General features: G+C 41.3%; 2 protein-coding genes and 1 long non-coding RNA gene across 5 annotated transcripts; 2 read left to right on the plus strand and 1 right to left on the minus strand.

Moving 5' to 3' along the window:
• Positions 1 to 18,708: 18,708 nt before the first annotated feature.
• Positions 18,709 to 24,184, plus strand: spry2 (sprouty RTK signaling antagonist 2). Its single transcript, XM_048979579.1, has 2 exons — positions 18,709 to 19,082; positions 20,662 to 24,184. The coding sequence occupies exon 2, from the start codon at positions 20,713 to 20,715 to the stop codon at positions 21,628 to 21,630; it is 918 nt and encodes a 305-aa protein (XP_048835536.1). The 5' UTR covers positions 18,709 to 19,082; positions 20,662 to 20,712; the 3' UTR covers positions 21,631 to 24,184.
• A 15,296-nt stretch (positions 24,185 to 39,480) lies between these two features.
• ndfip2 (Nedd4 family interacting protein 2) lies at positions 39,481 to 44,727 on the minus strand. Of its 3 annotated transcripts, none has more exons than XM_048978183.1 (8): positions 44,495 to 44,727; positions 43,697 to 43,829; positions 43,261 to 43,385; positions 42,309 to 42,396; positions 41,760 to 41,884; positions 41,570 to 41,636; positions 41,001 to 41,106; positions 39,481 to 40,057 (listed from the first exon to the last, which is right to left on the minus strand). In XM_048978183.1, exons 1-7 carry the CDS (start codon positions 44,678 to 44,680, stop codon positions 41,003 to 41,005), a joined length of 828 nt encoding a protein of 275 aa, XP_048834140.1. In that variant the 5' UTR covers positions 44,681 to 44,727; the 3' UTR covers positions 39,481 to 40,057; positions 41,001 to 41,002. The 3 variants fall into 3 exon arrangements, with proteins under 3 accessions (XP_048834140.1, XP_048834137.1, XP_048834138.1); XM_048978180.1 differs by having other exon boundaries at positions 39,481 to 40,062; positions 44,495 to 44,726; XM_048978181.1 differs by lacking the exon at positions 39,481 to 40,057 and having other exon boundaries at positions 40,811 to 41,106.
• LOC125709587 (uncharacterized) lies at positions 43,825 to 46,812 on the plus strand. The gene is made up of 3 exons (XR_007382755.1): positions 43,825 to 44,256; positions 45,491 to 45,594; positions 45,914 to 46,812. It is a non-coding gene; the product is annotated as an uncharacterized LOC125709587 (long non-coding RNA).
• The last annotated feature ends 14,136 nt before the right edge of the window (positions 46,813 to 60,948 follow it).

Consider the following 60,948-nt stretch of genomic DNA (forward strand, 5'->3'; position numbering starts at 1 on the left):
ATTAAGTGTGCAACCCAGAATTAATAGTATATTTAATCACATATCTTTACTGACTACAAATGTCTGGCTGAACATGTCTTCTCAACTAGGTCACATTGAGGAAAACTGCTAAATGTCACATGACAAAAATAATAATAATAAATAGCTGCCCATGTGTTAGTTAAGAAGAAGCAGGTGTGTCAGTGTGTAACCGTTTCTGGTGCTGAATGAGTGAATAATGTTATTAAACTGTCATTGATTCCAAGGAAATGACAAGAAATAGTAATTTTTTGTGTTCTGCTGGTTTTCTGCCACAGTTACTAGTATTTCAAATGTTTGTACTGTGTTGAAGCATTTTCTAGAATCCAATTTATCATATGGCAGTTTTCAGGCTGCTGGCTGTAATGGCTTTACGGAGGTTTATTGAGCGTGCACTAGAGTGTTGGTGAACACATTTTTTATTGGATTTTGTGAATAGCAATATCGTTTGCATTGCATTTCTTTTTTATTGTGTAATCCAGTAGGCCCCTGGGACGGATCAATTTCCTTTCACTATAAAACTGTGCATCGTGCAAAAACTAGAAAGACTAAAATAGCAGATATAAAACGGGAATGTGACTGATAAAATAAGAGCTTATTTCTGACAGAGACACTTTCTGGTGATTGTGCTATTTTTAGCAAAAAAATAAATAAATTATATAAATATATATATATATATATATATATATATATATATATATATATAAAAACATGATGTTAAATAGCGGCAGCTATGGCTTTCTCTGAGGAAAGAGGATCTTCAGTATCTCCTGTGGATTCACCTCCCAGGTGTGACCTACCGATCACTGCCGTGCACCTCTCCACTGCAGCTTGAGGGTTAGGCAGAAGAAGGAAGTCCGCTGCACTGCATGGGCGGACACAGCTCGTCACTGGATACACACAGTCACTGGATACACACAGTAAGGCGACGTTGGAGATTTCACTTCAACTTATTTACCGGTGTTTGAATAAACTGAGATCACATTCAAAGTCCATACAGAGACAAAACCGCGATGAAATGCAATCGACAGTCATTGAGGTGCGAGGCCACAGGATTACTGCGCCTCAATGAACACGACATCACGCAAGTCCCGGGTGACTAAATTTAACCAACACCAATACTCAGAGTGTTACAGTCTGAGTCTGTCACAGTGTCTTAGGTTACCTTAAAGAATTTTGCCATATCATTTTACAGCTATACTGTTTAAAGAAAAAAGTGTGTCTTTGTGTGGTCACCTATATAGTGTATAGTAGGGACCAAGTGTCCTGTATTACAGTAAATAGAGTAGAGTAGTGATATGGAAGAGCCTTCAGCATTGGGACTTTCTGTGTTAGGAGGAAGAATCCAGTCTGCGTATGTGACTGAGACCTCTGGAAGGTGAGCAGACGGTACACAGAACATGACACTGCACCTTCGAATGCTCCGCTGCCCTTTCATTTACATTTCGTTTATTTAGCAGATGCTTTTGTTTGCTAAATAGGACTACAAATGAGGAAAGCGTTGGTTCAGACAGCAGGTCAGCCAGAATCCTGCCGGCAGTCAAGGTCGAGGGCCTTGCTCCAGGGCCCAACCATGTTGTGATGTGAATGTAGAGCCTTCTGGACTCAGACGCCTAATGTAGACACCACCCACTGAGACGCAGCATTACAGCATACAGCGTGTACACTCAGGGCCTATCGCTGTTGCTCGCTTTGTCTCCTGTAAGCCTTCGTCAGCAATCCCACCTGTTTACTCAATCTCAATTCTTGCAGCACTTGTCTAGTAAGCAGGCAGCCATGGCTCAGATTGCGTTCCGTTGACGGTTTTTGGCCTTGGATGCCCTCTGCCAGCCGCCGCCGATGGGCAGATATGCAGAATTCGGCCATGTTTAATGGGTCAGACGCTGGAAGGCTGAGGGTGGCAGCATGCCCCCATGAACATCCTCACGTCACCCTCAATCAGTCAGACAGAAGAAGGCTTCCCCTCGGATAACAACCAGTGGCCTTTTGGCCACTTCCGCAACCCTTAAAAAGGCAAAAGATTGCTTTAGTTTTGCTGTGGTGACATTTAAAAAGAAAATGTCTTTAAAAATAAGAGTTTAGATTGATAACAAAACTGTGAATTATAACAATGGACATTTTTACAAGCAAGAATGACAAGATTTGTGATTGATGTGAAGGTTGTAAAAAAGGAAACAAATACATAAAACTGGAATTAACTTCTTAAATTGCACATACTATTCCTTTCATGATCTATGTGGAGGTAGAAACATCTTTATAATGTGTATATATAGCCAATGATGTAGTCAATTACCATGATTTATAATTGTCTGCTTTCCAAAATGAATTGAGAAAAATATCCTTTCTTCTTAACTACCCCCCCAATATAAAGTACTGTATATAAACTCAGTCTCTAGTTTATTAGCTACACATGCTGGCAAACAGCCGGCTTCTTCAGAGGAGCCGGAACTGCGTACATACTGTACAGCACGTAGACAGGGCCAGAATGTTCACTTAGCATCCAAGAAATGCGTAGAAAGCATCCTGCACTTGGTCTATGATCATTTCTCAAAAGCATGTAAGTGTGCTTCAGAGGAAATGAACGTACAAACAAAAAATGAACATATGTAAGACACTCTCCCAGATGTGCAATCTATAAATCGCAAAGAATCGTGAAATTGTGCGTAACTGAATGGTTTTAGAGCTTCACCTTAGAAACACCCCCTAAGTAATATTATTAGCATGTAAATGAGCTTGAAACAGCCCAAATCATCCACTTGTAAATGGTGAGCCGCAAATGGAAGAACGTTAAGGAGCTGAAATCGAGGTCTTGGCGGAGGTGCAAATTCACGCAGGGATGCAGTTTGGGAAGCTTTCCAGTGGTGTTACTGTCCGTAAAATTTGGGCCAACTGACCACAAAGTTCTGATAGTATTATTATTATTATTATTATTATTATTATTATTAAGCAGAATCAGTTAAGCAGCAGCAGAAGACCTGCAGGCACTCTTAGATTTCTGACTATCTGCAGTACCTCAACGCCGCCACAAGGAAAAGTGCGAATGCCAAGCCTGAACCTGACGTGGGTATAAGTATGTTTCCAAGATCGTTTTTATAAATCTGAACTTTGGCGTGGATTTGACCGTACGCACATGATCTAAGGTCAAATCCATGCATAAGAACATTTCATAAATGAGGCCCCCGATGGAAGTGATTGTGAACAGTGTGCTTGTTGGTACAGGACGTGGTGGTTCCAGTATCTAGGATACAGCCACCCACCTGGGATTTCCGAAGAGTACAGTGCTTACAGTTTACAGAGAACAGTGCTACGCGCAAGACGCATCGAGTGCGAAGTCACTACTGTGGCCAAAAACATCTTATTAATGAGAGAGGTCAGAGGAGAACGGCCAGGCTCGTTAAAGCTACCAGGAAGGCCACAAGTGCAAAGATGACAACTCAGTACCACAGTAGCATGTGGAAGTACGTCAGTGAATATAACTCATCGACACTTGGTGCGGTTCTGGGGGGAAAAGTGGGTCCTACACAGTCCCAAGAAGGCAAACCTAAAAATTGGCCATTATAAATCAGGCTGTTTTATGATAAAATGTAGGTTTCACTATTAATTAATGGCCATTTCAGTACTGTCGGGGCGATACCATAGCTCAGGGGGGGCAACATTTCTTCATAGACTGAGGGTTCAGCTCCTGGCCGTGCTCCACCTTTGCGTGTGGGGGCTACATGTTTACCCCCATCTTGCATGAGCTTACACCTACATTTCAAGCATGCAGAATCTAAAATTACAATCTGTGATTGTGTAACCTGAGGTAGACTGCCTTTCTCTTCGGGGTCTTGGAGACCTAGACATTGTACTGGATAAGCAAAGGGGAACATTGTACCTTTGTGTTATACAAACAAATGGCAATTTTTCTGCAATCTACACCTTGTCTGCACTTAGTTTAATACAGTTCCTCTCACTATGCCCTTATTGCACGTCCATTGTTACATTTCTGCTTTCTATTACTGTTCTTGTGAAATCTCCTTCTAAACTCTTCAAAAGGATCAATTCTCTCTGTGGTAAAAGCACCTGGTTCGATGACAATGTACAATGTATTTTGCACAAGAATACATCACTACCTCAAACACACAGGTCAAAATAAGCAGACAGAAATGCTCTATATATGTCAGTTGTATAAAGAGATTAAATTAAATACAAAAACAAACAGATTAATAGATTCTGTTATAAAATATGTTTTATTCTTTCATTACCCATTTTGAAAATTGTGTCCCATCCTCCCCACTGTGTCTGCGTCACACAGGTTCCCCCACACACACACACACACACACACAGCCAGAGGACATGCAGTGTGGCTGCCTGCTATCTCTGAATTACCCATCATGTATGATAGTGAGTGTCAGTTCATGACTGATGATAGGCTGAAGCCCGGCACACAGTCTCCTGTAACCCTGACTGGGATAAGGAGATGGATGGGTGGATGGATGGATGAGTGAATGGGTGGATGGATGGATGAGTGAATGGGTGGATGGATAGCTGGCAAAAGTAATGTCGTTAAAATATCTGAGAGAGGAATGTAATAGAGCCAGTCTAGAGGAAATGTCACACCTGACTGATAGTAACACATAGAAATTTCTATAACTAAAACTGCTGTTTGTCTGGGAGTGAGTGAGTCATGTTCTTTCAGTTACATGCAACTTACATGGTTAACAAATGCAAGCGAATGTACGGTGGAAATGGACATTGTTCAGATGAGCCGCTGCTACTCGTCCAGCAGCAAGGCAAGTCACAGGAAGGGCTTCTCAACTTCTCGAAGGTTCATTCGGAAGGACATTCTGTTTACAGCTCAGCAATAACAGTCAGCTGCACTGTAAGTATTGTGGCACAACAAGAATGAGGAGCATGCAGGTTATGCTTCAGTTGTTTCATTTATTCAGTCATAAAACACATTTTAAACCAGGCGTGATAATAATTATTGCCTACAGCATCTATATGATTGAAAACAATGAATTTGTACTTAATATTCTCTTGCCTTATAGCTTTCCTGCATTAAAGCAATCTCATCTAATTATCAATAAATATGATAAATAAGCACTTGCATCCCAATGTAAACTATTTTGGATAACTCTTGATTACTAGTATACGTCAAAAGTGAATCCTATTTTTGCATATAATTTTTTCCCTACCTTTACTGTGTATGGAAGGTGTTCTGTGACATCCATTCCATCCATCCATCCATCCATCCATCCATCCATCCATCCATCCATCCACCTTCTGTAACCACTTATCCTATTCAGGGGGTTGTCCAAAGCCCATCCTGGAGACTATGGGTACAAAGCAGGGAACAATCCAGGATGGGGCACTAACCAATCACGGTGTGTGCTTACACGTATGGGCAGTTTGGTGACTCCAGTTAACGAGCATGATTTTGGACTGTGGGGAGCACCTGGAGGAAGACGCAGAATGGCAGGGGGAGAACATGCAAATTCCACACACACTGGCCCTCGAGGAGTGAGGCAAATTGTCATATGAATGATCGTTTAAATGATCATTCAAATGACATTCATTTATTGAATTTTGTCACAGTACACACTCCATGTTCTTTCCTTAAATCCATGCATTCCGGTCAGTCATAACATTAAAACCACTGACAGGTTAAGAGAATAACATTGATTACCTCTTTACAATGGGAACCTGTCAAGGGTGCCATTATACAGCAGGCAAGTGAACAGTCAGTTCTTGAAGTTTAAGTGTTTGAAGCAGAAAGAATAAGAAAGAATAAGAAACTGAGTGACTTTGACAAGAGATAAACTGTGATGGATGGATGACTGGGTCAGAGCATTTCCAGGACGGCGGGTCTTTTGGGGTGTTCCTGATATGCAGTGGTCAATACCTACCAAAAGTGATCCAAGGAAGTCCAACTGGTGAACTGGCGACAGGATCATGGGTGCTCAAGACTCATTGATGTTCGTGAGGAGTGGAGGCTAAGCCATCTGCTCTGATCCCAAAGGAGAGCTTCAGAAGCACAAAATTAATGCTGGCTATGATAGGAAGGTGTCAGAACACACAGTGCATCGCAGCTTGCTGAGTATGGTGCTGCGTAGTCATAGTCCGGTCAGATGCCCATGCTGACCCTGGTCCATCACCAAAAGCACCTACAATGGGTACGTGAGCTTCAGATGTGGGCCATGCTACAATGGAAAAAGGTGGCCTGGTCTGATGAGCCACATCTTCTGTTACATAATGTAGACAGCCGGGTGTGTGTGCGTCGTTTCCCTGGGGAAGAGATGGCACCAGGATGCACTATGGGAAGCCAACAGAGGCAGTGTAATGCTCTGGGCGATGTTCTGCTGGGAAACCTTGGGTCCTGGCACTCATGTGAGTGTTACTGTGACACGTACCACCTACCTACACATTGCTGCAGGCCAAGTACACCCCTTGGTGGCAATGGTATTCCCCAATGACAATGCAAAAATTGTTTGAGGAACACAAAAGTTCAAGGATGTTGACTTGGCCTCCAAATTTCCCAGATCTCAATCCAGTCAAACATCTGTGGGATGCGCTGGACAAACAAGTCCGATCCATGGAGACCCCACTTCACAACTTACGGGACTTAAAGGATCTGCTGCTAACATCTTGGTTCCTTCAGTGGTCCTGTGGAGTCCAGGCCTCGATGGGTCACAGCTGTTTTGGTGGCACGAGAGGGATCTACACAATATTACGCAGGTGGTTTTAATAGTACGTCTGCTCAGGTTAAATAGTACATAATTCTTACAAATGACCTCCCTGCAGACCATTTTAATATAAATCAGTGGTCGCAGCCCTAATTCCTGTGAGGCCACAGCTGTGCTCAATAGAGGGTCATGGGGGACTCCTGGAGCATATCCCTGGCAGCACAGGGCACACAGCCGGGAAACACCCTGGCCAGGATGCCAGTGTGGTACAAACCAACTACTAATATGGCAAGCTAAGGCTTTTGGGGTCTTCACCATCAACTGTGGTGAGTAGCTACTGCTGTGGTCATCATCACATTTATCTGCAACAGCCCCTGCTGTTGATTCGTAACATGCAGGACAGCCTTCGTTCACATCTTGCATTGATGTCCTGGCTGTCCATCACTCTATTGGCAGTTCGTAGATTTTCCCTCCTCAGACCTCAGTAGGTTCTCACCACAGCTGATGCTCTGACCCAGTCTCCTGGCCATAATGATTTGGCCCTTGTCAAAGTCACTCAGATCTTTACCGCTGCCCATTTTTTCTGTATACAGCATGTCAACTGCAAGCACTGAATGCCATCTTACCATTGAATACATTCCAGGCCTTGACACACAGCATGTTTACTAGATGGTCAACATTACTCGCTATACGTGTGGGTGCTCGTAATATTTCGGTTCATCGGTGTTTGTGTTTGCGTGTGTGTGTGTATAGATCGGCAGAGCAACTTCTCAGATAATGTGTTGTTTAATATTGTTTAAATAATGTGATTCTTTGAAAGAATGAAAACCTGCAAGACACTGAGAACGCGGGCATTTGGTTTCTTAATCATTACTGCTGTTTTCTGAGAAGCAGTACAATCGGTTGCTTTTGTGCAAAACTGTGATAAATAATGTTACTCTTGTTACCTGAATTTATTGGAAAATACAATTAACTAATGCTTAAATGGTTACTCAAGAAGTTATATTAAAGAAGTGATAAACTTATAAAGAAATAAATAGCAATGACGATTTGTGGAGAAAAACCCAAAATCGTAGGCTGTGGCAACAGCACAAATGTAGAAACTTAGACTCACTGCATGCTAATTTACAGTTAACTGGAGAAAGGGCTTGTTTTGTATCCATATCGATTAAGTATTTTGGTAAATACAGGGCACAGAGGCTGGCTGAATGACGGTATAAATACACGAGCATTCCTGAGCGTCTTGTGGTCTCCTACTATCAACTGGCTCTTCATGCCTCTCCATAGATGCTGGATGTTTGCAGTTGCCTACAGCTGTTGTTTGAGCTTCTGCTAAGCAGCAGATAGGCTGGCAGTGCACTGAGGACACAAGCGCTAGAGCCTGGGAAAGGTCCTAAAAACGTCCAAAGGCAATCAAGCAATTAGCTTCTTATGTCCAAGATTAGCAAGACACTGCCACAAGGAACCCGGCTAAGAAACATTCTTGGCATTTGAGGAAATTGTAAGAAAAAAAACATGTTTTCGGTTTAAAAGAAAGAGTTTAAGTGTTCTTTGTTCGATAAATCAAGCCAAAGTCTAAACATTTAATTCCTTACTAACGGTGACAGTTTTCTGGTAAAGTAATGCATTTCCAGCCCAACCAAAACCCCGAATAACTTCCCCAAATATTGCTAGAACAATGAATCAAGCTCTAATAAGTAACAAACAATTTGAAACAAACAGCCAAGGCTGAATACGGCAACACAAACAAATGTGTGGCGACAGTGAGGGAGCCCAAGGACTGAACAAAAAGCAGGTTCAACCCTAACCTAACCTAACCCTAACCTAACCTAACCCTAACCCCAACCCCAGCTGTGTCATTTTCAACAAACCATTTCATTGACCTGAATGGCCTGGGTCACTGTACCGATTTAGTTAATTTTGTTCAGTGTGTGAGTCATCATTCAGTTACGTTTACATTAATTTAGCAGACAGTTCTGTACAAAGTGGCAAACAAGCTTAGAGAACAGGGTCAGACAGTGTCCCTGGAGCAGCTGGGATTAAGGGCCTTGCTCAAGGGTGATATCCTTAGAGTCCAAACCCGGAGAGCCGCATTCCGATGGGGGGCAGAGAGTCCGAACCCGGAGAGCCGCATTCCGATGGGGGGCAGAGAGTCCGAACCCGGAGAGCCGCATTCCGATGGGGGGCAGAGAGTCCAAACCCGGAGAGCTGCACGCTACCAGTTTACTTCTTTCAATGAGTGATTCATCCATCAGTTCATTCAGTGCTTTTATTGAGTGATTCATAAATCTCTTTGTCTAGATCATGTTTTTCACAAGATATGCTCTCTTTCGCCATCCACTGGTGGATCATTGTAAAGACGTCTGAAAGGATATAATGATTAATGAAATGTGAAATGTACAATACTGTCTTGTGACCTGTATTAATCATAACGTGTTTATAGATAAAGAATACTTTGTTGCTAATTCTTGGAGTTTATAGTGCTGTGAGAACATGCACTATATAACATATACATGAATATATAACATATACATTAATATATCGGATTATCAGTGAACCCGATATATATTCAAATACTAACAAAATCATGATGGCCCCTGACCCATGATAGTAACTTAAGAATTTACACTTCAGCGTTTACAGCACTGCCTTCTGGTGACACAACCACCAAATGAAGAAGTTTGTCAAAGTGTTCCTTCCTCCTTCCAACAGACCCCCAATGCTCATCATCACTCCCCATGCCTGCTGAGCACAGCTTGTGCAGGTTCCAGCCCCCCCTGCTCGGGCATTGAGTGGTTCTTCAGGAAATGTCATCTCTCTGAGAAATGCAAACCCCTCCCATCCCAAATAACCGTTGCCCTTTGGCCCTGGGTGCCATGCTACCAGCTACACTTATGATTATTCTTCTAATGTGGTATTTTTATGGAAAATATGTACCTTGCACAGTCCAGTAACAGTTGACAAATCAGATTTAGATTCAGAAGGTTGTTCTTCCCAGTCACGGCCCTCCATAAATCTCCATTGCTCCGCATGTTAGCATTGAATTTTCCCAGTAGGACCACAAAGAAGGCAGCCTTTATAGCACTTCATACATTTTTCCGTGTCTGAGTATTTATACCACTCTTCAGTGTATACACACACAACAGTGAGTCTCCTCTCTGCAACATAGAAAACTCTTTTGTTCACCAGGAGATACTCAAGCTGCACTTCTTTCAGACTGGGAGCTAGTGAGTATCCCCGCACATGTCTAAGGTCCCGCACCATGGGAACCTCAGGCAGAAGAGACTACTCCCTCGATAAAGAGGCCTTGATACCAGAGCCTACACTCTGCGTGGCCGTACAGCAGACTTTCCCTGCCAGGTACGATGTCCCCAAAAGCTGTATCCTTAGCAAGGATTGATCCAGGATTCTTCCCACTCATACCTGCTGCCCAAATGGCACCGTTCCTCGCAATTCACTGTGGCTATATTGTAGGTATATTGCAATGAGCCCAGCCAGGCCAGCAGACACTTGCTGACAAACAGCCCCTGGTCCGGCTCTGTTCCAGGCCATGGTGTCTTGGGGGTGTTTGGTGGCTTTCATGAGGGTCTTTGTGGATCACCCCCCACAGGCCTGTTGACCAAGGATGTCTTACCAGGAGCTGAAGCCACAGACAGCTAAGCTCTGTGGGTCACTTAAAGCACACAGCCCACCCCTCCCCCCACCCCGTTAAGGCACGTTAAGGTCGCAGTCTCAGGAGAATGTATGCATTATTCAAGGGGCATTTTATATGCTGTGCGAATGCATATGCTTACATGCTCATAGAAAATATATCGGGAGCAATATTTTGAACAAAGCCGATGTTTTTAGTAATTATGGAAGTTCCGGAAAGTAGTTATTTGAATGATCGCTTATTTATGCACTTATGCATTAACTAAAACAAATTGGGGCAAACTGCAGCCAGTAGCATCTTCACTAGTTAAAATGCACTCATGCGGACTGCGAGAGGGCTGACTTAGCAGAGCCTGAAGAGTCACAGCTAACGGGGCATGAATGCGACTGAAATGCGGTATTGCCCAGTGAGGCTTTCCTGCACGGATCATCCTCGCTTTTAATCTTCCTGCTAAGAGCTCAGGATACGCAACGCAAACGGCGTGACCTAGAATGCCAAAGAAAAAGGCCATTTCTATTTATATGGGCTTTGCTGTACGTGTACATCAAATAAGTCCAGTGAGGCCAGTGTGAACTGCAAGGTTGTCCCACATGTGGGGAGAGATGGATGATATTTGTGGTAAATGGGGGAGAACAGGAGGCAAGCAGGCGCAGTGAAATGGGAGGGGGAGCGCCTGTAGACCAAAATGAAGACTGTCACGGACTTCTTTATATTATCCATGCAAAGTTAAACTAATCAGTAATTATGGTTATATCTTTACGTAACTTGCAACTTCCTATAATGTTAACATTAATTCCGATCATTAATTCAGATGCATTTTCATTGCGACAGGTCTTCATGAGTTGGGCTGGCCTTAGAAAGCCCTTGTTGGAGAGTTTGCCTTTGATTGGTGTCTTTGGGGAGCATTTACACACCAGCCAGCTATCTATCCATCGGCATCTGTGGAGCCACCAAAACAGCTCACATGAAAACATCACGACTCGTGAGGATTGATGCAATTCTGGGATCTATGCCTTCCACAAGTACAAACTGTGTGGTTCATTCTCAGGGGGGCAATAGGATTTCAGGGGCGTGTCACCCCGGCCCTCCTATTGAAGCTGCCACTAGGTATGAGATGTACTTTTGAGCCCAAACAGCTATCACAACTGACAGAAAAGCCTGACAGTCTATACATTTGTTTCTAAGAACTTCCTACTGTTGAGCATTCTGCCGGAGGCATTATGAGTGATGAGTGTCACCCATTGTGACCCTGGCCAGTGTTTACAGTCATTGCTCTCTGGTGACAAATTGCTGCACACTTGTTCTATATACCAAGATTACATTTTCACAAAACATCTTTATTTGTGAAAAAAAGAAGAATGTCTCACATTTAGTTAGAAGTTTATGTAATCCATTTATCCACTTTTCACAAAATAGAGTACACGTGCTTAAGCTCCCCCTTAATGTCCAGAAGGTTCCATTATGCTCTCAGAGGGACGGTCTTGCTTATTACTGCGGTATTATCTTCACTGCGGCTTTTCTGAGATGGCTTGAACATAATTAAGGCAGTTAAGTCCTTAAGGGGGTATTATCTTAAAGGCATTGAATAGCAAGGAAATTACATAAAGCCACCAAACGTGCAAGAGGAACAGTAAACATTATATTTAAAAAAAATAAAGAAAACATATTAAGAAAAAGTGCAAGAGGAGATACTGCCTGATCCTGCCTCTGTTATGATGTATCAACTTATCGAAGCTGTTAATTCACTCTCATCGTGTAATGATCGGAATTCAAAATGAAAAATTTGATGAGCATATTTCAATGACTACATTTATAACATTTAGAGCACCAACACCTTTATTTGTTGATATGTACAGTATGAATTCATTTTCTTGGGATAATTACTGAATGTCAAGATGATTTTCTTTTCCCCTCAAGGACCTGCTTGAAGTCGGCATGCAAACAGGAGCCCTAACTTCTTCCCCGAGCTGCGGTTCAGTATACTGATCTCCTCCACTGATTTTGCCATCCTATCCTAGGTGAGAGAGCCTCAGTCACACAATCCATACGTCTTCAAGCCCCGGATGCAGCAGACGGCTGCAGTGAGTCTGAAGCACGGCTTCGCGAGCAGAAGGCCGATACAGGAGAACAGCCTAGACAAGATGCCAGTCAAACACATGGTATCACGTAGAAATTTCAGCCCACAAACTGCATGCTTTTGGACTGTGGGAGGAAACTGATGTAGCCAGAAGCAAACCTTGCATTATACAAGAACATGTGGGATTTCCATGCAGTGTGACCAAATCAGCCTCTGTAATGCCTTACATAGGAATACATACCTAGGTACATACTGTCAGCTACGTATCAGCATGAAGAAATATGTTTGGTGCCCATCTTCCAAAAACCTTTAAAAGATTGTGGTTAAGAGAACTAAAAAGTATTCAGAGCATGAATGTAATGACCATTACAAAGAAGAATGACGACAAACATATGATTCTAAATGAGTATTACAAGCATATTAATTTATTATTCTGTTTTTATTGTTATTATTTTTAAAATGTGTTGATTTTATATTACTTTTATCTTGGAATAACTTTTGAAATTATTCTCTGAATATCTGCATTCTGTGCGGGGCAGAGCAGCGCTGATCAGCTGGAAAGTGAGGAGGTGGGCCGGCAGAGCACAGGGTCGGGGTCACGCCCACACCATATGCCGAGCTCCGGGGGAAAGCAAAGCAATTACTGAACCCCCCCTTTATCCCAATTAAGAAGCAAATTAAGAGCGAAACGGCAACTGCGAGCATGAACTCATACTGGAGATTGTAATGTGTATCACAATTCACCATTAAAGGTTACACCTTGAAAAAGCTCTCAATAGAACAATATTTCAACTGTAACATACAGCTAATACATTACAAATTAGCCACTATTACATACACAAGGCACCTATACTGTAGAAAAAGGTACAATGATCAGCCGTAACATTAAAACCACCTGCCTCATATCGTGTAGATCCCCCTCCTGTCACCAATGCCGCTCAGTCCCATTGAAGCATGGACTCCACAGGACCTGTGAAGGTCTCTTGTGGTATCTGGTGCCAGACATTGGCAGGAAATCCTGTAAAGTCCTGTGAGTTGCGAGGTGGGGTCTCCACGCATCGGACTTCCTTGTCCAACATCTTGAGCTCTTTTTCATGTTCCTCAATCCATTCCTGAACGTTTTTTGCACTGTGGAAGGGCAAATTATCCTACTGAAAGAGGCCACTGCCATTGATAAATACCACTGCCATGAAGGGCTGTACTTGGTCTGCAAACATGTGTAGGTAGGTGGTACGTGTCACAGTAACACCTACAGTATATCATTCCAGGACCCAAGGTTTCCCAGCAGAACATCATTAAATTAAATAATCTGACGTTATTGTAGTTTATGCTATTTTTTTTACCATTTTAGAACGCTATCCATATCATAAATTACCTTTACACAACCAGCCAGTGGCTGGCGTAGCCTAAAATCACATCTAATTCCAGTTACTAACAGATCAGTGTACTTTGATGCCAAGTCAGTTAGACTTTGATGTTAAATGAATCCCCACATACCATGTACAATGATCAACCATAATTAGTCACTGAAACTAAGAAGTCAAATATAAAAATAGTGGAAGCCTTTGATTGTCAAAGAAAGACCTTCAGAAGATTCGTGAAACCACTACATGAAAAATAAATCATCTTCACATTCAACCCAATGCCCAAACCAGAATTTTATCTCTCCGACTATTCAGCTGTGCAGCTTGAGAACCAGGATTCACTGGTAAAGTTCAGAGGTTAGCATCAATTTCAGAAGGAGGGATGAAAGCAGAGTTTTGTTTAATATTTTTTACTTCCTCCCACTTTCTGTCTCAAAACAACGCCCTTGCCAGCTACTTCTCCCAGCATGATGTAAAAAGGGAGGCTGGGACACTGGAATACAGGAGTCACGGTCGTTTAAAAATAGCTGGCTCACATAATGATTGTTATGACAATGACCTCCTATTTAACACCATAGACAGGTTATGTCTCTCGGCTGAAGGTAAATTTAAAATTGTCACAAAACATGTATAAAAACCTGTGTGAAATAGTCTTATCTCCTGTCACTGGTCCTGAAGGACATGACAAGCTTTTTTATTTTTCCTAGCAGCATCCTGTCTATGACGTTCCCTCTCTCTGATGTTCCCTGTCTATGATGTTCTCTGTCTTGGATGTTCCCTGTCTATGATGTTCTCTGTCTTGGATGTTCCCTGTCTATGATGTTCTCTGTCTTGGATGTTCCCTCTCTATGATGTTCCCTGTCTATGATGTTCCCTGTCTGTAATGTTCCCTGTCTGTAATGTTCCCTATGTAAAATGTTCCCTCTCTATGATGTTCCCTCTCTATGATGTTCCCTGTCTATGATGTTCCCTGCCTATGATGCTCCCTGCCTATGATGCTCCCTGTCTAAGATGCTCCCAGTCAATGATGTTCCTCTAAGATGTTCCCTGTCTATGATGATCCCAGTCTTTGATGTTCCCTGTCTAAGATGCTCCCAGTCAATGATGTTCCTCTAAGATGTTCGCTGTCTATGATGATCCCAGTCTTTGATGTTCCCTGTCTGTAATGTTCCCTATGTAAAATGTTCCCTGTCTGTGATGTTCCCTCTCTATGATGATCCCAGTCTTTGATGTTCCCTGTCTGTGATGTTCCCTATGTAAAATGTTCCCTGTCTGTGATGTTCCCTATGTAAAATGTTCCCTCTCTATGATGTTCCCTCTCTATGATGTTCCCTGTCTATGATGTTCCCTGTCTATGATGATCCCAGTCTTTGATGTTCCCTGTCTGTGATGTTCCCTATGTAAAATGTTCCCTCTCTCTGATGTTCCCTCTCTCTGATGTTCCCTCTATATGATGTTCTCTGTCTTGGATGTTCCCTCTCTCTGATGTTCCCTGTCTATGATGTTCCCTCTCTATGATGATCCCAGTCTTTGATGTTCCCTGTCTGTGATGTTCCCTATGTAAAATGTTCCCTGTCTGTGATGTTCCCTATGTAAAATGTTCCCTCTCTATGATGTTCCCTGTCTATGATGATCCCAGTATTTGATGTTCCCTGTCTATGATGTTCCCTCTCTCTGATGTTCCCTGTCTGTGATGTTCCCTCTCTAAAATGATCCCAGTCTTTGATGTTCGCTGTCTGTGATGTTCCCTCTCTAAAATGATCCCAGTCTTTGATGTTCCCTCTCTGTGATGTTCCCTATGTAAAATGTTCCCTGTCAATGATGTTTCCTATGTAAAATGTTCCCTGTCTGTGATGTTCCCTATGCAAAATGTTCCCTGTCTGTGATGTTCCCTATGTAAAATGTTCACTGTCAATGATGTTTCCTGTCTATGACATTCCCTATCTCAGAAGTTCCCCTTTTTTGATGTTCCCAGTCTATGTTGTTCCCTCTCTAGGATGTTCCTTTCTATGAAGTTCCCTGTCTAGAATGTTCCCTGTCTATGATGTCCCCTGTCTGTGATGTTCCCTATGTAAAATGTTCCCTATATAAAATGTTCCCTATATAAAATGTTCCCTATATAAAATGTTCCCTGTCGATAATGTTTCCTGTCTATGACATTCCCTATCTCAGAAGTTCCCCTTTTTTGATGTTCCCAGTCTATGTTGTTCCCTCTCTAGGATGTTCCTTTCTATGAAGTTCCCTGTCTAGAATGTTCCCTGTCTATGATGTCCCCTGTCTGTGATGTTCCCTATGTAAAACGTTCCCTATATAAAATGTTCCCTGTCTATGAAGTTCCCTGTCTAGAATGTTCCCTGTCTATGATGTCCCCTGTCTGTGATGTTCCCTATGTAAAATGTTCCCTGTCTGTGATGTTCCCTATGTAAAATGTTCCCTGTCTGTGATGTTCCCTATGTAAAATGTTCCCTGTCTGTGATGTTCCCTATGTAAAGTGTTCCCTGTCAATGATGTTTCCTGTCTATGACATTCCCTATCTCAGAAGTTCCCCTTTTTTGATGTTCCCAGTCTATGTTGTTCCCTCTCTAGGATGTTCCTTTCTATGAAGTTCCCTGTCTAGAATGTTCCCTGTCTATGATGTCCCCTGTCTGTGATGTTCCCTATGTAAAACGTTCCCTATATAAAATGTTCCCTGTCGATGATGTTTCCTGTCTATGACATTCCCGATCCCAGAAGTTCCCTTTCTCTGTTCCCAGTCTAAGTTGCTTCCTCTTCAGGATGTTCCTTTCTATGATGTTTCCTGTCTAGCCTCTTTCCTGCCTCCTGCCCAGTGTTTCTCTGGATGCGGCTCTAGGCTCACCATAACCCTGCACTGCATATGTAAATGTGAAAGAGGAGAGGATGGACTAATGAGTTTTATGCATAATTTCCAATATATCCAGATTACAGGAAAATGACAAAGTATATGCTCCCTTTGTCTCATTGCATATTGCATAAAACAAAGCAATAACATGCAAATAAAAGGTACTTAAATAACTGAATGCAACATGTATAAAAATAAGACAATAATAACAATACAACGATTTTCTTACATTTAAAATACAGTAACAGGTAATTTAAGTTGGTTGAATCATTGCACATAAAAAATCATGCCTAAGAATCCCCACCAGAGGGCACTAATTCTGTTTTGCTACCAAAATCCATCCATCCATTCAATAATTCATATGACCATTCATCCATCCGTCCACCCACCTTATAGTTACTGCCCAGATCAGGGGCTCGGGAGTGGAGGGGATTAGCTATCAGTGCTCCCTGGATGACTGTTGCAGGGCAAATTCATGCCCGCATGTGATCCGACACTATGACCAAATTAAACTGCAAGCCTTTGAATTACAGGAGGGAACTGAAGAAGCCAGAGGAGAGCTGCTTGACAGAGGGAGAACATGCGGGCTCCACACACAGGAGCCCAGCTGAGCTGATAACCTCTCAAGCACATCCCAGGAGGCAGCTCTGCTCCACAGCCTGCAAAATTGACGTATTTGAACTAAAAGTGAATTGAAAGATCCAACAATTAAAAATCAGCATTATTCATTTTCTTTAATTGCTTCATACTTCAATGACGGGGACGGGGGGGGGGGGGGGGCACTGTGATGCCACGGTCAGCCAGAGTTTGATCCCCCTCGCAGCTCCGTGTGTTGAATTTGCACGTTCCCTCTGGACAATCTGGTTTCCCCTCACAGTCCCAAAACATGCCAAGATGACTTAAGGTACTAATTGTCCATAAGTGTGTATGTGTGCACAGATGGTGAGTGTGAGTGACTGGTGTGTGAGTGACTGGTGTGTGAGTGACTGGTGTGTGAGTGACTGGTGTGTGAGTGTGCCCTGCGATGGGCTGGTGTCTCGTCCTGGGTTATTCCCTGCCTTGTGTCCAGAACAGGCTCGCCCCTAACCCGAAAACGGACAAGCAGAATAGAGAATGAATGAATGGTTAAATGGCAGAATGGTGTAAAAAGCTTTCATATGAACAGAGTGTTAAAGAGAAGCACATGTATCAAGGCCCAAACTGGAAGCTGACCCTTGATCTCTACATAAAGTCCATGTTCTGTGGTTCAGACTTGACTAGTTATCAGCTAAGCATCTCCATGCAACGTTAAACTCTTATCTTTTCCATCCATTAATTGTCACTAGGTTTTACAGCAACCCATAAAATGTCTGAGCATGACAATGTGAGGAAAATGGCTATTGCCTGCTCTCCATGAAGCCTGTGTTGTCAGTAGCATACCTCCTTTCTACTTTCTCATTCACACAAATAGCACGGACTGGGTGTCGCTATGGAAATACCCAGACATCTCCACGCTGACAGCATAACTGCCACGACCAAAACACCCACTCAGGAAGTGACCTTGCTGAGGAGAGGAAGCCTCTAACTGTACCGTTAGCTGAAATACAACGAACACCAGGCAAGCGGGGGACGTCCTCCTCCGGCTGCTTGGTGGGTGACTTTGACGTAAAAATCATAGCTGGTCAAGAACTGGAGATCCAGCATTCAAAAATAACTCTTATTCTTCAATATCAGTCACCAATAACTTCCTTTGATACCAATGAATTATGTGAACAGGAGATTTATAGTAAAAAAAAACTTTCAATTCCACATAAAGGGGGGAAAATGAAAAACATGCATCAAGATGTTAGAGTTATATATAGTTTTTCATAATTATTTTTGCCTGTGCAATGTTACGCGTTTGCCCCAGCAGCCCAGCGCAGACACTTGCACGTAAGAACATGAATGCGAGTCCTGTGGAGCCAACAAGCCAGGACCGGATACGATGCATCCTGTGGGACAAGCAGCCGCAGGACGCCATGCGCCGCGCAGAGCCCCCCCCTCCCTCACCGCCCCACCCCCCCACCCCCCGGAAGGGGCGCCCGAGTGTGAAAACAGCGCAGCATTTCGCACATGTCAGTCGGCGTGTTGCGGGCGGCGTGTGATCGGCCGTCAGCCGCCTTGCGCCGAAATGCCTGCAGCGCCGCTTATTTACCTGGACCGAGCCAGTCGCCGTCATGTTTATTCGGCGTTTCTTTGCCGTGTCTCTCTTCGTCGTGTTCGCCGGAATTAAGGGACACTTTTCTTGATCTAAAAAAACAAACAACGAAGTGCACGTAGAAAATCAAGCCAATCGCTAAGAATGGATCTGAGAGACACGCATACATGGTATTAGATGGTATTAGGCGGAAAGTGTCTCTGCATCGGATTGCGCTGCATCAGAGCCCGAAGGCGGCGGGTGGCGACAGGAGGCGGCGGCACGATCACGGTGAGCATTTATGTCACTAACTGCGCCTCATTGTCTGCAGCGACGCTTCGGAATAAATATCCATTATACTTCATGTACATTAACCCGTATATGCATGCAGTGAGCAGCAATGCGCGCATTAACACTATATAAATGTCTGCAGTCATGTCATGAAGTTAAACGCATTTCTTCAAAGCCGAACCTCCCATTGCCTGTTGCTCATCTGCTTCCCAGCCGTGTAACTCTGCATTAAATCTCCTTTTCTTGATCACTTTCGTTTATTTCTTCATAGTTAATGTTTACGTGCTGCAGTTGGGCACATGGAAGAGAAAGAGCTGGTTAACAGTCATCCATATAATCCAGCGTCGTGGTATTTTATTATTTTGTTAACTTTATATCTGTCAAGTTTTTCTCTACTAGATTCATCATTATTTTCCTAATAATCAGGCTTCGATGGATAAACAGAAAGCAGTCGGATGTACATTGTTAAGACCCGCAGCCCACAGAGCATTTTGTTCTGTCATTTAGGATGTTTTTTTTTTTTTTACACTTCAGTTGTTCTGCATTAATCAGCACAGCCTGTTAACCTTTAATAGGAGCCTGTCACCCCCAGTAAACGGATTTCTGTGAAAAGACCAATAAATAAATAAATAAAAATACAAGCAGAAACTTTTTAACTAGCTTTTAACTTTTTAACTTTAATTTTCTGAAAATAAATCATAATTCGTAAATTTATTGACGATGATTTTGAAGCTTTCTTTTTATGAATAATACCCTTGATGCCATTTTAATTTTTTATTACGCGGCTTAGGTTCTGGTAAGTTGTCGTCTGGCTAAAGTTACGGTTTTATGTTTGGTGCCAGAACAATGTGACCGCCTACGAATGTAACAGCAATTATTTGTCAATTTCGTATTTTTTTTTAACTTTATTGATAGAACATATATTACCCTAAAAGCTCTGGTGAGGGGGCTCTTCTGCCGTGACTGATATATTTTCCCGACAGTACTAATATGGTCGATTTAAATATTTAAAATTTCTTTTTTTGAGAAAAGAGGATAGTTTGCTTTTATTTATTAGAATACATGAGAGTAGACCTTCGCGCCTGCGCAGCAGATTCTGCCGTAGTCCTGTTGTGTAGCGGTGGCTTCTCCGAACCCGAAGTCCTGCCAGCATGTCTTTGGCTCAGTAGCTGCGAGTTTTTCTCTTGCTCCCTGCAGGTCACACGGCGCCCCGCTGCACAGGTAGTTAGTCGAGTGGTGTGTTGAATCTGTTGCTTGAAGCTGGCTGGCCGTTAAGAGGCCTGTGGAAGTCTCAGCAGATACCTGGGAAGGCTACATCTGGAGCCATGGATTGCTGGCAGATGTGTGCAAATATGATAATATGATGCTTCTGGTTAGGTATTTCAGCCATAAGTAATGGTTTGGCCGTAAGAACCCAGAGTGCATATTTTCTGGCCAACCTTTCTGATTGTTATATCACACTATATGCTGAGAATTGACTTTTGCAATGGAAATCATAACCTAGGTATATCAGGCATGTATTTTGTATTTTGAGAATCTTTCTCAGCTAACTTGTTTTTTGTGTGTATGTTTCATTCAGGAGTTCAGATGTGTTCGATGAATGTAAGAGGAAGCCTTCTTCTGAATAGAGATGGAGAGCAGAACTCCAAGTGGCAGCCAGTCCGCTGGCTTGCAGGCTGAGCTCCATAGTGGCAGAGCTTCACAGCCTGTTGAGCTCCATTCCAGGGACGACCTGGGGCTGCGATTTCAGCCACTTTCCCTGAGTCAGATCCAGACTGTCAGAAGTACCAATGAGTACACTGAGGGCCCCATGGTGGCACCCAGGCCTGGGAGCCGACCGGTTACCGAGCAACCAAGTGTGCACAAAGCAGAGCGAGCACAAGGCCTGAATGATGGGGCCCAGGACCGCTGCATCCTGGGTGGGCCGCAACAGGACCCCCAGGATCACTCATCCCCCCCAGCAGCCGCTTTGGCCTGGTCCATGAGCACCATGAGCTCTGGTTCCCGGAACTGTCCGAGGACAAGCACCAGCAGTACGTCGTCGGGCCAGAGACTCTTGGAACCGTGTCTTGCGGAGGAGGGTGTTGAGGCCCCTGAGCGCTTGGAGGCCAAGGCGGAGAAGCTAATGCCCGCTGGGGGTGCCGAGTCGAGCGGGCACAGGTATGTCTGTGAGGACTGTGGGAGGTGCAGGTGTGAGGAGTGTACCAGCCCCCAGACGCTGCCCTCCTGCTGGTTCTGCAGCCACCGCTGCGTCTGCTCTGCGCAGGACGCCGTCGACTACAGCACCTGCCTCTGCTGTGCAAAGTGCCTGTTCTACCACTGCTCCACTGATGACGAGGACGTCTGCGCAGATGAGCCGTGCTCCTGCGGCCAAACCAAGCGCTGTGTGCGCTGGACTGCCTTGGCCGTCCTGTCTCTCCTGCTGCCTTGCATGTGGTGTTACCTTCCGGCGAAGGGCTGCCTTAAGCTATGCCAGAGCTGCTACGACGGCATGAAGAGGCCAGGCTGCAGGTGTAAAGCTTGTCGACCTGTCAAGAAGCCGACATAAGACGAGTATCGTTTCGGTAACAGGGTCTGACCTCGCTGCAGCTCCATTCATGTGCTGCACGCTGGTCTGCGGCGTTCCTTAAGGATGCAACGCAGAACACAGTGTCTTACTTGTTCCCGCGGTTTTAGAAAGGAACAGTTATGAAAACTCTCGGAATGTTATTCTGACAGATTTGATGAAATCTAACTAGTCCCGTCAATCCATGTTTGAATAACTGATGCAAAATGTTTATTAGCCAATGACCATTTTCTTATAAAAGATGTTTTATTTTTGTATGGTTCAACGGGCCGAAATGCACCTTGATTTAACATGCATGTGTAGTTGTGTGGATGTATGTCATGTACATATCGTTTAAATGTGACTCCATGTTTTAGATTTGACTTCTGTTTAAGGTAAATGCATAACCTTTCCAGTCTCCCTTAAAACATACTTTCAAATTGTAAAATGATCTAAAGAATCTATATTTTCCAAAACAAAAAAAAAATTGTTCCTAGTGTAAAAATATATATTTATTTGAATTATATTTTAATAATAAAAATATATATATTTATTTGCGTGGCATCATAAAAATGCCCATTAAAATATACCTTTGTAAAAATGTTACATTCAGTGCTGATCTCTATAAAATAGAAAATACATTAACATTTTGAAATGAAATTCTACATACATGTTGTCCGTGTTTCTGTTCAGTAACTCATGAAAAGATTACTGGGGTCTGTCAGTCAGCTAGATTGCACTTTAAACACTTTTATTTAATAACCGCAATCGAATGAATAACGTTTTAACAACTTCTTAGTTAGCACAGGAAATGGGAGGATGACAGTTTCCAAACTTTTCAGCAAAAGCAATAAACTCACAGGTACAGAAGCAGTATGTGCAGTGAACAAATCCTGCATCCATCCTACATGTGCACTGCATCCCAAATATGTCTGTACATATATACAGAGCTCACAGAAAATCTTTGGAGGCTTGCATAATCCTGTAAAAATGTTGCAAATTTATTGGTCTCATAAAAAAAAGTCCATTGACGAGCAATATTTAACATACCTGCACATATCTTCTACACATATTTGCACATTTCTTCCATGAATTTTATTTTTATAAAATGTCTTTCTTTCTTTCTTGACATTTTTTGACATTCAGTTGTGCAGTGGTCACTTCGCTATTGCAGTTGTAGTCACTGGTTCCCAGAGGGATACTAAACACAAATCTTTGGTGTTTTATCTTATTGCAAAGTTGTTGCTAAGTAAAAAGCCTCTAATGAAATGTGCACACATACGCAGCACTGTGCAGAAGTCTTAGGCAGTCATGCATCTTCCTATTGGTGTAATACTTTGTCATTGTGTCTGTCAAAGTGTGTCAGCTTAACCATTTCAACCCCCCTCCCAAAAGTCACCCCAATACTTGCCACAGCCGTCCAGCATGTTTTTCACTCCACTAGCACACCTTGTATAGCTAATCTATACCTTATTGACATTTTGAACTACATAAATTAGTTAATTGCGCGAGCTTGACATAAAATTGGTGAAATACTGTACAGGGAATGACTGGGGTGGGTCTGAGGAGAGGTTTGGGAGCTGAAGCAGCCCATGAAATACCAGTGCGGGAGAAAAACATTAATGACAATATTTATTGTGTCACTCTTAATATTCATATATTCTTATTTTAAATTATGTTTTTGTACTGGGCATGTATAATTACTACCCAAATAAATGGCTTTAAACATTTCCTTTGACTGCCTATGACTTTAGCACAGTACTGAAGATAGATAGATAGATAGATAGATAGATAGATAGATAGATAGATAGATAGATAGATAGATAGATAGATAGATAGATAGATAATACATTAAAACCCATATGATAACACTGTTTAAGAATTTTCATAAAAAGAAATGGGAGTCAATTCATCAGGCGAATTTGAATTAAGTTGGCATCAAGTCAGTAATGAGACAATACATTTACAGTGTATGAAGTTGCATGTAATATTGATCACAGCATATGGAGACTGTCCCAGAGACAAGAGAAACTCTGCATGGGCTTGAGTTGGTTTTTCCACTGTTTTTATTTATGCATTTTGTTCTGTTTGTTTGTTTGTGTGCGTGTCTGTGTGTGTCTGTCTGTGTGTGTATGTCTGTGTGTGTGTGCGCATGTGTGTGCGCGCATGTGTGTGTCTGCAGGCAGATTTGTGGCAGTACTTCAGAAGTGCATTTTGGCAAAACTTAATACAATAGCTCTGTATAGTAATCGTGGGGGAGCCCGGACTTGGATGAGTGCCATTCTAAGTACGTTAAATTGCTCTAATCTTAATTGTTTCCAAGCATGTATCTGGCAGCTACAAAGAAGAAGCAGAAGGATTTAGCGAGCATTCTCATAGCTAACTTAAAGGCACATCGCGGAGTGCCTCCGCTTTCCAGCAAGTTCCATTACACAACCTGCGTACCAGATGGTTTGTGTACAGACCAAAAGGTCAGCGATCGTGCTACAAGAATCATTCCACAGAGAGCGGTAGTTACTGCCCGGTCTCATTATTAAACTATTTAAAGAAATGTATTGTTTTTTTGGCGACCCGCACTGGCTGTGCATTTATTTGTGGATGGATATGATTACATTAATACATTTTTTAAAAATTATAACACTAAACATCTTGTGTTGTTATTGGCATTGGAAAATTCCCCTAGAATTTTTCATAAAGACGGTAAATTTTACACAAACAGACAAAATCATTGCCGCCATGCCATTGGTCTACATGTGAGTTTCTGGTTTTCTGTCTAATTTTTAAGGGGAACTTGGTAATAAGTGAGCTAATTCTGACGCGTTATTACCGCTAGATGTGATTTGGCTTAAATTATCAGCTAATTAATAAGTTAATCTTGGGAGGGAAAGGGTTAAATATGTACTCTTAAATTGCAGAAGATTGACAGTCTACTCCACATCCAGGCTTTTATTTTTATTTTTTTTCCCACTCCCTATGCTTTTGACTCCTGTAACTGCCTCGGTTATTCCGCTACCTGCCCCTACTTGGTATGTTTTCAGGGGACTTTGAACTTGCATGTGTTTGTTTTTTTTCCATTTCATTTGTGTTCTGATAGGATTGATCTTGCCTTAAAATTCTACAGCAAGCTTAGCATAAATTGGATCAGGGATCGTCAGTCTGATGTTGATGTGGCCCCTAAGGAGTAAGTGATTAGGGGTGAAAAACCAGGCATCAATCCACATGTCATACAAGACCTCTTCTGGTTGAGTGCAAATGGTCAAACAATAGTTCTAATAATATATTATTATTAATGATACTATAATCTCAAAGTACAAAAATTACTTGGAAAAAATATCAGCTACAATAATGACTTATTTTACCGGAATGCATCAGAAAAGTATCTAATACTATAACTATGATTGTCCCTAAGGATACAGACATACTTGCATTTATATGTGTTCTAGGATGTAATATAAATCTTATAAATTAAATAAATACTCCATTTTAAAATTATTATCATTTACATCAATCGCCTAGGACTGTAGTAGGATAGACATAATTTTATTGAATTTAACTTAGTATCAGGTGATTATGTTGCTTCCATTGTTAATAAAATGCAAGTGAACTCTGCTCCATTTGTTGGGATACAGATAAGTCACGTTGCTAGGTGAGTAACAAAAACAATTTAGCAGCATTAAATAAGTGAAGCATTGCAGTTTTGCACCAAAAGATCTTGATGCTGTATTATCAGATTTACAGCATGCAGGTGGATACCCTCTGCGGTTTTCTTTACATACTTAAAGTTGACCAACAAAATCAATTCCCCCTCATTGACACGCATGCTTCAAACAAACCTTTTTTGTTTAGACAGTGTGTTTGCCCTCATTCTTGCACAGGCGCACGGTCCTACTGGTGTTCAAGCGACCAAAAGGAAAATCTCAGTGCAACAATTTGACAGACGGGCAATTAGAATTGGCTCTTTGTCAGTCTGAGTCGGCGCTGCGGTGTTCCGTTGCTGCGGAGATGAGGGCCATTGAATCTGCTCGCCAAGGCAGAACACTCGACAGGAAGAAAGGAAGGAAGCATCCATTCTCTCCCCCCAACTCCCATTGTCTGGCCAATGGGCTTAAGCATTCAAACAGGCCAAGGAGCTGCCAGTCCTGCCCGCTGTGGTGTGAAGAACGGTGGAAACCCGAGTCTAACCTTCCATCTGGATGTAGCTCTGGCACTGGGCCACTGCACAGAGCTCTGTGTTTGTGTTTCTCTATCTTCATGCACGGCACAAGTGGAAAGATGATGACAGTGTTGGTCTCGTACTGTATTCAGTGTTGCCAGCAGCTTCTGGGAAACCCCTGTATTCTCGCCCGTAATCATTTTGCGTGTCTGTTTTTTTTTTCTTTTAATTATAGTGCCTTCGAGCTTCAAGCTTCATACATGAAGTGTTTCTTTTGTTGTTGGTGTTGGTAGTTTCAGTGGTTCTATCTATATGAAAAAGTCTTTCATAAAACAGTATCCAGTAGTGCAGACAGCACTGTAAATAAGTAAAGAACTGTGCTTTCAATTAAAATAATTTTGAGCCACTACTGTGGTCTTACCTACCAAATGAAAAATAAAACATTATTACGGTTGAAGGTTAGAAAAATGGATTATCATTATGTCGATGTACTACTACTTTACTTTGATGACAATATTATCATGGATATAAATCTTGAAAATCATATAAAATATAACAACAATAATGGTGATATATCATGCAAAACTTATAAAAATTCGGCATGTTTTTAAAATTTAATTCAAATAGGCAAATAGCAAAATATGCTGCATTTATGATACATGAGTTAGCTTAACCACTCAATTATCTTCTGAATTGCAAGAACTATCTTTAAACGTGCATTACCTGACGTGCAGTACCTGACGTGCAGACCCCGACATGCATTACCTGACGTGCATTTCCTGACGTGCAGTACCTGACATGCAGTACCTCAAATGCATTACCTGACATGCATTTCCTGACGTGCAGACCCCAACATGCATTACCTGACGTGCATTCCCTGACGTGCATTTCCTGACATGCAGTACCTCAAATGCATTACCTGACATGCATTACCTGACATGCATTTCCTGACGTGCAGTACCTGAAATGTAGTACCTGACGTGCATTACCTGCAAGTATCATTTTAAAGACAATGTGTGATTCCTGGCCAGGTTCTATTAAACCAGTATTAGAGTGTCTTCACTAATGAGACTTCTAAGAACTTACTTTGTTACTTTGTTACTAAGTCGCTCTGGCTAAGGGCGTCTGCCAAATGCTGTAAATGTAAATGTGACACTGAGAAACAGAATGCAGCCTCTCTGCCACATAAAAGCAAAAGCACACAGGATATGGCCTGAAGTAACCAACTTGCGCAGTGTCTGCTTCATGCCAGTAGCAGCACAAATTCCATTTCTTGGAACTTGAAAAACCTCTGTGCTGGTAAAAAGGGTCTTACAGCTGGTCACAAAATATTTTAAAACCAACTTGTACTGCTGCTTAAATGCTGCTGAGCGACAAAACCACTGATATTCAGTGGACTGTATGCATGAGTCATGCTTCATTTTGTTTAATAATTCTATTTAAAAACAATTTAATGGCCCCAACTAAAATTAAAAGTGAAGCCTCATTTCCATATGTAATAAATTACCCTAAGTAGGACTGAGTCAATACTGTCAAAATTGAGTACTTGAAATTTAAGGAGGCTTTCAAAGTGATCTAAGAGGCCTGACAGTGCACTGCATCACAGGGAGCCCTCCAGATGATTGGCCTGCCTGGAGACAAATCCAGTGCTCTGGAAGGCCTGACAGTGAAAAGGACAAAGGATATCTCTGCTTGTCTGTATTATTAGCCAGATCCAGTTCAAGGGCTAATTAGGAAAGAATTCAGTGAAAGCCAGAATCTCAGCAGGTCCTTAAGCGGGAATGTCAAAGATACTCCCTGTGCTGTAGCTATAAAGATTGGGGGGCATGTCAAGCACCTTCATGGAAGCTGCATAAGCCTTTGTTACAGTTATTGACAAAAGTATCTACCAAATAAATACATATTAATATGAAATCATGAGCTAAATTTGTCAGAAGGGGGGGGGTGGACTGTGACGAGTTGTTCTGTTGGGGGAGGGGGGCAGATGCATTTGACCATAAAGTCATCCAAATTGTATTTACACTACATTGTGAGCATTAAGAAGCAAAAAACAAATAAGAAAACCAATAAGTTATTTATGCAAATGCTTTGCAGTTACATTTTACTAACATGTAACTCACACTGATTTCTGTCTTCTTTCCACAAGCTTATTTTCTTGTCACTAACTTCGCTTTTCACCAACCAAAGTGACTCGACCTGCACACCTGCGTTTAAAGTATGTCACAAAAATGCCACATACTCTAAACACACAAGAAACTTTTGCCCAGATATACAAATCGAAATAATAATAATAATAATAATAATAATAATGCATTTAGTATTCAATACCCAAGTAGCATACGTATTTAGGGGGGCCACAGGGGGAACCATGCATGTTGTGACGAGAGCACACCCCCCCCTCAGGCCAGGATACAAGGCTGGGAAATGGATAGATTTGAGGTACCACACTAAGGAAGAATTCCACTGCAGAAAGAAATTTATTTCATAAAACATGTATACTTCGAGGAGGCCATTGAAGCACACTGACCTCATCGTCATCTTCATGAAACCAGTATGAAATGACCGCTGCTTTGTGACACGGTGCATTATCCTGCTGGATGTAACCGTTACAAGATTACGGCAATAGAGGGAGGCACATGGACAGCAGCAATACTCAGACAGGCTGTGGCATTTACACGATTACGAGCTTGTATTAGCGAGCTCATTGTGTGCCAAGAAAACCTTCCCCCACATCATTAGCCCAGAATCACCCGGCTGAACTGTTGACACAAGGCAGGCTGGGTCCATCATTTCATGCTGTTTACTGCAGATTCTGATACAATCGTCTGCACATTGCAACCAAAATTGAGGTCCAGCTTCAGGGAGCCTCTGCTTCACTTTCTTGTTATTAGCTAAGAGTGGATCTCGATGCAGTCATGTGCTTCGGTAGCAAATCCGCCTCGAGGTTCCGCGGGTTGTGTGTCCAGAGATGCTATTCTCCTCGGCACTCTTGTAAAGAGTGGTTATTTCAGTTATTGCAGACTCTCTGTTAGCTCAAACCACCTCACTACATTTTTTTCCACATCATTCAGTGTAAACTCTAGAAGCTGCTGTGCATAAAAATCCTAGGAGATCAGGTTCTGAAATACTCACACCACCCTGTCTCGTACCAGCACCCATGCCAGGACCAAAGTCACAAAGATCGCAATGTTCTCCGCTATGCTGATGTTTAATTTGACCATTAACTGAAGCTGTTGACCTGTGTCTTTATGACTTTATACGCTGAGCTGCTGCCACATGATTGGCTGATTAGATGAACGAGCAGCCGTACAGGTGTTTCCGATACAGTGCCCGGTAAGCTGGGCAGGATTGCCCATCTGGTGTACCAGGTTTCAGCGTTTATACCATGAATGAAAAAAGATGCACTTATCTAGAACATCAGCCTAACCAATATAAACCATTAGTGAGACTTCCCACTCGCACACATAATAAGATGCTTCATTGTTCTTCGACCGGTTCTCAGGCCCAAAAATAGTGGCGGCAAAGCCAGCTCTGCAGGAGAAGTGAAGAGCTGCACTGCAAGAAAACACTTGCAGAATAATGAGTAAATATTTCATGGTGATATCCATGCGCTTAATGAGATTCACAGTCACAGGTCGTCGTTAGCATGCAGTCCGATATCTTCGGGCACGAAAAACAAGGTAAAGGAAGGTACATTTACAGCACCTTGGTGGAGCTGATGCATTAAATGGAAAAAAAAAAAATCTTTCAAATCTTCCTCAACATTATGTATTTTACCAAACAGAGAGGGATTATATACTTTATATGTCACCTATAGACCAACATGAGAGTTTCCCACCTAAAATATAATTAAATCTTTAAATAAAATCATCTGTTTTAGTATCAAACTAAGAAGGTGGCTTCGGTAAATAACAGGTTAGCATCGAACTGTTTGTCATGTGGTATTTCACACATATAAGTTGTTAAACTTACTGAGAAAACTATATTCTACCTTTGTAATTGTGTATATTTTGCTTGAAAAAATTTACTTCAAGAAACAATTAATATAAATGAAAAACACTCCAAATGTTGTCTTTACAGCAAGATTCTTTATCATTTCTGAAAATTATAACATGCATCAACAAGCATCCTTTTAGGTGAAAATATACTGAAAGCACATGTTGAGGCACGTGAAAGGTCTGACATTTAAAATGTGAAGACTTAACCCTCGGAATATTCCATAGTCCTTCTACAAAATCTGCATTTCTATTAAATAAGACCCATGGCAATATTTAATTATATCGCCATGTATTTTATTGCTGACTCCTTTGTAAAATGCATGAGGATTCCATCATGTTATGTTCTATATGAGGACAAATATAATCACACCAAGTAAATGTCAGTAATGTGTTGGTATAAGTCAGAGAGTCTACGCAAGGAAGACTTTGGCAATGAATCAAGTTTGGATTCAAGAAATTGAGATGATTTTTATAGAAAACAAATTTTCAGAAAGTGTCCCATTTTAACAACACTCACCCTATACAGTATCTATATTTTATGATACATTCTGTTGGAAATATCAATATTTGGCACGCAGTTAATTAAGCCTGTTGCTTCGGTTGTGCATTCACTTGCCAAAGGGAGGAAAGGAACAAATGTGACATGAAGGGCAGTCAGTCTGAAACCAGCAAATCAAAATGAGGAGCCCGTTCATTAAAATGCACCACCGTTAAAATACACCAGTAAAATACAAGAACATCGTTTTTTCCATATGGTTAGAATTTCAAATGTATAAATATGCATTACTTCTGTTGTCTGATTTAAGCAACAGTAAGCATAACTTTAAAAAAAAAGCACTGTAAAAGCAGAACTATACAATCAAAAACTCGGTGAAAGCTTGGATATATTTATGGACAGGTTGCTATTAGCTATCATTATATCTGTCATTATAGCTATCATTATAGCTATCATTATAGCTATCGTTTTACTTCTTTAGCAGAAAAAGCCAGTATTATGTATGCAGCCAAATTCTTTGAGACAATGAACATCACTTACCCACACTTAAACACTCCTTTTGGAAAAGCAGTAGACGATATTTTACCGTAATATTTCTGAATAATGCTCCAAATTACATTTTTAAATATTTGTGAATTTTAATACAGCATGTGCAAAGCAGCAACCTCCGATATTTTGTCAAATACAACAAAAAAAATACGCCCACACTGAGCAGAATTTCATATCTTCTTAAGCTCACACAGCAGTGCAACGGAAGCATGTAGGCGTTATTGTTGAACTATAGTCCATCAGTGTGCTTTTAATTTCACTCTTGTTTATCTGGAACGTTGTATTAGTACAGTGCTCATAGCGGGCCGGCCTAAGCGGTGTTTTTTTAAAGAGGTTTTGTCTCACAATGGTGGTTCAGATAGTACCTCCCTTCCCCCAGTTCCTCTAGCATGGTTGTCTGTTTTCCTACTCTGCTCTTCTCTCATTGTTCTTGCCTTTCTGCAGATTCCAGCTGCCTCTGTCACTGGTAGCATCCATGCAGCTTCTGTTCTCACTGCGCTCCTCTTCTCAGCACAGCGCCCCCTTCCTCTCTCCCTCTGACCAGTGAGCTCAGGGCCCAGCCTGTCTGCCACCCGCCTTTATGTCCTGCTATGCATCTTCACTGGCAGTCCCTGCTCTTCCTGCCTCTCCCTTCTTTGCGTTTTCTTGCCTTCACACGGCCTGTCATTAAACCACACACTCCCAGATTTCTGCAGCCTCTGCGCTGAAGTCACCTGACTCCCTCATCTCTGAGCATTTTGAAATCACAGTCAGGGGTCTTTTTGATCTCGCAGTGGAGCTGCAATCTTCTTCCTCATCTGATTAGCTATATTTATTCCAACGACCTATTTGACGTTGTCTTACTACATTTGATGCTTTAGATTGTGGAACTGCACGCTGCACAATTTTTGTACTGTTCTTATGTCAATCAGCCTATTGTCATTTAGAATATCCCTTGATATGCTGATTCTTAAAATAAAGCCCATATTTTCTACTGCGATGGGTTGACTCCCGAACCTGGATTATTCCCTGCCTTATGCCCACTGTTTCTAGGATAGACTCCAGGCCCCCGCCACCCTGTATAGGACAAGCAGTATAGAAGGTGAGTGAATGAATGAATGAATGAATGAATGAACTTATTTTCTGCTTTGGAAATAATGTAAGTGATCCCATTTCCAAACTTATTTCTCTTCTTAAGGAAGCTGACCTCACTAATGTTTGTACACACACCCCGCCATGCATTTACTCTCCTTTTTCCTAAATGCATCCATCTCCAGCTTCACTATGAAGCGTAAAGTGCCTATGAGGTGATCATTATGAATAATAATAATTATAATTATCTGCGATGGGCTGGCCCCCCATCCTGGGTTGTTCCCTGCCTCGTGCCCATTGCTTCCGGGATAGGCTCCGGACCCCCCGCGACCCAGTAGGATAAGCGGTTTGGAAAATGGATGGATGGATAATAATAATAATAATGATAATAATAATGATAATAATAATAATAATAGCTTCACGGTAACTCACCCTTTGACCAAAACTCGCTTTTAATGATGCCCTTTTTTATTTACCGTAGTCGTCATGGTAATTTTATGGTGATTTCTGCTCAGCGCGTATCCCCTGTGATCAGAAGATTCCTTCCTGCATAAACTCATTATAAATCTTATTATAAATCTTATTCTTGCATACAAATACAGCGATTCATGTTCAGTATCCCTTCATATTCCTTTGCAGTTAGATTTCGCTCACATAGGCCCACAACACACAAAATTTTATGTCCACGCTTCAAAATGCCCTAGTGATCCATTTTTCCAGTAGCCTTTTGAATGGATAACTTGATCACAATTTCTTTCCGGGGTGAAAAAAACTCACACAGCTTGTAGAAGCATTGACACACAGCGAAACACAGCTTAACCCCCACAATAGTTATTAGTCATTAATAAAGGAGCCGCATAACAGTTAACTATTTTAGCTCCAAAGAGAATTTCTCTACCTCATACGATCTGCTAACCTGCAGGGTCACTGTCAGTTCCGTTACTCCTAGAACATAACTGTAATGAACTCAATTCAAATAAGTAAAACAAATTTAATAATAATAATAATATATTGCAATAATAAACTAATAGTATATTGTAATAAATGTGTCTCTAATATGAAACACTAATACATACAATGCATAGTCTAGAACAGTCCATGTGTCTGTGGAAGTTGTTATAGTCACTCTGAGGTGGTATCTGCCTTTTCCCCATTAAAATCACATGCCTTCCGCAGTGTGATATATAGACCTTTTACCTATCATGATAAACATGATTTTACACATGAACTGCACACTGCAATTTCCTCTTACAATATGACCCATGTGACCACCCAAAAGTCCTCCTATCTAAATAATCACCCTTATATGACATGGCTTATAAAATGCCCTGAAGGGGGCAGTAATTGATGTGTCAGTTTTCATCCTATCGCACCCTCATGTCTCCCTGTGACTTAACATGAAGGGAGGGAACCCGAAACACCCGCCTTCCAGGTTGTCGAGCGAGAACAACTAAACGGTGCCCCCCAGATAGGAGGGCCGGGAGCCGCGAATCTCGTCACGCAGATAGGAGGCAGCGCTAGCGACAAACTGCTACACAGTCCTTTGGTGACAACCAATGTGAGAATCGATATCTGAGATTAAGGATGTGTGTAATGGGGCTGCCATCAGGGGCAATTCTACGATTTGCCCCGCCAGGAAAATAGCATTTCATAACTTAATCAATCAATCAATCAATTAATCAATCAATCCACAGTCCATTGATAAATGCAGATGCTGTAATAGCCAATAATGTAATAACTAGCACTGATGTATTAGCTGCCAATAACAATAATTTTTCCATTCGTAACATAATAGAAGTTGATAATGTGACAACTGACCAATAATGCAATACATTTTCTCAAGCAATAACATCGTAACTTTTTGCCATGGTCACTTATTACATTGTTGACTTTTATTACATTAAGAACTGAGAAATTTATTGTTATTGGCACATTACTACACTATTGGTAGTTATTAAATGATTGACTGCTACAAGTGATGCAACCATATGTGTGTGTATATATAGAGCTTTACACTGTGTGTGCATCCATATGTTACACTTATTTAGTGTTACAGTTACTGCTATGCTAATGATACATGATATTTCAAGTAAATTATACAACAGCTCTTTAAAGAGTGAAAAATAAAAAAATAAAAATACTGACAGCAGGGGAAAACAGCACATCTCCAAGTGACGAGTCAACACACGAGAAAGCGTAATGGAAAACAAATGAAGGTGAAAGCCGTGGTGCGAGGAATGCTAGGGAAGGGCCTCGTGTTTCACAGAGACGCGGCAGCGCCGAGGAGGACTTCAGAGCGAGCAGCTGCACTCACGGTGCACGGCAAGTTTTGGCTTGCCCCCCCGCTCTGTAAAAATGTTAGTATAGCCTGTGCATAAGTCTTACTATATGCAAATTAGATAAATAATTCATTATTTTTTTCAAAGGGTTTGCAAAAGATTTCAGAAAAACAACTGCGATGGTGGGACAAAAAGTTTTCAGGCCGGGAAGCATCGTTTGCCTGTGAGTCTTTATCAATAATAAATGGATGGCCTAAGGATGTGCTTGTTTAACCTTAAGTAGCAGCACTTAGACTAGGACTAACTTATCAAAAAAGGAAACTCTCTATAGTCGTTATCTCTTTCAACATACGCCCAACCACCTTAGCCTGCTGGTATAACCCTAAAATGAAGATGTCTTTATCTGCAAATTTAATTTTCTTTCATGCTGTAAGTGTAAAACCGAATAGCTGCCATGACACGCTGTGAGGGTTGATATCAGACAAAGACTGAAGAAAACTGGTATTAATAAGGCTGACACAGATCCTCTGCCCCCTCCAGTAGCACAGCGGGCTGTTATAGTCACACGTACACTAGTAGCTCTGGCTTTTCTGGGGGAACTTTGAAAAAGTGAGACAGGAGATAAGACACGAATATTTTGAGGCAGCAGGAACTGCGAGAAAGGACTAAGCACTCTGGTAATGACACAGAAATGCATTGAAAGAAGAGCAATGTGGACAGGCATGCCAAATAGCCTTCCCGATATGAAGTATTTGTGAAACATTTAAAATGTTTAAACATCAATCAAGAGTTTTTAACTAAGCTCCTTCCGCTGGAAAATCCCCATTCACTGTAGCAGAAAAATCTAAATCCCAAAACTACTACCCTCAGGTAATGTGGGTAGAGTAAGGAATATTATTATTCTACTGTAATTTCATAATAAGTAAAGAAAATGTCCTGGATTCAGTACATGGACATAAATAACTCCAGATTACTTTTAAATATTTTTCTTGGTATTTTGACTTTATTATTCAATAAAATTCCTCAACAAAGTGCTTTTTAAAAATGCAACTGGAGTCTTGAGCTTTAGGAAGTTTCTTATTAGGAAGCAGAACAGGCTTTGTTTTCCTTTTTCGATTCATGGCCTCTTTTCCAGCTGAATATCGAGGGTCCTGCTTGCAGAGTTGTAGCTGGGGGAAAATGCCCAAAAAAAACCTTGGGGGTCAGTTGCATTGAGGCACTGAAGTGGGCAAAGCGATAGAAAGTGGCTCCAGAGCCACTCAACAAAGCCGCCTCTGTTAGCCTGATCTGATGGCTATTTTATTTTATCCAGCAGGGGGGGTGGGACTGGCAGTGGGAACAGTGCCTGGCTCTGTCTAACGGCTCTGATCGCGGCCTCGGCTCGCAGCTTTTGGATGCTGATGAGTAGGAAATGAGGCACAGACAGGTCAGATGGGCAAAGTGGGGGGGGATTATGGGTCAAGGCCGAGATCTGGAATAAATTAAGCCTCACCAGAGTGCAAAATGCTACATTGTCAGTGTCTTTCTGTTTGCACTCACAATCACAGCTTTGTAAGGTTTTGTTGCTACGTTAAGGTGCCTATTTTTAAGACACATGAATCAATGTCAACTAGTAACCATACATACATGAATTCACTGGTTACATTTCAGAATTTAATTATCACAGATTTTTTACTGTTCCCTGCTTTGTGCCCATAGCCTCCAAGATTGGCTCTGGACCCCCTGAATAGGACAAGTGGTTACAGAAAATGGACGAATGGATGATTTTTAACAAAAAAGGAAATCATTTTCATAACACATACTGAAACTATGTGGTGTTGCTGTGTTCCGCTAATTGTGACTCTTTTTAGTTTTTTGTATCCAACCACTGAATCAGTCAATTTGTTGAAATTTGAACCCAAAACTCCTCAAGAAGGAAGATCTTGTTGTGATGTTTGAATGCTTTTATGCTCCCTTATGCTACCTTAGTGTTCCCCAGCTAGGCTTGGTTTGCTGCTAAACCAAGTAAGGATTTTTTACACATATCATCTACTTCTTACGCAGCAAACACATACAGCTGCTATGCTCAGGTAAGTACTGTACACAAAGCATATAGTTCTTAAAAACCTTTACTGAAACAACAAATATAGTCTACTAACATTGCAAAATATTGTTTTGATAGTTTTGTAGCACACAATGCAGTTGAAATTAATCATTTCCATTAAATCAATCAATTTAAAAAGTATTTTTAATTGTGTAAAACTACGGAATTCTTTACAGTTGACTTAGACAAAGATCCATGCATCCATCCATCCATCTTCCAAATGCTTATCCAGTTGCTTTTCCATCCCATCCGAAGCAACAATGTTGTATTTTATTTGATTACCTTCTAAAATCGATGGGACATTCATACATGTCATCATTAATGCAGCGTAAATTTTCACCTTGCACAGCATTTACCTCTAAGGCATCATAATTAACCAGGTATCTACCTCCACCACTATACAGACAGATGTAATATCTATTATCCTGCAGAACACAGACTTTAAATATCACCATATCCATGCATGAAACCTTAGGCAGACATTACCTTACTTGCATTCTGTTTTGTTTTCCCATGTTAATTTAAACGTAAAACCTGCTCTCTAACGAAAAGCCACAATAAACAGTCAGAGAATTTGCTGGGGACTGATTTTTCTCCCACAGCTGTTTGCTCTTTATTGTCTTTGAGTGATTCCCCGCTGCAGCATCTGATAGGCTGCCAGTGGCTAGCAGGGTGTTCCAAGCTTCAATGCCTGTAACACAGCACACTTACTCCTTAATGAGATAAAGCAGCCTGGAGGGTGAGTGGGGGGGGGGGGGGGGGGACACTAAAGGAATGTCAACAAAGGCGCCACCGTGTGTAAAGGAATGCTGATTGCAAGTTGCAAAACAGATCAATGTAACTTTCACAAGTCAGTCTCAAGTGTTCATGATCATCGTCATCCACACAGCAGCTGACCCTGGCTTGAATGGCGAAGGTAGCAGAGGGGAAGTGGTACTGCTACAATGCTGCTGTGCATTCTGTGCTGCAGAACGTCCCATAAAGGCTCAATGGTGTTTGAATTCAGTAACTGGGGAGGCCATCTGACTTCATCCTGGTGTTAAAGAAATTGCCGTTGACTTGGATTAGCAGTGTGTATGGGGACATTAGCGTCTTGGATTAAGGGAACGGCATGATGGAACAGGTTGTGCAGCATACTGCGGACCTGCTTTTGTAAAATGGCTTCACGTTCCTTGGATATAATGCCAGCATCCAGATGAATGGCCAGACCTAATGAGTCCGGCAAGGTCGCTGCCCATACCATGCATAGTGGTTTGAAGCTATCCTTTGGTTTTCTCCAAACGAAAACCTGTCCAGATGGGGAAAAAAGTCAAATTTGCTTGATTGTCCAGATTGTGTGCTCTTTATATCAAGTTGGATACCACTTAGGTACAAGTGCTTTCTGAATGGCAGTCTTTTAATAAATTTCAGTCTACAGTTTGTGTTAAGACTATCGATTTCACTCATTGGTGACTTTGAGGTTGTATATTTCGGTGTGGTGAAAGTACTGTGCTAATTGTCCACCTGTCCTTGTCGTCATTTTTGCCTATGCAATTTGCCCATGTGATTTTTTAAACCTTTCTGTTCCCCTTGACACATAAAATCATTTTGCAGTCGGACCCACAACTCAATCCTGAGAACCTGTGCACTCTTCAGTTTCACCAAGATACAGCATTCAGCACACTGAACAGCTTCTTTACGTTCTTAGAAAAATGTAGTTGCTATAGAAACAGATTTGCAACAGATGGTCTGACTTACATCACCTGCAACCTGTTCCTCTGAGTAGATTGCCAGACTCTGGAGTTCATCTTCTTCCCTTTGAATGACAGTGTTACAGTCAGTTCGTTAGCTTTATATCTACTCTGAATGTCCATTGATTTGCCCATCTTCTAATTGCTTATCCACTATAGGGCTGCCAGGTGTCCTATCCCCAAATTGCACACACATACGTAATCAGGCACTATGAGCTCTTTTGAGAAGCTAATTCACCTCACTGGATATCTTCGGGCTACAGGAGTGCCTGGAGTACACTGTGCAACACAGAGGAACCCAACAAACTCCACAAACATTGGGTGTCATTTGTATACGGAGCCCCGGACGTGTGACCCAACAGAACCACAGTTATTGCTCTAAATGTATCACCTGTAAATATTTTGCTAAATTATGTAGCAGCTTCGACTAATAATATGATTCTTTAGCAGAATTCCCATATATTGCAGGAATTTCTTTGATGTCAATAAATAATGAAATGCTTGCAGAAGAACCACACTCACACACGCATATATATGTATCTAAGGGACATGGAGTTGATACCTAAACACCTCTGAAATATGTATATATATCATATTACATGATTTCTATATTCCGTTTCAAGTAAGAAGTTTGAAAAATTGATAGTAACACATACATACACAGGAAAACCTGATCGAAGCATATGTAGACAAGCATATATGTAATACATTATACTATATATGAAGGTCGTATTTTTTTTCTGGGTGCAGCATATTGCAACAGAGTTAATGTGGCATTAATCTGAAGGAATCAGATGAAAAGTAGCGACAGATATGAGTGGACGGATTCAAACTGAGTTTGCACACAGTGGTTTGTTTATAACGCAGAACTTTTACAAAGAATAACATGGAATTCCAAAATCTTCCAGATGCTTCATCTCCAGTCTTATTCACGACACCATCCATAACAACAAAAAGGGAATATTTGGAAGTATCGTTTACTGGAAAAACACACATTTCCTTCTCCAAGTACAAAATGCAGAAGCAAAATGCCTGTCTGAGTGTCCCAGTAGAAAAATATGTATAAACTGACAGCCACTTCTTACAAGTGTATCCCATAAAAGGCTGGCAATATGACAAGTATTTCTTTTTTAAAAAACAAAGTTTTAGATCCATCAACAGATAATCCACACACGTGGCTATAAAATTCATGTAGCTATCAAAACCAAGCAATCTCATTAAAGGCGTGTTTAAAACAATACATCCAGAAACTACCATACCACAAACTTAAGTTGTATCAGGAGTTACACATGAAGATAGTTTGAATACGTCATACAGGATTACTGTACACTACAGGTACACCTATCCATAAATTATGCTGGACATTTCAAAGAGCGGGTAATTTCTAGACTGCAAATTTACATAAAATATGCAGAATAATCCATTGTGCTTGGGATTAAAGGAAGGACTGCAAACTCAAATTGTATTACAGAGTTAATGAAAGACACTCACAAGAATATTACAATACCTTTTAATGTTAAAGCAAACATTAATACGATTAGGATTCATTAGTCTCAGGTTCAAGGTGAAAAAACGAGGAGAAACTGAAGCTGCACAGACACATTACTGTGCCAGTTAAAAGGAAAGAAAAACAACTAAGACCAGCTTGTAGAAGAATCCAGTTTAAGAAGCATATCCAGAAATTCCTATAAAACATAAAAGCTTCTGTGGTTACCTACACTGCACATGTAGTGAAAATGTAATGAGTTCCAAGAAAAGAAAAAATCGCTCAAATGGTGAACTCAATAGACTATATTTATAATTGAGATTTATAAATTATGGTAAGAATGTGATAAAGATATTAGAAAATGTATTTGTGAAATGGCATAGATGCTTGTATTGTTGAAATCAATAAATGCGGCATTACAACGATCATTAATGATTATTGATGATTGTTATTCATAATTATTGCTTTTTTAACGACAGCCTTCTTTGGGTGGCAGCCTTCCTGAAGAGCTCCGATTCCGCGGCCCTGAGTCCAGTTCAGTTGGCAGGTGCAGATTAATGAAACCTCACACTGAACTGTGAACAGCTGCACTGCAAACCAGAAACAAATCAACAGCAATCAAGCAATTTCATATAAAATGCCAACGCACATTTACCTTGTTTCACAGAGAAATTAGCTTTCTGACATAAAAGTACTAACGGCAACCATTACAAAAGAAGTGAGGGACAGGACTGCTGTGCTCACTGCTAATCCTAAACGAGCTCCACTGAAATAAAGGTACTTTAGAAAGACAGTTGGGGGTAACTTATGTAGGGTGGCTGCAAATTAAAGGGGGAGAGGAGAAAATCATTAGGCTTAATGGGAGCCATTTAAGCAAAATTCTCTGGGTCAGAAGCAAAGTGTTTGAAAGAAACAAAAAGATGAGAAACTTCGTTAGACAGCAGATATATAAGTGGCCAACAAAAGCAACAGGTGTAGCAGAAAGTATTTGGGTGTGACCCTGTTCTGACCAGTATGGATAGCAAGAACATGAAGGGGACAATAAGAGTGGAAGACATGGGTGGGTGACAGGGGCAAGGATGAGATTGAGTGAAATAAGTCTAGTTTACTGATAAAATTTGGACAAAAAACAAACACAAAAATAAGTTAACAGCTGAAAAATGGCAAGTTGTTCAAAGAAAAAAAAAGCCATATGATTTAGGCAAGATTTAAAGATTTTCAACAACGAGAACTTTGATCGTGAAATGGAGCTAGTAGTATAATACAAGGACTAATTACAACCAAAAATCATCCTCTGTACATCCATCTTGTAACCACTTATACAATGTAGGATAAGTATAAAATTCTTAAAATATTTTATTTGCTTTTTATTACAAAATGGAATGTTCATGATGCTAGAAAACTGCAAATGAATACAACTGAAAAGTAATACACTCTGGAGAGAGGTGAATTTTTGGGGTGGTGAATGATGTAGGGCTAGTAAGATTTGGTGGATAGCACTGGAGACAGCCATGTGATTCGTTCATACCACTAGTACAGAAAGTAGAAACGGATCCTGCTGCTTGGCACCATGTTCTCAGGCATGTTCCGCACTTTCAGATAGTTCACAACTCCTCTGAAGAAGAGCAGGAAACCTTCGAAGTGACAGCAGCATTTAATGCTCAGGTAAATACCAATGATGAACCACATACAATGACTTTGTACATGAATTACTTTTAAATGCTTTAAAAAACACATTTCAGCTTTTACACCTTTTCTAACCTACATAAAGCTCCTTAACAGAAAAATAAGACGATTCACCACAAGGTGGCAGCAGTGTACAATATTTAATGTGTATGATCTTTTTTTCGGCACTAACTCAGAATCTTGTATTTGGAAGCACTATAGAGAACTGTGCAAGCACAACAACAACAACAACAGCAATTCTAATATTTATAATAATGAAATAAAGGATGCTGGTGAAATAACATATACAATTACAATTTCATTTTTAGTTAAGTAACTATACTAAGTACAGAGCAGTAATAGTTGCGCCTAGTTCCTTCATTTGTTTGAACATATCTATAAATGCACACAAGTTATATAATTTCAACTCACCAAAAATAAGGAATATCCACCAAAGCCAGTACTGACCATGGGCATACAGATCAAAATACTCCAAAAACTAAGGATAAAAAAACAACACAAAAAGGTAAGTTTTAATAAACTGCATTTATATGTATATCTTTAATTCCCATGCTTTTTGAGGAAAACTATTGGAAAGTTACAACTTTCCTTACAGACATACCCTTATGACGAAGATCCAGTTGACAAGGGAGAGTCCAAAGCCAGAGAGCGCCCCGCATCGGCCAGCTATGGTGTTGGTCAGGCAGAAAGACAGGCAAAAGCCAATCCAGTTCAAAAGAAAGGCCACTGTCAAAAGAAATATATTCAAAATTCAAAATGACAGAATTAATAAATTCAGTCACAAAGTCTGCCGTTTAAAACCAAAATAAATACCATTATACACAGCATACTTATTATTTTCATTTGATAAACTTGATGTACACCCTAAATGTAATACCCTAGACATGTAATATCATGCTCATATATTATTCACTGACTATTCATTGTGCTGCACTGATAATTTATAGTCCTGACAAACTGATAATGATCCTGATGTTATGATGCTTCTGTTGTCTCTTCTTCTGTGTACTGATACAGTCATATCTTGCACTGGCGTTTCTTAGCGCTTATCCCACTGATCTACCACAAGGTGCCATAACAAGGTCTGACTCCTAATGTGATGCTCAACATGGGCGTTACAAAAAGCGGGTCACTCAACAAGGTGACTTACCGAAAAAGGCCACCATGAACATACGATCGCTGCCGACACTCACTCGATCAGCCTCGCTAAAAGCAGTCTGCAGTGGAAACTCCCCCTGCTTCAGAAGGACACCATAAATCAATTAACTTCATTAGAAAGACAGAAATATAATAACGTGAAATTTAAACAAACATCTGATACAAAGTGCATATTGTAATAACTTTAATGGAAACTAATGAAAACACCAAAGCATTTTCCAAAAAATGATTGTATTTATCTTACAAGGATACCTTCATCCATTTCTTATAGTCTTTGAACTGAGGCATATTGTTAAACCTGCAGTTCAACATGCTTTCTTTGCAGTACAGGCACTACAGTAACTGAATTTCAGTTATAGTTTTTGTAATTTCAGTTATTGTTTTTGCTATTTCAGTTAGTTTTGGCTATTTCAGTTATAGTTTTTGCTATTTCAGTTATAGTTTTGGCTATAATAAAGGTCCTAATTACACCTGACCCAAGAGCTCTTGTTCTTATTTTGTCACAGAGTATCTGACTAACTGCATCCTTCACATAATTCATAACTAATTTTGGTTTTTATATTTTTTTCTCTCACGTGGTGTTTTGACTCTTACTATCCATTAATCCAACACAAGCTTCAGGACCTGCTGCAGTTGTAATCCTCTCAACACCACCTAAAGTCTACTATGGTCAATCTCAACCATCTAGCCAGAAAATGTGGCACAATGAGGATTAGTTTGCACTGAATATCAAAAAACGACACAAAAGGATACTATATGAATTGCCGTGTCTGAGCACTGGCCCCAATACATTTCCAGATCTACACTTTAAAGACGTTCAAAATTTCAGCCAAAATAAAGAGAAAGCTAGACGGATCAAAATTGCAAAACAATCTCACTTGCAGATATCCATATTAAATATACATATTTTCATACCCCTCCCCCAAATTATAACGGCAATGTACCATATTTGCCACAGAGGTTGCCATGGCGGCAGCCTTTTCAGCCTCATCATAGGTGGGCAAGGAGGTAGCGATGCTGTATGGGGGGGGTGCAGAGGCCAGGAGGAAGTCACTCTGAAAGAAATACTCTGGGAGAAGAGGATTTCTCACGTTAGAAGTCAGCAAGGGAAACTGAAACCAAACCCATTTAGAAGTAGCGTTAATAATAATAATCACTAAATCATTAAAGTCACATTTATTTTAAGAAATCTGAAACTTCGTTATTAAAAATTCCTAGACTGGGAGGAATTTAAGGTGACAAGACCATTATAATTAGCTTAGCAAATAGCAAACTAATGGTGAGATTTTTTTTTGTACCAGGTAGGGTTGAAAATAATACACCAGTTTAAACTGCCGGGATATTCCAAATGACGACGGTAATATTCCAAAGGACATATACCTTCTCCTGTGGAATAGGGAGGAGGAACCTCGGGCCCCACTGGTATGGCAGCTCCCCCAGAAGCGACCTCTTGGATGGATGGGGAGGGCTCGGAGTGGGGGCTCTCTTCGGGGGAGTCATCTTCGTTGTTTAGCTGCATGCAAGCAGACAGAGGAATCCATCAGGCTGACACCACTTAAAGCCTTGGAGCAGCAGGTATCCGGCTGGGTGTGGTACTGAAATTGTGACCATGCCGCTGCTTTCTTGTCCTTAATTGATTTTGTGACTAACCCTTAGATTGCAGACGGTATGTTAAGCCAGTCATTTAGGGGAGGAGGGTATATAACAATAAACTGGATGACATTAGTCCAAACGAAGGTATCAGAACAGATTAATATCAATCAAAGGCAACAAGACGGGATATATCGTCGAACGAAACAGCAGCTTGGGACTTGGGCTGGTTTATTCGAAGGCGGACTGCCGCGCTGCCGAACAGGCGAAGCCGCTTAACTCGGGACAGTGTGACAGCAGGTGACAGTCGCTGTATTGAGCGGGTGTTGTGAGCAGTCTGACATCTCCAGGTGATAAAACGATAATCCGAGCCCTGCATTTTCAATCCTAATGTACATCTCTCGCCACGTTTTATTGAGCCAACAACTTTAAAGCGGAAGTACGGAGGCTAAGAGAAGCCGCTAATGGCTGTTTTCGATGCCTGAATGTAGGCTGTATATATACGTATGTATATAAATGTCTGTAAACTTGTGTAGAAAGTCCGACGACGGCGCGTGAGTGTGTGAGGGGGGGGGCGCCTCTCCTTACCGCCTGGTACCGGCTCACCGGCGCTTTATCAGCCATCGCGCGCTGGTCACCTTCACGCCGCGCGCCAGCCAGCGACCATCGGCACGCGCTCAGCTCGCGACCTGCCTGCCGTGTAACTAAGCGGTGCTGCAAATAATAAACTTCTCGATTTAGATTAGTCTGAGATGTGAGGTCAGTCTGGGACATCCGAGTCTCATCTGCTGAGACGCATCCTGTGTAAAGGGGGGGGGGGGTGTTCGGGGGGGGCGGCGCTCGTGTCACATGCTGCACGCGCTCCCACCACATCGGACCTGATCGCTGCTCTCCGGCAACTCACGCTATTCACACATAACTGGCGTTCGTGCCTTTCGCCCCCAACCTGCAAAATATATCAGCTGTTTGCCACATGTGATTACTGTGTATAACCAAAGCAGCCATCATCCAACTTATTCTGGCCAGGCCGGGCTATTGCAGCTCAAACTTAATTTAGAAGAGTTTTTAGCAGCTTTTTCGCTTTCGACGTGCAGGAGGAAGTACCGGAGTACCAGAGGCGGCGATGCAAAGAAAGCGGGGGCGGCCTCTAAATTGCTGTTCTGGAGGCGGGAGGCAAGAGTAGCAATAACCAATCAATGCAAACTGTAACATGCAAAACACTGCGCGCAGCGAGCGATTATAGATATATAATCTTATGTTGGAAAACATACAAGTACGTGTCTGAGTATGTATTGTGCGTGTTTGATACCCCCGGTCGTTGTCCACTGGTAGCGTTCGCTTAGTGAATTCTACCCAATTTTATTAACTTAATGGTTTAGTGTTTTATTTTAGAAAGCTATCATTTGGTTCGGTGTTGCTGCATCGTTAACTAATATGTTTTATATTTACAAATTCACAAATATTTATGAACAAAGCAGGTAATACCAACTCCAAACGCACCCTAACAGGCAGCATACACTCGGTTATCGGCTTGACTGTGATTCCCCCCTTAAGTCCCCTTTTCTGCTTTTTTTCTTTTCAAAGGCTCTTCTGTCCGATCGAAGAGAGCAGCCTTTTTATGGCAGTGCCCGCATTTAATGCCCCCCTCCCCTTTACGGGAACAGTGTCCCCCCCGGTGTCACAAAGAGGTAACATAATTGCGTTAGGGTTTTATATGCAGAATGAGTAGGTTTCCTGCCACTAGAAAGTCTTCTACTATTAAGTGTTGTTCAGTTTCAGGGAACTTTCCATGGCATATTTCATACACTGGCTAAACTCAAAGTAGAAACTTAAGACAAATTGCACTACAGATCACCTGCATCATGTCTGGCAATACGGGTAATTTAGGGCTGCCAAACCTAGTTCATACATGCGAAATAAAATTATATTGGTTGGATGTTTAAGTCTGAATTTTATCCAGATCTCACCCTATCTTTATGCTAATAATTATTTTGCATATCAACCTAGGAACCTCCACCCACGAAGAATGATGAGCGGCTCTCAGAGGAGCAGAGCCCCTAGATATGGCTCCCCCCAGAGCAGCATCACTCCCATCACTGTCTTGTTCCCAATCCTACATTTTATGAATAAATTCAAAAACAAATAAGCAAAAAGCAACGCGGACACGTAAGCAGCCAATCAGGGAGGAGCAAGCGTTCACCTCATCGTGACGTATTCATTAAAGTGGGAAATGGAGAAGCGTCTCGCGAAAGTCGCCATGTTTGTGGCATGTGGAAAAGCTGGTGGAAACAAGCATTCTTTAAAGATATATCTATGTTCAGCTGACTGTGTTATGTGGCTGCTTAAGATTTAACTTGTCTGTTTTAATAAGCATGCATTTCACGGTAAATTATTTGAAATAATGCAACTGGGGAACTTATGTCCCATGACAGAATTCATGAACCTCTTTACCTATCCAGACAATTAACTTGTTCTAATCGGCGTTTACATCCATGGGAATTTAAACGCGGACTTGTGAGCATGCACAGCTGTATTCTATCATTATAGTTTTGAGGGAATTAAGTCATGCCTCTGTCGAATTGACTAATAAACAAATAAACTGACACAACCGAGGGAACGAAACACTGGATCACTGCTGTGAAGTATTTTTTAAAATCTATATTATGTGTTTCCCCAACCACCGCTCGTTCAGTTCTGGTTGCGCCTTAAACAGGAGCTGTACCAGATTCGGCATCCCTGAAGTGAAACTAGTCCCCTATCGGGAGCGCGCACATCCCTGTACTAAAATGCGTCCATCTAAACGCACTACAGAAATAGGAAATTATCTTTGCACATTTTAAATAAGTATATCAATCTGATAAACTATGAGGTTGCATGTCAACGATGAGCCTTGAACGAGAACATTTTATTTATTTACTAGTCTAAACTAGTACTATTTTCAGCACTTTGTTAGTATATGAACAAGGAAGTCCTTGGTTTTGTTCACCAACACGAAGAAAATGACACAATATGATTTCTTATACGCGTTTAGTAGCCTAAATTATTTTTTTCTCATAATTAGTACAATTTTCTGGTACAATGTTCTAAAAGAGCGAAACAAAAACATGTTTTTAAGATGGACGGAAGTACTACTTCTCTCTTTGAACCGAAAAAAAGAGCTTTGCGCGCTCCTGGCCGGCGATGCATTTCATGGCTGGGATCCCCCACGGCACCTAGCTGTGTATAAACCAAACCTTAAAACCAGCAAGTCCAGCTCACTAACAATGAAGTCCTGTTCAGGGCGAGGTATTGAAACTCTGACGATCTGTTATGACTGTTGACTGACATTTTTCGCGAGATCCCACTTGAGTGAGGAGCGCGCGGATGTTATCCATAAACTTCAGTGTTTACAGCCAATATTGGTAAATGTATAATAACAACAAAGCACGTCAGCGGGGAGAATACACGATATACATAGGCTGAATATAAACTACATACATATATAAACTACTACATAAGGAAAGCAAAAGCACAGCGTGCTTATGAAACATACTGCCAGTCCAGATCTGACAATCATATACTATAAGATGTAGAAAAGCTTATAGCATCTATCTGTGTATTCACCAATATAGTTTTTCACCTTCTCAGCCATTCCCCTCCCCCGTCACAGAGGAAGTGGTGAGAACCTAAAAAAAAGAGGACAGAAGCAGCTTCCAGTTAGTTTCAGTCAGTGTCTTCCTCGGTGTTTGTACAGTCAGTCCCACGATGCCTCACAGTGGCTGTGATAATCCCAGAACTGGAATCCGCCAAACCAAACCATCATTACGGATCTATTGCCCAAACATGGTTCATTGTGAAGGCACCTTGTCCTGGCTCGCCTCAAATCTTGCACTTCCACAGCTCACTAAAATGGAGTCACAGAACACCTCATCAAGACGTTCATCAGGGGCTGTTTCCTTGGGACAAGTCAGCCAACACTGAGTTCAAAGCTAGACAGCCATTATATAATCTAATTTAAGCAATTTGATATATGCTACGGCGCAGGCCCCCCTAACAGGAAACAACTGCACGATGCCTCCTATCAGGAATCAGCAGTGATGTCACTGTCACAGCATTCCACACATGGCAATCAGAGTACGGACATGGTGGTTTTTGTTTCATGGGGACCATCCATTTCACCAAGGGGCCCTGTTAGGCTCACTATGGTGACACTCATCTTTATTTATCCATGTGTTTGCATGTTACTCATTTTCTCACAATTACTGTATAAATTGTCATTATAACAACTCTTTTATAACATATTTTAGAGATTTTCTGTTTATTGTTTACTGTTTGTGAATGTTATTCGCCATGTGCTTAGGAAATACTGCAGTTTGCTAACTGAAGCAAAAGTTGAGGCTTATATTTTAGGAATGCATAACTAGTCAGTGAAATGCAGAAATGGATCCTTTGTTTTAATTTTGTGTGTCTTACACTCATTTTCACATTGTAGGTAAGTTAGTAATGTCGCTACAGTCAGATTTTATCACTCACCAATGTACCAATCTGACACTGTTATTTCCTTAGCTTTAAGTTAATCTAGAGTAGGGGTCACCAACATGGTGCCCGCGGGCACCAGGATGCCCCCAAGGACCACATGAGTCGCGCGCGGACCTGTTCTAAAAATAGCACAACTCACCAGTGAGCAGCAAACTCCGCACACATGTGACCCTGGTGGAGACTCGAACCCGGGTCCCAGAGGTGGGAGGCAACAGTGCTAACCACTGCGCCACCATGCCAAAATGACAATATAAAAAAAAACATAGCTCTCAGTTTCAAAAAGGTTGGTGACCCCTGATCTAGAGTATTTACAATTTGAATTGTATGAATCCACTAAGGTAATATAGCCTGAATATCCATCCATCCATCCATCCATCCTCCCATGCTCATCCAGGTTTGGACTGCAGGGGCAGCAGTGTAAGCAGAGATGCCCAGACCTCCCTCTCTCCAGCCACTTCTTCCAGGAGGGACATCCAGGTGATCCCAGGGCAGCTGAGAAATATAACCTCTCCAGCATGTCCTGGGTCCGCCCCGCGGTCTCCTCCTGGTTGGACATGCCTGAAACACCTCCCTAGGGAGGCGTCCAGGAGGCGTCCTAGATAGATGGCCAAACCACCTCAACTTTCCCCTTTCAATGCAGAGGAGCAGCGACTCTACGTTAAGCTCCTCCCAAGTGTCCCAGCTCCTCACCCCATCTCTAAGGCTGAGCCCAGACACCCTGTGAAGGAAGCTCATCACCTCCACTTGTATCTGCAATCTCATTACCCGCAGTCCGTGACCACAGGTGAAGGTAGGAGCAAAGATCGACCGTTGAATCGAAAGCTTCACCATGTGATTCCACTCTCTCTTCACCACGACAGAATGATACATTGTAAATCTTCCGCCGCTGTACTGGTCCGCCTGCCGACCTCTCACTCCATTTTTCTCTCACTCATAAATAAGATCTCAAGATACTTAAGCTTCTACACTTGACACAGTTACTCTTCCTCAGCCCGGTGGGTACAATCCATGCTTTTCCAGTTCATTATATATTTCATTTTAAGATCATTGATATTTTTAAGAATTCTCAGCTGTCAGCATGCAGCTCATCGCACGTGTTGGCGAGCACTTAACTCACTTCCATCTCCTGTTCTGGGAACAGCTCATGCGCTCACGCACACCAGTGTGCCTTTAACCACGGCAGTAAGCCAGTACTGTTGGATGACATGAACCCGCCTGGCATTCTTCCGTTACGAGCACGGCTCCTTCCTCCCATGGCAGGTGCCCAGCTCCTCCCTGATTCGCTCCAACCCCATTGTACTGAACCCCCCCCCCCCCCCCCCCCCATCAGTTGACATGAGACTGCCCCTTTTTTTCAGCCTGGAACCCTGCCATCTAGCCGTCCTCCTGTAGTGAGGACAGTCATTGGTATGTGAATGATCCTTGAGGACAGCTTGTGTGTATTTTCCGGAAAACCCATTTACTTTATTCATACTGCTTATTCTATAGTGAGAAGCCTTACAGTTTCACAGTTATGAGTGTTAAGCTCCTCCTGACTTGGTCTGGAAGGTCTTGTATGATCTAAGTTCTTTCCTTGTTTTTTTTTGAGCTGGTTTTACCCCTAGAATGTAACAGTACTTTGGTGAATAGGCTGTAATTTCTGTGTCTCTCTCCTGTCCTGTTTTACATGTACTCCATGTCACAAACGTTATATCACAGATACTATTGGTTCAGATCACTGCTATTCTGAATGGATTTTTTTCATTCTGTTTCATTTGGTTAGAGTTGATGGTGGTGCGTGGTTGAATGGAGGACAATGTTGAATGTTCTCTTTGACGTTCCTCTGTTTGTGGGTCCACCTTCGCCTGTTCCTTTTCTCAAGCTCTCCGGATTGGTGATTCCTTATATCATCAGCTCCATGCCCAACAACATGTCCTACAGCAGAAGATGCCGCTTGTACTGAAGAGGCTTTTCCGATAAACAAAGCATTGTTTGCAGGTCATCCAGTGGTCGATGGATGCAGATTTTAATCCACTGATGTCGTTCCTAGAGGAACTTTACCTTTGTCTGTTTGGGCGTGCATTCGGCAAACCTCCCTGCTCTGTTTTATCTGCAGACACCTATGGAACACCTGAATACTGAATCACCCGCATCTCCTGACACAAAGCACATCAGGCTGGTGACGCAAGACATAGACCAGCAGCCTTGAGGTATGACTGTTGTCATTTGATTATTTAACATTAGAGTCACATTTGAAATGAAACTGAAATATATTTCACTTGAACTGTCGTGTCTTTGTCAGTTTCTAACTTCCCAGTTGTTTTTCTCCTTCCTCAGAAAAAAAAAAACCACAAACAATGGCATTTGTAGTTGAATCGCGTTACCTAAAGTGACCTAATGATCTCGGTGATGGTGAAATTATTCAAAAATAATCCCTGCTTTGGCAGCTCAGCCTGATATAACTGTTTAAATAGACACTTTTTCAAAATATTAAAATTTAGAACCAATACATATGGCGCATTAATGTGACTTTTTGTCTAAAGAGCTCTGGTTTACATATAACTAGAATTATATGCAAAGCTATATTAATAGATATAACTTATTCCTGGAAATGGACAGTTCACTGTGAATTTAAATCCATATTCAAAACAGTTATCAGATATTTTAAGGTTGTTCCTCCTTCGGTCTCTTGAGGGCAGTGTTGTACAACATATCAACCCTGGGAATAGTTCATTCATTTTACTGTTGATGATTTGTAGTGTTAGGGAACAGTTGCTCAGACTGCTTTATTTTCTAATTGTTACATTTGTTCAGGTATGTTTTGGGGGTATATGGTGAGTTTCCACTAGACATAAATATTTCACCAGTTTGCATTTTGACTTTGAGTTACGTGTTGCACATATTAAATAAACCCGCTCAGCAAAGACAGAACACGCGGATGCCTTCATCGTGCTCTGCGTCAGACAGATTCCCTCCGAGCTCCGCAGCATTTCCACTGGAGTAAATTTGGCACCGTTATTAACATACAAGCATAGTTGCAGAGATCCATCCCTTTGAGAATCAGAGTGCATTCCTCAAGCTAGCATTCCTAGTGTTTCTTTCCTGCGTCTGGCCTGTTCATTTCAGGTTCCTTATCGGGACAGTTCACTAAACGTGCTACTCCATTTTGGCATGAGGAAGCGAAAGGAGCAGTATGAAGCACGTAGGGGTGCCGATCTGCGGCTTGATGGAATCGCACGGGTACAGACAGACTGCGCTTTGACGCTGCAGTCAGTGGCGGCGATTCAGCGCCGCTCCACCTGTCATGTGCCTTCATTGCTTGTTTCAGTCGTTAGCTCTATCTTGCATTTAGATGTGGCCTTGTATTCCAGTCAGCAGCCCCTTTGCTGGGTTTGATGCTCTCGTTGGGAAATCGTGTGGCTGCTCAGCATGTAACCCCCAACGCATCCCAGAAGCCTCTCCTTCTGTTGTAAAAACTGGAAATGTTTGATATCCCTATATTTACAGTTCAAGGTTTGTTATGTTATTGTTCTTAGCTGCAGGCTATTTGTTTGATGTTTTTCTTTATTATTTTTGAAAACACGTAAGTAAAAGGCTGCTTAGGTTTTTCCACTCTTGCCAGCCTGCTTTGAGAGTCCTGTATAAATGCATTTTATGCATTTTAAACATGGTCTGTTTAAAGGTGCTTAAAGTCAGACCGTATCTGCCCCGAGGGTAATTACGCCTTCCGATGGGACCCAGACACACGGAAAGCAGGCCTGAAGCGGTTTCTCCCTACAGCCTCCACCGAGGCCCAGAAGAATAAGCGTGTGAGCACCACAGCATTTAGCTAATTCTGCAAAAAACAAAACGTCCATCAGCTACATACTGATGACTGTTGACGTCTTGGTCAACCATCATTCCGTTCCCTGGGAGAATTAAACTAATTATAATTCATTTTGCAAATTCCTCCCTTTTGTTTGTCTAAAGGAAGAATTTAAGAAGTTTGAACGAGGTGCAAGAAATAAGCAGCCTTAAATTCCGGAGAAACATTGAGACACAAAGGGTAAATTTATGGAGTTAAGCCGCCATTTGTAACTGAATAATATGGTGATACTGTGGGCTCTTCTTAAGGTGTTTTCCACTGAATTTATTGGACTGGGAAAAATAGTCAATATCTACTGAGATATCTGTAGGGTAAAATTCATATATGCACAAAATAGAAGGATATACAGTATTACTTTACAAAAATACACTGTACTGGTAAATGTGTCAAAGCAAGGTGTTTCAGACCTCAGTCAGTGGCTGGAAATTTACATACACGTTTGCAGCTGTGAATCGTGGTTTCCATAAATTTTAGCTACAGATATCAAAAGAATAACAAAACCAAGAAGTCTAAAGACAAAGCCCAAATAATGGGCGAAGCTCCACACACTGACTAAAAATATAACCCACCTGCAACATGAAATCAAAGCCATTTCAAAGCGAAGCTCTCAGAAACAGATGAAGCCTAAAGCCCAAGTAATCATCTTTCAGCAAGTGGCTGCCTAACGAAACACCAAACTTAATATTTCCGTACCCACTTTTGTTATTCTTTGTTTTTCAGTTGTTAGCATGTACAGTTTTCTCGTTTTGTTTCGCTCTCTTGGTTCTAAAGGACAAGCTGGGTGCTGAATTAGATTCATACAGGAAGATGCAGAGAGGTGAAGATCCTGTATGGCTGGAGATAACGTACGCATGGCTTTGGCTAGGGGTGGTTTACCTTCAAAGATTTAAGTCTGCAGAGTGGTGTTAGTCACAGAGCATACATTTTTCACCATGCTTTTGGTACAAGCAAGTTATGTGCAAAGAAACATTGCCCATACACTCACAATAAAAGGAGTTTGTGGATTAATTCATTCTGTCGGAAGGTGAATTTCACATCAAAAACTCTCATTTAACCTTATGTTCCCGCAGTAGCTGATGAGCAAGATTTAAAGACTCCAGATGTTTTGATAGATATTTAGTATGCTAACGATTGCATTTAAGTCATCCTTTAAAGCTTCGCGTACTGACAACTAGAGCGAGATTAGCATTAGCCATGACCTTTAGGGCCTCCCAGTGTGCAAAACCCCCCATAACACCGTAAGAAGCAGCACCTCCTGCACCTTTCCTGCGTGTGCCCTCACCCCAGCTCCCGTGGTGCCGTATGTAAATCTGCGCTTGACATTTCCATCTCTTAAATGTTTAAATATGATTTTTGTCTTCATGGGTTTAGTCAAGGCGCAGGAGGGGGGCCAGAATTAGGAACCCTGGTACCCTCCCCAGTTAGGTATGGGTACGGGAATGAGGCAGGGGACTTCAACCCACGCAGGTGCGGTGCACCAACCCTGGCCATTAGAGACGGTCGGTTTCAGGGACAGGGTGAACCTGCGCGTCACTGAACAGCAGTTTGCACTAAGTAACATGCTACATGAGTGGAGATGTTTATCTAGTAAGAATTTTTATTTTTTTTTGGCTTTCAATGAATTTGACAATATGGAAGAATATAAATAATTTCACTCAAATTACTGTCACTATCTGTAAAACAAGCAGCATCCTGTTTGCATTAATCGCTTGCATCATGGCATGACCAAAACTACTTCTTGCCCAAAACTGAGCAGTGGAGAAAGTGTGAATATATCACCTGACTTGTATAATACCAATAGGTAGTCAGCTAATGTTATTCATGTCTGGGATCTTGGAGTATTAGGTCATCTCAAAGAAGTTATTGGTTCTTTATTTGCTTAAGTGAGACAGAACAAGCCTCTGTGGTCTGAAATTAATGACCGTGTGCCTCAGACCAATTGGACTGAAGTATTAATACAAGTCTTACCAATTGGCATTGGTTATTCAGATTAATTATGCATGTAATATTTGGATTGCTTTTTTGTTGTAAAAATGTTAGTGGGGAAATCGGCAATGTAATTAAAAAATCGATGTCCAAGCGAATACAGATCCATGAGGAATCACTACTGGACAGCAGCCCTGCTGTGGGCCGAGGATGATCTTCATAAGCAGCCTTCTTCATGCAGATTAAAATGTCTAGGATGTTTGCCTAGCGACCACTTAAGATATCGATTCGTTTTAAATTTGGGATTTTAGCAGCTGAGTTTAATCGCATTATTGCATTTAAAATCTATAGACAAAGTGCAATTTGAGTTCTATTAATGCACACAGAAATGTAACATGTCCCATTACAAAGAATGGAAATACTTTGTTATGGTTTTCATTTTAATGTGTTCTGTGAAATGTATAACTGTATGTTTTTTTGAGACATTGTTTCATATTTTCATATTTTCATAATTAAAAATAAATATACATGAATTTTCCAACACTTATCCTACTGGGTCACGGGGGGTCTGGAGCCTATTCTGGAAGCTATGGGCACGAGGCAGGGAACAACCCAGGATGGGGGGCCAGCCCATTGCAGGGCACACTCACACACACGTCACTCACACAGAGAAGGCAAGGAATAACTCAGGATGGGGGGCCAGCCCATCGCAGCATATGATTAACAGTTATTGCTAAAGATGTATTATAGTATTTAGCATAAACAGACTTTACATGGATGGCTTTCTAAATATTGTATTAATCAAATAATCTTTTATAATGACTTGATACAGTTTATTTCAGCTACAAAACAAAATGGGATGGCGATCATTCCATAAGGCTGAGTGCAGACCATTCAAAAACACAGTCATCTTTTCCCCGATGAAGGTGATTTCATTTATTAATATATTAGTTTAGTTGTTATTGTAGTTTTCACTTTATATTGTATATAAAATCAGCCATTTATTTCCATAATCCTGCACTGATTTGGGTTTTCCTTAAATGGTAAACTGCTGAAATCACGCAGCACTGCAGCCGCTGTCCAGTGAAATGCGCACATGCAACAGCGAGCTTTTCCTGTGTTAGCCATCTCCGTCCACCCCTGCCACTCTGGCGATTGTGAGCTGCCGTAGACCCCGTGGTGACAGATTGGCCTGCCTTAGTGCTTCCTGCAGCTATTGTCACGTCGCATTTGCATAAGGGAGGATAGATAACCAAATCAGCACAGCGAGGAAGTCTTTCCACACTCCAACCTGTCATGGCCGCTGCTGGGCTAATTGTGAATGATTTGATTTGCTCCCCTGTCGCTGCTTATCATGGAGGTTCCCTTCTCAAATTTACTTTTTTAGTCCTTGCTCTGCATGAGATTTTAAAACAAAGTGCTGTTGACTCATCTCTTGGGGTTACTTAACAGCCACCACCCCAGGTTTAATGCTGGCTCATCTGCATCGCTAGATTTAGGCCTGCGCCAGTCATGCAATCCTGCGAATGGCAGACAACACAAATAGCACTTGGTTTAATTGTGTAAAACCATTTCACTCTTGTGTGCTGTGCTTATTATATGGTCCCATTTAATGACAGGCGAGTGCTAGAATTTTTTCTAGTCTCTGGAACATATTTTGTAAATGTTCTGAAATGCATTTCTGTACTTTGCCTGATTAGTTACGCAAATAATTTTTCCTTCCTGATAATTGTCGCTAAAACGTCCACTGAAGTGACACAAAGAAACATTGATTATAACAAACTATGGAAATCTGAAGGGGTATGAATTTAGTAGTCAGCAAAAATATAGCAATTATAGCATCTACATACACAAATAAGTTGTTTGTGCGTAGACAATTCCTCGATTCGCTTACTCCCTTAAAGGGATGTTGCTTCTGCCTCCATTGGTACATCTGTTTCGGGGGCTCACTGAGAATGAGACCGATTAGTTAGTTTCACTCTGTATCCTGGGGTAAAGGAAGGAGATTTCAACAGTTTTAAGACTGTGTTGGCTAATAAGTTTACATTTTTTGACTCGTTGGTTAAATCTCGGGAGTTTAATTTGTGTCCACAAGATAAATGTGCGTCTTTTTTAATATGGGAAAATAAGCTGATGGATTGACTTTTTATCGCCCCCCATTACTTTGCTGCCTAGACCCAGTTAGAAATAGCAGTAGAAAAGTCCAATTATAATTTTCTACCAATTTAACGTTGTAATGGAAATCTAGGGTTTAATGGAAGTCTAGTGTTACACAATGTACTGTAAATAAAAATCATTTTCTTATTTTAACAACCTGGCAATTGCGTAGTCTCAATTGCATGTAGCGAGACAGAATTTGTTTATGCAATTTTCATATATTTTCGAATGACACTGCTCTGCTAGCTGTATCTTAACCTCCTGCTGGTTACAGGGAATCCCGTTAATATTTTATGTGATCACAGGCCTCCATAAGCAGATTCTGGTCCCCAGAAAGTTCTACAGACACATGATTAATTTAGTGTTTATCCCTAGCATCTTTTAAAAACACCATCCCCTAGCTCCAAATCAGGTTTGATTTGACACCAAAGCATAAATCAAAATTAGATGAGATTCACGATGACGGATTTCAAAAAGCTCAGGGTTGATCTATATTCATATTATTTAATATGCAACAGTTCAAAACTGGACTCATTATCCTACTATGAAAGCCATCATTACAGACACAGATGCGGATGTATGTATTTTTAAGTAAGGTCACAATAAGCTGGCTGCCTACTATCGATCTCATCCTGTCATAATCTGTGTTGCGAAGGCAAAGTCCTTGTTGATTGGCCTTTGGAAATGTCTGCAAGGTGCACGGTGCCTCCAAATGGAATTAAATCCATAGATCAGAGATAATTTTGCGGTTTCTTTCCATTGGATGATTTGTCTCCCTGAGTCAAGCCTTAGAGCCTTTTTGAGTTAGCTTATAATCATACTTGACACTATATATATATATATATTTGTACACACACGCAGTGTGTACACAGTGTGTCATTGGCCATCACTGCTTAGCTCACAGTGTGTTTCTCCATCTTAAAAGTGGTGACCCATCCTGAAAGTATTTCTGCATGTACATTGAGAATGGCCCCTTTATTTGGTACGCCTGTCACAGGAACCTTTCTGCACACCACTGTTGTACAGATGTGTTATTTCTGTACTTGAGGACCCTGTTGGCTTTAACATGGTTGGCCATTCTCTTCTGGCCTTTTTCATTAACACCATGTTTTCAGCCACACATCAGTGAATGGATGCTTCTGTTTTATTATTTCATGTTTCGTCAGAAACTCCAGACACTGTACTGCCTGGAACTCCAAGGAAGGCGGCTTGTTTCTGGGTTCCTGGAACCGCCGTGCCTGACAGTCACCGTCACAGCACACTTAAGTCTGCTTAGATCACATATCTTCTGTTTTAATGCTTAGCTTCACAGTGACTAAATCTGTTGACACCTCCTGAATGCTGTATATATTCAGCTGTAGCCACACATTTCACTGTTTGCATTCACAAGCAAGCGTATGGAGTGGTCTGTGTGTGTGTGTATGTGTGTGTGTGTGTGTGTGTGTTTGTGTGTGTGTGTGCATGCGTGCATGGATGTTACCAGACTCATGAGGCAAACAGACCTGTGTATTGTCTGTGTGACCTTCCTTTGCTCTTCTAACCCTGTTTGGGTAAGAAGTTGCCACATCCATGAGGGGTCAAGATATTAGTGATTCAGCATATAATTAATAGTTCTTATTAATTGATTTGTTTTAAAGATTAGATTATGACAGAATTGTCTAAAGATACTAAAGTAGCTTATCCAGAATGGATGTGTGGATGGATATTTAAAGTAGCTTATATGATATAATGTTTTTAAAGATTAATAAATGTTAGAAGTTTCGTGAGGGAAAAGAAATATTATTGTCCAATATAATATTTTTAATTGTGATCATTTTCACGAAAGGACAATTCTGAGCAGTGTGTTATTAGCTGTCACTGTTTAGCTCACAGTATGTTATTAGCCATCACTGCTTAGCTCACAGTGTGTTATTAGATGTCACTGCTTAGCTCACAGTGTGTTATTAGCTGTCACTGTTTAGCTCACAGTATGTTATTAGCCATCACTGCTTAGCTCACATTGTGTTATTAGCTGTCACTGCTTAGCTCACAGTATGTTATTAGCTGTCACTGTTTAGCTCACAATATGTTATCCATCACTGCTTAGCTCACAGTGTGTTATTAGCAGTCACTGCTCAGCACACAGTGTGTTATTAGCAGTCACTGCTTAGCTCACAGTGTTTTATTAATCATCACTGCTTAGCTCACAGTGTGTTATTGGCCATCACTGCTTAGCTCACAGTGTTATTAGCAGTCACTGCTCAGCTCACAGTGTGTTATTAGCAGTCACTGCTTAACTCACAGTGTTTTATTAGTCATCACTGCTTAGCTCACAGCACTGGTTTGCCCTCGTGCTTCTGGAGCAGATACATGGTTCCCATAAATAAGTTATGAAGCCTCAAGCCCTGTTCAGAAAACCCATTCACTGCACTGGAGTCCATGCTTAGCTTGTTCCTATCCATGAATAGGATGCCCATATACGTCTAGGTCCCATAGCCACTTTTCCAGTAAGGGGTCATGGTGCAGAAGTACAAAACAGTACAGTATGCTCTTACATACAATGGGACATTAAGACATCAGTCAAATTAGCCATATGCTTTTGTACTGGGAGATAACTGGGCAAACCAGAGGGTGAAAACCTGGACACAGAAATGCATGGAAACACAGGCAGATTTAGGGTGGGGGTGAGAAGGAAACCCACAAGTCCACTGAGCTGTGAAAATAAAATCTCATTCTGGGACTCTGCATTCATCCTAACTGATGTTATAGGCATGAAATATCTATATATAAAAAAGTTAGGGTTAGAATGAAAGCATGAAAACTTGCCATAAAATTTCGCAATAAAATAAAAACAATAAAAGTTTGGATTACTAACTTGCGTAATAATTATACATCTGCAAGACTTTCACCAGATGAGAGAGGTGGATCCACAACAGCTGCTGGGAACATGTTCACAGGCTGAGAGCAAATCAGAATGTACGGTTTGCAATGAGCACAAGTTGAAGGGGAGTGAATGTATCCTCCACCCGCTGTCCTCTCTTACAACATCGTAAGCATCATAGCAGCATGTATGCAGACACATACCTGAATAGTAATGTGGTGAATAATATACATTCATAAATGTCTTTTTAAGTAAGCAAAATCAGTTTATTTAAGCTTTATTCCTTCTTCTCTTATTCGTGTTCCCTTGCACCCTCTAATGTAAGTGAACTTTGGATTATGTACTTTACAAGCAAGGCTTGACCGTTTAGAAACAGCAGCGTTCCTGTCAAGTAGGATGGTAGCATCGTGCTGAAGTGCCCAGGTTGAAGCTTGTACCTATATTGTTGGGGGCAGTGTAGGGTCCGGTGAGTCTGTGCACTGCATCCTTGATTGGACGTCTGGTCGTTTAAATCCTGTGGATGGCAGAATGAATATGAGCACTAGGTCCTTGAGTAAAGCCCTTAAAGCCGTTTCCTTCTGGGACTAGCTAACCTGGCTTTATCTGTTATGTCACACCATGGATAAAGCATCAGCTAAGTAAACATAGCATTCATCTACTTTCCAGTTCAGCCACACCAATAATCCACAAGTCTCCAGGCCACGGTAAACTCCATTTAGCTCAGCAGTCCTTCCTCAAGCTTGCTAAGCAGTCTTGAGTACAATGGAAATAACTTTACTCTTATATCAAGAGATCAATCCTAATCTACCATTCCCCCCGCAGATCCCATGGCTCTAATAAAAGGGGGGAGGGGGGTTCACTAGCCATCTCTAGAGCTCGGCACTTATATGCCTAAATTAGCTGACTTATTGACCTTACAGATAATTACGTTACTTAATCATTGTGCAACACAATGTATTGCGCAATAAATATGTCGTATCTTCTTAGTCAGCATTTGACCAGCTCAGAGACCTTTGTAAAATACAGGGTATGTTCATTATTGCAGATTTCTATCCTTTACGCCTAACAGATCTTTAGATCCATTCTCTCTTCTTCAAAAAGCACTTTAAACCAAATAACAAACTAATTTGAATGGTAAAATATCCTTGTTTCTAGTCATCCGAAATGAGTAACTTATTTCTTGCTTATGTTTAAATATACAAAAGAGCCTGTTCAATAGCAAAACCATTACAACACAATGTATGCTGTTTGTCACAATCTCCAAATAAACACTGTTAGTAGAATATCTCTAAATAATATGTGTAACTAGTGTTAAGAACATTTGCAAAACTCGGTGAAATAAAATTTCTATTTTAATATGAGTTCTTCCAGTTAAAACTGCCACAGCAGAAATAATACAAAACGTAAAGCTTGTAACATTCAGTGAAAAGAGGTGACATCATTTAAATGGGATCTCATGTTGGATGTGTGAGAAATTTGGTATTCAGTGAGTTTTTCAGACATCTCAAAATGTTGGATCCCTTCTATTTAAATGTGATAAAGCATAGCAACACAAAGTCTATTTCACCATCAACCAGTGTAATCTGTCTGTGTAGCTGATGATGTGGTGCAATTAATAACTGTAAATGTGGTTGCAAAAGTGATAAAGACATCCGATGTGAAGCATAATATAATCTATAATAAACACCTCCCTTCCAGCACAGGAGCATAATGCGTATTGACTGAGAGCCTACATAT

The sequence above is a fragment of the Brienomyrus brachyistius genome, chromosome 16, assembly GCF_023856365.1.
Source record: "Brienomyrus brachyistius isolate T26 chromosome 16, BBRACH_0.4, whole genome shotgun sequence".
Lineage (NCBI taxonomy): Eukaryota > Metazoa > Chordata > Actinopteri > Osteoglossiformes > Mormyridae > Brienomyrus > Brienomyrus brachyistius.

What these genes read in the sequence shown, in the direction of transcription:
- ndfip2 (XM_048978183.1), bottom strand. Translation starts at nt 44,680, where the DNA reads ATGTCCCAGACTGACCTCACATCTCAGACTAATCTAAATCGAGAAGTT. An exon ending in CGGTGAGCCGGTACCAGGCG is followed by an intron (nt 43,830 to 44,494) that starts GTAAGGAGAGGC and finishes GCTTGCATGCAG; the next exon opens with CTAAACAACGAAGATGACTC. An exon ending in GTTCATGGTGGCCTTTTTCG is followed by an intron (nt 41,885 to 42,308) that starts GTAAGTCACCTT and finishes TTCTTTTGACAG; the next exon opens with TGGCCTTTCTTTTGAACTGG.
- spry2 (XM_048979579.1), top strand. Translation starts at nt 20,713, where the DNA reads ATGGAGAGCAGAACTCCAAGTGGCAGCCAGTCCGCTGGCTTGCAGGCT.